Below are 72,089 nucleotides of genomic sequence, written 5' to 3' on the forward strand. Positions count from 1 at the left end.
CTACGGTAAGGCAGGCCGAGCCGATCAGCCGACCAAGTCGAGCCCTTCTCCAAGGGGACGGAGAAAAACCGGCCATTAGCCGTCTCTTTGTACGGTTCCAAGGAAAGGAAGTGTTAAAAGCGGTCAACTTAGACGGCGCAGTCCCGTTAATTCAGCTCCCGCATGCTACCTAACCCCGTTCCAAATTATTCGGCCGCTTGCCTTTTCAATATATTTTTAAAAAACACTGAATGGGGTAGGGTGGGCCGCACTTGTACCTACTCCCACGTGGCGACGTGACCACATTGTCCGCAACTGCTACGTCAGCATAGCGTCAGCGTGGAAACGTGGCTTGATACACCACCAACAAACACCTTCCAAATATAATTCTCTACTGTAAAAAACGGGTTAGGGCCGGTGTCTCCCACTGAATTACTCAATTAAAAAAAATAAATATAAATAAAAATAAAATCAGGAGTGCATGATAAAATGGTGAAGGGTGAGATTTGTGCAGGGTACTCGACATGAACACCGGATACGGATCTAGGTATGGATCCAAGAATTGGATTCAGGTCGAGTCTATGTCGAAATATTGAGCTTGAACATTATATGGGTATGAGTCCAAACAGGTTCAGGTCTAGGTTTGGGTCTGGGTCCAAACACGTTCAGGTCTAGGTTTGGGTCTGGGTCCAAACAGGTTCAGGTCTAGGTTTGGGTCTGGGTTCGGCTAAACTCGGACTTGACTTGTTGCAACCCCTATTAATTACCTCATACTATACTAGTACCTCAAGCTTCTAAATAAAAGGAACACATCTAGAAACATATGAAAATATTGAAAATAGATAATTATTTATAATAACATGTTACATGATCATTACTTTTAGGATTTGAAATTCTATTTTTTTCTTTATACTTACGGATCAAAAGGTTGAGATGATCAATTATAAGGTTTTCCGACTTCAAAACACTCTTCTCCGTTGGAAATTTTTTCGTGCACCTTACTTGTTACAACAGACTTTATCTGGTAGCGAACCTTGTCGTACACCATCGTTATTAGGTACATGTTGGCCTATGCTGTGTGGTAACGGTACACTGCCGATGCATAGTAAACTAAATGGCCTTTTGTTTAATCTCCACATTCAAGTTGTGGACCTACGGAGTGGATACATCCAAAGAGTATGATTCACCATGCACTGGTGGTATGTGGTGCTTTTTCATTATAATCATAGACTAAATCTTTAGCGGGGTGCCGCAGACCGTTGGATTGATTTGACGAGGTGATCTACACTGTCCAAATTGGATGGTGAATATTTTATTAATTGTACCTAATAGAATAGCATGCTTGTGCAGGGAGTATTATACTATAGAACAACTCCGTAAGTAAAAAAGAGCAATTTTGTAGGCTTTTTTTATCTGATATTTTTGGATCCATCTAATTATCGCATTACTTTCAAAAAAAAAATTGGCTTTTAAGTTCTTGAACACTTGATCTTGGCTTTCGAAAATTGGATTGTTCTTTTGTCCATTCTTGCGACAGTAATTTTTTTCAGGCATAAAAAGAGTTTTGTCTTTTCTTTTTCTTTTTCTTTTTTCCATTGATGTTTGTTAACAGGTTGGTTATGTCTTCAAAATTTGGGGTCCAAAAAATATTTTTATCACTAATTTATTTTTACCCGAGGGAGAAAATAGATAATATGTTCCAATAAGAAGACCAAATTTTCTTACTTGGTTTTGAGAGAGGTTTAAAGAAAAACGGATCCGTGACACGAATCGGTCACACCCATGCACATGTTGGATCGGGGAATCGGTGGATCGAATCGAAGAATCGACGGAATCGGTAATTTTTGTTCCAAAAAATATTTTAAAAATGTCTATAAATCTCTAAAAATAGCATTCTTTACTTTCTTAAAGAAATTTAAGAGTGGTGCATTATGTATTTTCATCACTTTGTAAAAATAGGTGAATATTAAGATGTTGCTTTCTTGTATGGATGTCTGTATAATTATTAAATATAATATAATACTATAATATACACCAAAGTAATTTAAAAATATTAGAAAATACTTTCATATTATAAGATTAAAAAAATATTTTCTCATATAAGGTGAAACTATAATCAAATCAAAGTATCAAACATGTTATTAATTCGTTTTACTCATCCAAAATTATTACAATCTAACTAACTATGATATTATATATCGCAATTGAAATTGTTGCTTTATATTATATAATTATTTTATTATAAAAATAAAAAAAATCTACAATGTCTTACACTATCATCGAATTCAAAAAATATTATTTACAACAATAAGAAAAAATAATACATTATAAAATTTATAATACAAATAAAATAATAAATAAAATACAATATTTGGTTATCAATGTGTAATTATTAATTATAATATTATAATAAAAATGATTAAAAATATTAGAAAACACGTCTACATCATATGATTAAAAATAAAAATAAAACCCACTATAAATTTTAATATTATGATATTAAAATATTTCAAAAAATATTTATCTTAAAAAATGGAAAATAAAGATATCTAAATTCACAAAAAAAAGAGCCTATTGGCAAGACGCACAGTAACTACAAAAAAATAAATGGTAACAAAATTTTGAGTAAGCTTTAAACCTCTTTCAAACATTCAATATAAATATAAATAATAGATTTACAAGTGTATTTTTTTAGGCAATGATGATTAAATTTCAAAATTTTAAATTCTAACTTGTATTTAAGGTTTTTCAAAATTTAGCATTAAAAATAAGGAAATGATAGAATGTTGTCACATTTTATGTAACAATAATAATTTATTAAATAATATAGTAATTTAATATAATAAATTATATAATATTTTAATGTATTTATAACAATAAAAATTTCAATATAGTAATAACAATTTTAATATAATTACAATAAATAATTATAGTAAGTTAACAATTTTTACATAATTATATTCATTCAACCTAATAATGTTAATGTCATTTTAATATATTTGTATTCACATAATTATAGTGACATGAGTTTAGCATAATTAGATTGAGTTATTAACATAAATAACAATAATTTCATGTAATTATATTAATTATTGTAAATTTATTATGTGTAATTTATATTTTAGATTTATATGTAATTCAAACTTAATTATATGTACTTTATTTTTATAAATTATAAAAAATAAAAATCAATATAATTAATTAAAAAATAAAAATAAATTTTTTATTTTGTAGACCATTTATTTTATAAATGATAGTACATGGCCGCCCCACGTGGGTTTAAAAACTTTTGTTCTTTCTAAAGAAATAATAATATTTTTTTAAAAAAAATTTCTTAGGCATTTTTTTTTTAAAAAAAATGATATGGTGACGTGTCCTTTTTACTATGTCCTCACACCGATAGGCGAATTTCTTGAACAAAACGGCCGAATCCTATTTTATTAGTGGATTCAGAATAATGTCACAATCCGGATCACCCTTCTATATCATTTTTTAAAAGGTTTTGACAAAAGAAATTTTAAAAGGTTTCGACAAAAGAAAGACGTTTCGTGCACTCTATGTGGGCTTGACCTTCATTCATTCGATGTGGGACCTGCCAGGTTTTGAGCCGTCGATGGGATGTTGACAATTTTCATTTATTTTTAAATAAATTCAGACAATTTTTTTTGTTTTTAAATAAATTTAAAGGCAATTGTTTTTAAAAAAATAACATTACCTAAATTAATATACCATGCGGTGCCTCTTCTAGGAATTATAAGGCCGTCATTATTTAATCAACCCAACTGCCCCATCATTTTTACTTTTTTCAAAGCCTTGAAGTTTCAATAGGCCTAGGTTTTATGAAAACAAAATAAAGGTTCACCTTAATTTCCCGCGACAAAACTTTTATGATAGCTTTAAAATTAATTCTTAACATAAAAAATAAAATTTAAAACTCAAAAAATGGTAAAGATCTTGCAGATTTATGAATACTTATTTTTAGGGTTAATTAGTTACAATATATATTATTTTTAGAGGTTGAAATCCATTTATTTTTTTTACAACCATAGTGCTCAAGCCAAATAATGGATGTAAAGGTTTTTAAATGCTTGCATTGCAATTTTCGATGAGTTATGAGGTGAGGCTTTACTTAGTTTGATAGGGCTGTAGCTGCTATCAAACCATTTTTTTTTGTATATTCTATTGAAATGATTATGTAATTTTTTTTGTTTTCCTATTTGCAAAATTCAACTCTTGTATATCCATATTAAGTTACAAGAGCCATATCAATTTAAAATAAATAATTGAATTCTTAAAAGAGTAAGAACGACTTGGGATTGCATGCTATGAGATCATATACTTTTGTATTAAAAGTAAAAAATGAACCTTAATCGTTATATATGACATTGGGCGGGTGGGACTCAGTCATTTTTCCCACCAATTATAGAAAATCATCTCATGAAGGCCATTTTTCAATCTTAACTGTCTAATTTCACATCTGACGAATAAAACAGACTGTGATATTTTTGTAAGAAAATAAAGGGTATGGTTTCTATAAGTCCTAAGATTTAAAAAGAAAAGTAAAGCCTCACTTGATAACTCCATCTGAAAAGCACTTTGGGCATCGGAAATCCCTTTAAAGGCTCGAAAATTTATTTCTACCACCAATTATGAAATTGATAGCTAAAAACAGAGTACAGATCTCTTGGATCTATGGATACTTGAAAATATATATTTTAAAAAATATACACTTCATAAGGGCTTGAAATCCTCTTTTTTTTTATATATATATTATAATGGTCAAGATTGAGATGATCGATTTGAAGGTTTTACGACTTCAAATGTACAATTTTTTGGTGAGATTTAAGACAACTTTAGTTTATTCTATAAGGCTTAGGCATTATTTTAAACTTTTCCAAAAATCAATAGTTTTTGTATAGAAAAAATTACAAAAACTCCTCAAAATGAGACTTTCTAGATAACCTACCCCCAAAAAAGTTGTTTTAGCAACTTTTACCTCAAATTTACCTTTCCTTGCAAATACCCTCTTAAACCAAAAAAGTTATATTTTTTTGAAACAAATATCCATAATGCCAGACCTCATGCCCAAAGTATTGGACCGCCCTTATTTTATGTCGGACCGCATGCTTTTCAGAAGCCCAAGTGCCATACCGTCCCCATTTTGTGTCAAAACATATGCCCAAAATGTCGGACAACCCCAATTTAATGCCAGACCGCATGATTTCCAGAAACAAAGTGCCAAACCGCATGCTTTCCAAAAGTACAGTGCCGAACCACCCCTATTTTGTATCGCATGCTTTCTAGAGGGTCTTCATTTTACCTTTTTTATGACTTGGGGGAGGTATTAGCGAGGAAAGTTAAATTTGGGACACAAAGTTAGAAACTTTTTTTGTATAGGAAGTCTGTTGTCCCTGGGGTTGTTTGTAATTTTCCTTATTATATATGATATAGATCCCAAGGGGGACAAAATGGTAAAATTTTCACGCCATCCAGACAACCAACCCTTGAAGACCCGGTCTAATGAACTTTAAAAATTTAAATACTGTGCATTTGATACGTTCTTGGCTTCTTCTTTTTTTAATTTATTTTGTATCGTTCCCACTTGTTTTATTTACCCCGTTGTTGTCTTGCCTTTTCCTAATATAATTGATTTTTTTAATCAATTTTTAGTCAAATTTGGGTAGGTCAAACGTGGGAATCAAACCATCAGGTGCACGCACGTTGGTTTGAATAAAGGTTTGAGCCTCCAAAATTCTACCAACATATTTAAAAATACCGAGGAAAGGTTTTCTTTCATGTATTTGGGAAGTTAATCAAAATATCTATGAAATATGAACTAACATTTCAAAAGCATATAGTAAGATCACTTCTTTTTTTTTATATAAAGAGGTCTCAATCATTATTGATCATCAGATGTAGAATCAAGTAGTTGAGCAAGTACTATTGATTGGACATAAAATTCAAAATAAAATTTTTCAAATGTTGTCACATACATCCAACGGTTAGAAGTTATTTGTGACATTATTGTACCAAAAAGTGAATGTTCTTATAATATGCAATCATTTAGCGTTTTACCCATATATAAACTATTCAACTCATAATTATGAATATTTTGATGGGTATTTTGAAATTAAATAAAAATAATTAATATTTTAAGTGTCATTTGGATAAATTTCCTCATACTTCTTCTCCTTTCAAAATTATCTCCAAGAAATGGGAGGCCTATTATTTGCAACCCTTCAAAGTGAGATTGCCCCAACTACTTTGGTAGGCAATGTGTTCCCCACCTACTCTTTTACCTCCTCTATTTGATGACACTTCTCAGCAAACTTTTTGAGTGATATTCCACTCTCCTCCAATGCTATGACCAAACCCTACACGTGTGTGGGGGGTAGGTGAGGTGGCCACTAGGCTTACTCTTTTGACCCTTTTTTGGTTTCTATCCATGCCTGATAAGATCAAGGCATTTTATAATCACATTCTCAAACAATTTAGGGTTCACAACAAAAAAGCAATTTGGGGTTTTATAATAATGCAAATTTCAGCACAAGTTGGTGGACCTTTTATGCAGTAGCTAGGCCCACTTGTTTGTGCAAGTGGTTGGACCTTGTAAAAGTTGGGACTGAGGGGAGGGCCATCCCCCTCCCATTAAAAAAAAACATCAAATGTGAATTTAAAATAAATAAAAAATAAATCCAAAAGATCATGGAACTAGGTCGTTCAGCTAAGCCGACCAATTCCCAGACAGAACCGGCTGAACCAACCGATTTTTCTGGCTCCTAGTATGTCTCGGGAACTAAGACGTAATGGTTCTTAGCTCGAGCCCTACTAAACTTGTACTTGACCATTAGGTAGGTCTATGGCTATTTTTGAGAAATGGGAATCACTGTCCAGCTCGATCACCTAGCGATTTGGGTCAGCTCACCAATTTGGGGTGAGCCAGCCTAAAATGATGTGAAATAAAAAAATAAAAAAATCATATAGTGAGGTTATGTAAGTTCTTAAAAAACTTCTTCAGTTATGTATTTTGATAAAGTTTTAAAAACTTGCGGATTTTGAGAGTTCGTTATATATTAAGAGTAGCAAAGCGCAATCCACATTCCTTAATGGAGTACATAACGACAATGAGTTTCACTGGAATATCAAATATAAAACATTATAAAGTAAGGAGACAAATTATTCAATCTAAAACCAATATAAAACATTATAAACTAAGGAGACAAATAATTCAATCTAAAACCAATATGAATAACCAGGTGGTCCAACCTCATGTGAGCACTATGATATCAATAATATTTATAATCGTTGTCGTCAGCATCTGAATCAATTGAGGTTCTAGTCTATTAGTTGCAGCTTGAGTACACCCTCCACGCCAAGTACAGCGGTCTCGGCGAGGAAGGATTTTGTTACCCCCTCCTAACCCCAAGCCTCGTGGTTCGCCCAACCTCGTTGCTCGGGTTTGGTCTCAAGCACCGTTAAGTCCCAACCATTAACTGTGTTGTCGATATAAAAAATCATCACCATCTCCACCTCCTCCTCCTCCAGAATCTCTGTTTTGATGTGTTTTAGATCACTTAGAATCCGAATAGAACTCAAACAAAAATGGACTAGGTCAATATGCCGCTCTACATGCCAAGACCAAGCTTGGTATGATTTCAAGGGATAAAGACTTGCAATGGACAGAGGAATGGTTAAAGAACCTAATAGGTGAAAGTGGGCGAGGTTTGTTCCCCTCAAGGGGTTGAATGTGGTTCATAGCAGCTTACACATGACTGTGTGGTTCAAGACCGAGACAACTCAGATGCATGCTTAACGATCTATGATCAAGCTGAAACTTGGATCATCAAATCGAAGGCTCTCTTATGAGTCTGTGGCTCAAATTTGGTCCAATTTGGTAGCCAATAAGGGGCTGTACCGAACTACACTTTTCTAATGCATAAGAAATTAGTGGTAGAAATGGGCTGGACGGCTCAGCCTAGCTAGTAGGAGTAGCAACAGGTCATCTATGTCCGGCCAGACCCGGACCCCAGACCCGAATAGTGTTTGGATCCAAGATTTGGACCCGGACCCAACTGACGGGTTCAATTTTTAGACCCATACCCAATCCCGGATTGGGTCTACTCCCAGGTCCCGAGTCGGGTTTGGGTCCACTGCCACACCTACTGGCTATGAGCAGCTTAGGCCGGGGCTACCAAATTTGGGCCGAGGGCTAGGTCTAGATGTGAAATTTATGCTGGCTAGGCTGGGCTTGGGTCAAGGTCATGGCCCGGTTAGGTGTGGTCCTGCCTTTTCTTTGTTTTCTTATGAATTTAGAAAAGGGTGCGGTTTGTATAAGGCTGAGCGCCTAAACAATCAAAGTAAGGTGCACCTTCAAATAGAGTCGAAAGATGTCATTTCAGTACCAAAAATCTTTACGATGGCTGAAGAATTATTTTCATCTCTAGTTATAAAAATTAAAGCTTCAAAAATAGTATAAATCAAGCAGATATATGAACACTTGAAAATCTTGAAAATTGGTGATCTAGATAATGCATTATAAGATGCACTATTCCAAGGCTTGAAGTCTCTTCTTTTTTTTATGCACTATTCCAAGGCTTGAAGTCTTTTTTTCTTTTTATGGTCATGTATCCCAAGGTCGAGATGATCAAATTTTAAAGTTTTTCGGCATCAAAATACTTTTCCTAATAAATTTTTAAGGTGCACCTTAATTTGCTTGTTTAGGGCGTCAATCTTATATAAACTTTTTCTTTAAAAAAGTTAATATCTATTTGCTCAACATGCATCGGAATGGCTGGACTAGATTAATAGGGCTGAGCCAGGCCACCTCGCCCACGACTAGGGCCTGACCAAGCCAAGGCCCATTTGGTAGGGCGAAGGGCAACCCTTCGGAGTTCCAGGCTAATAAGGCAAGCCTTAGCCCTTATAATGGACCGTTCTTTGTATAGAGCTCCAACATATCAAATAGTGGTCAACCTAGAAAAGGTGTGATAATATGAAAAAGTTTATATAAAGGTGATGCTCTAAACAATCAAATTAATCCGCACCTCAAAATTTGTATAGAAGAGGTTATTTTAATGCTGAAAAACTCTCAAATTCGATCATCACAACCTAGAGATGTATGAACATGAGAAAAATAGATTTCAAGTCTTGAAAGTAGTGCATGTTATAATGTATTATTTAGACCATCAATTTTCAAGATTTTAAAGTGTTTATAGATCTACTTGATCTACACTATGTTTTAATCTTTAAAGTTTATAATTAGAGATGAAAATAAATTTCATGACATTATAAAGATTGATGATACTGAAAAAAAATATTTCAATACAATTTGAAGGTGCGCCTTTAAAAAAAATAGTTTTTCTAGGTTTCTTAAAAAAAAAAAACGTGGCAAATGCAGTGTGCTTTTCCAGTATTCTGTAAAAAATATGTAAATACTGAAAAATTGTCTCATATTGAGTATTTGTTGTCTAATAAATTCATTTTATAGTCAAAATAGACTTTCAAATGTAACATGACAATAAAATGAATATCTCTACTTCAATTTATTTTTTTATTTGTGTATTAACTTAGGAGTTTTGATTTTTGAAAAATACTATATGAAATAAATCTAGTAGAAGAGATTGTCAGTAGAGTGAGAGGGGGGAGAGAGAAGTTTAGTGAAATTGATTGTTTGCATAGAGAGATGGAGAGAGAGAGATTGTCGCGATCCCGCGCTCTGATAGAGATGCCTTGGGAGATGGTGAAAGAAAGACCTATGTGATTTTTTACCGGGGAATACATTTTTTTTTTTTTCACCTCTTTCTTTTGGCAAAAGATCACTTACAGGTGGTCTTTATTATAAGAAGATAAATTTCAAAATAAAATCAACATAACAATAAAACCAAAATAAAAGATAAGATTGCAAGAAACAAAAAAAGAAGAGTGCCAGAGATGATCTCAACCCGGCTTATTACACTCCACACTGAGTCACCACCATCCGATGGCGCAGGATCAGCGGTCTAGCTTTAATCTCGAACCAGGAAAGTAAATTTCAGCCAAGCCACACGAATGGAACATGAACCCCTTCGATCACAAACTCAAACTCTAAGTGAATTCTCTTAGCAACCTAGTTTGAGAGAGATAGATTCTCTTTTTGCTAAACCCTAAAACCCTGAGCCGTAAATCCATATTTGAGAGATATGAGAGAAGAACTATATAACTTAAACCCTTACGTTCTTTCACAATGTGGGAGAGAGATATCAAACATGAGAGAGTGGCGTGTGCCCCCTTTTTGGGATATGAGAAAGAAAGATGGGAATTAGATACAAGAGATAAGGTGTAAGAGATTTTTGGGTAGAAACAATCTTTTTTTATAGGCTTTAAATAAGATTAGGGTTTCTTAGGGTTTTCTTTAGCTTAGAGATTGAACATAGACCGTCAATCAATGGTGACTTGTGGGGTGAAAGATCTGAGCCATCCATTCCATAGATGGACCATCAACATTATGGAAGGTGCATGAACCATTGTCCCCTTTCCTAAACCATTTCCCCATTAATATATTTAAATAAAATAAATATCATGCATTCTATAAAATTGCACGATCCATGTCTATGCCATAAGGATATGTCAAGTAATATCAAGCAGATAACTACTACCAACTATAAATAAGATAAGATCCATATCAATTCAAATTGACCATATTTTTTTAAAACAAACTTGCTACAAAATAGATAAAGCCATGGTCAATATATCCCTTCCAAGATTTGACTACATGCTACAAATCAAACTAACCTTATCTTAAAAGCAAACAAGAGAATCCAAAGAGGGTGGGGCGTGCTACCCTTTTGTGGCACATGTGGGCCCCCACCTACATGCCATGTGGTGGGCCCATGTACACTATGGGCCCTCATGGAATATTATAAAAAAAAAATATTATTTTTAAAATTGAATAAACAATTTAAAATATATATATGAATTTTTATAACTTTGTAACAACAATAACTGTATTTTTATAAGTCCAAAAATCACAAATAAAATATTGAGAGATTCATAAAAATTCAAATAATAAAACTAAAATCATTTCAATAATAAAATGAACACAATTAAATTAATATGATGGGAAAAAGATCTATATGATTTTAAGAATCCAATCTGTAATAATGGGGTACTCCACCTTCAATTGTGGACTACAAACCACACTAGCTTTATCGAACCGACTTAGTGTTTTCCATGACCCACAGTCCAAGCAGGGGCTCATTAGTAGGTCACTAAAGTTAGGTTGATGAATCAAGGGGTCACAATCCCAGTCTGTGGATTACAAGTCCTCCCCTAGAGACGAGTCAAGGTCACCACGACCTGATGCGACAATAGCTCTATAGCACATAGGGGTGTCTCTCGCACATGCATACGCTTCACCCAAAGGTGGATATATGGCTTTTCCAAATGATCTATCAATATGCATGCCGTGTGATGAAACATGGATGAGGTTTTGGCTCCCGTCTCAGTAGGCTACCATCACACATAAGGGTCACACAGTCTCTCGGCTCACTCATCCGGGCATATTCTCCGACCTCATCAAGGGTTAACCCATTAGAACCCTTCTCGATTTGTTTTTTATGCCCAGTTAATATGGGTTTTTCCCAACCGACTTGCCTAGATCGTCAAGCACAGTCCGGTATATGTAAATATCGTTTGTTTAGTATGGTTCACGAGGGATCACACTCCCACGGATTTTATGTTTCACTATATCATTCATTTTACAAGCACTCATAAGGCCTTTAAAGGCCACATAAACCCAACAGAGGATGGTGATATTGCTTGCTGTTGAGGTGATATGGCGGTGTAAGCAACCATATTAATTTAAGCTAATAAGCTTAACAACAATGATGATGTAAAACCCTAAATCTAGGATGGGATGGGAGGAGGTGGGCCATTCGTGGAAAGCGAATGATATTATGGTAAGTCGGTCGACTATTATAACCATCTTGTACAAAAGTAAATGATCTCATTGTATACTTTTCCATATATAAATGTTGTATGGCTTTATGCTTTTATTTTCCTTCGTAGGATTAGCGTTTGTTGAATTCAAAGGTTGAGGATTTTTTAATTTGTCACATGACACTTCGATTGTCAAGGAAAAACAAAGCAACTTGCTTATGATGTATGCTTGGTTGGTGGGGCCTATGTGAAGGTGATATTTTGAGATAAAAACTAGCATCTGGGTTGTTGCTCCTCCTTTTAACAAGAATATCAAAGTAAACTTGCAAAAAAAGTTTTCTTAGAAAAACGCTTACCCACCTTGTTCAAACTGGATCAGACTAGAACTGGCCAATTATGGATAACGGATTCGGCCGGTTTCTGCTAAATCCAACCGACCATGTTAGAGATACGACCGGTTCTCGATATATGGAGGGAACCGGATTGGCTTCAAGGATTTTTTTTATTCGAATCGGTCAATTCCGATATGGAGTAGTGATTTTTAACACGTTGGTTTTGATGTTGGGAATACATCTAATTGAATATCTTGACATCGAGATGTATAGATATAGAGAAAAAAAGAGATTTCAAGCCATGAAAATGAGACATCTCGTAACACGTTATCTAGACCGTCTATTTTCAAGATATTCATGATTTTATATATCTGCTTGATTTGAACCACTTTTGGAGTTTAAAATTTTATAATTAAAAATTAAAATAAATTCTCCACCATCTTAAGAATTTTCTACACCAAAATTGTATCTCATGATAAAGTTTGGAGGTGCACCTTTTATGTTTAAGGTTGCGACCTTATGCAAACCACACATCTTAAGAACCTATAGTTCAAATTACACAGGATGTGCAGTCCGATAAGGGTCCAACCACATTTACTTTGGTCCTGTACTAGTTTGAGATGCCAGATTGTGTCCAAGCTAGTACCAGACATAATGTGTAGCCTATTGAATCATTTCCTGTCCAAGCTAGTACTAGACATAGTGTGTATACTATTGAATCATTTCCACCGTCAAATACAATGGTGGGCATTGGAGATACGTCACAGTGTGATAATCAATGATGAGATGGTGGTATTGTGTCGACCATCAATAATGCGATGGTGTCACTGTGTCGACAATCAACGCTAGGATGGTGGCACCGTGTCGTGGCTTGGGACACAATCTCATTTTTTGCGTGTCGCATAATGCAGCACGGTGTGTAATTGGTTGCATAGCATAAGCAGTTATCGAACTCAAATGAAGTCCAGAAGCCTAGACAACATTTGGTACTTTATGTATGGGATCGGTGTCGGGGCGGTGAATCGAGTATAACGGACTCATAATTAAGTGGGAGAGAGATTTTTAAGGGATAGTTAAATATTCAGGACCTCGAATAATGTACAAGCGCCTAAGTGGGACACAGATCTGGAATTGGGCCTTTCGTAAGATGAATTTTTATGCTCCCAGAAAATCTTATCAATATTGTTAACCATATGAATCCAGTAAGTTTGCCGTTCAAGGATCTTTGAGTAAGAATTGCACTTGACATGTAGCATTGCAAATATCAACCGCAAACCAAATAAACCCAAACTCGAATCCTCCAAAACTTTTTAGTTATGGGTGTGGTTTGTATAGAACCTAGGCTCTAAACAATCAAATTAAAGCCTATTTTTAACTAGTGTCGAGAAATGTGGTTCCAACACTGAAAATCTTTGTGATAGTCTTAAAATATACTTTCCATCTTTATTTATAAAGTTTAAAGCTTAAAAAATGGTGTAGATCGACAGATCTATGAAAATCTTGAAAATTGACAGTCAAAAAATGCATTCCAAAATACATTATTTCCAAAACTTGAAATCAATTTTTTTTCGCTTGTCCATGCATCTCGATGTTGAGATGATTGATTTAAGTATTTTTGGACATCAAAACAATCTCGTCGAGTGACAGTTTTTAGGGCGGTTCGAATGTGATTGTTTAGAGTCTCGGCTCTATACAAACTTTTCCCTTTAGTTATTTGTCCAATATAGCAGGGGGCCTATGATTTGTTGTTATAGTCTTCTTCAGCGTAATCTCTCTGGCTACCAAACTCGGATCGAGTTCTTCATATAATGGAGCAATGAGTCTGTGTTGTTGCGATAGTCTTCAGAAGCTCACTCTCTTTCTCTCTCAAAAAATCGGATCAAGATCTTCATACAATGGAGCGGTGGGCAATGAATTGGTACCATGGCATTTTTCACTAATCTCTCTATATCTCTATGTCATGCAACCACAGGCAGGTGCCGTCCTCGTCCATATGCCTTGCGAGCCCCTCCGGTGCACCGTATGCCTCGAATCTCATAATGATACACATTCATCGAAACGAACAGATACATCCTGTTCTTCGCCTCGATCCAACTGCACCCTGCACTCTTCCCCAACCCCCTCTTGCGTTACGCTTCTAAGGTCCACTGCTCCCTCATCCCAGCCTCTGCATAAATATTTGAACATAATGGTTGGTTCGATTTGGCTCCATTTCTATCAAAGCCTTTCCAGCCGATCATCGGAGCCTTAAATTGCAAAAATTTACATGAACGAAGCAAAAGACGCCCAATGAATGAGACTGAACAGGCATGCTCGTGAGCTTCTTCAAGTTGTCCTACCCTTGATAAAATGTCAATAGGTATGCGTAATACTCCATTTTTGGGCCGGTTCCGTATTTTTTGCTCATGATGTGGAAAAGCTCTAGCCGTTTCTCGACTAGGCCACAATGGCTTCAAGCTCAGATCAACTCCAAAAAAATGACCTCATCCAGTCTCACTTTGAATCTCTTCAAAGAGCTCCAGGGCTTCCTTGCATTTGCCAAGTGATCCTTCACCTGAAATCCTGGCGTTCCAAGCAATCAAAACTCCTTGCGGTGTTTCGTCAAATGTTTCCTCTCTTTTTGATAGACAGAGATTTCGTCATCATGGATTTCTAACTCTCTAAGTAATTTCACTGAGTAGCTTTCTCTCTGTTTCACAAGTTTCTATCTCCTCTCTTTCTGATGCTTTTTCCAGTACTCTCTCTCTGTCCTTGGTTCAAGTCATCAAACACTCTCCAAGAGATTTTACGAAAACACCATTCTTCCTGCACTTAAGCTCCCACATTCGATATACATCTCAATCAAGGCCCCATTTCTGACCAAAACCCATGTCCAATTTTATATCCACTAGTGGATGGCTTTCCCATGTTTTAGAGCAGCTACACGTGCAGTTGCAGGAATAACAGTTGCCGTAGAAATAGACTCAGGCTCTAAACCCTGTTGAACCATAATCGTAAACAGCGCAATCGATTATTCCAGCAAGCAATTCTGGTAAAATCCTCGAATTGTTATTGCATTCTAAGCAGCTGGGCAGCTGGGGTACTTTACTTCATGTTTGAAAACCAAAGGTAATACACATTTGGTGTACATCTATAATGCCAGTTAGAAAAAAAATATACTGTTTTTTATCATATAAGCATAGACCTAGGTACCCAATTCTAGAGCCTCCAGACTTGCGAAACCTGAAAGAATTGTCGCCAAATTAGCAGAATCAGGCTTTAAGTGCTGATAATTCCATCTCCCTCATCAAATTTAAAGCACTAAATTATAGCACCCCAAGCTGTTAAATCCTTTGAGTAAATTTATGTTTGAAATTATCATGGTTTCCTCAAACTTTCAACTATTGGAATGCTTGGTCAGCTGAGCAGTATTCAGTCCACTCTCTTGTGCTCTAAGAAACACATTAAATTACTCCTGTGCTCTAAGAAGCTCATTAAATTACAGGCTCATAATGCATTAGATAGACTACAATAATATGGCTTTGCCCCACTAAATTTCATCAGTTTATATAACTTCAATGCCTTTTTGCCAAGTTTATTATAAATACACAAAGAAATCATGGAGCCCATGAAGCCAATTCTTTTAGAGAAGTTCCATTGGAAACCAGCCATGATTTCTCCATCTGAGAAAATTTTCCATACATGTTTATGAGAGAGAGAGAGAAAGGGAGAGAGTGATAGATATAAGGATCGGAGCAAAGACCATGCTTTATAACGCAACAATGGAGTGCTGCACCAGAGATCAAGTCCTCACAATTTGAGCGGGGCCTCAAGATACTCGAAAAAACCTCTGAACTCAGTTTGATTCTCTCATCATCATCATCTTTAACATCTCTAAGCTCTTATCTGACCTGCTATTTTGTGCTAAACCTCCAATTGTAATTTTCCTTGAAACCCAGTTCTTCTTGGGCACTTCATGAAAAAGATTTGTTGCAGTTTTCGATTCAAATCACAAAATAAAGTAAGCCCATTAAATTAGTCCCCAAAAATGGGTCACCCGGACATTGGGTTTCCAATGATAAAACCATGGAAAACCCACCAAGAAGTATAGAGCGAGAAAACCCATCTGGTCTCATGCCCAACAATTGCATTTTCCCAAAAAGATTGCCACCTTCTTCAGTTAAGCCCTGCTGAAAATACCATCAATCATGACATTATATATGGCCATGTCTCTATAAGAGATGCTATTGAAAACCATGAGAGCTTCATCTACATACCCACTTTTAGAATACATATCAATCAAAGAGCATATGTGGCAGCATACAGAACTCATGTCAAATGAACGTAAAGTTCAAACAGTGATGAGGGTTCAAAAATGGCCATGTGATGCCTTCATACATACAAATCAATAAGAGATCATTTCAGAAACATGTGAAGTTAAGATAGTTTATTAAGAAACTTTTTCAGAATATACAGAGGTAAGGAACTTTTTCAGAACATACGGATATCCCAAATCCTAACATAGAATATTTTAAATGAAAATTTTCTTTAAAACTTCATATGAACAAAGTTCTTTTACAATCTATTTTAAGGGCTGTGAACAGGCAGGCAGTTCCCCCTAGATGAAATGGTGGAAAGTCCCAATCCCACCATCAGATAGATTGGCAGGGAGCCCCCTTAGTCCCTGACCATCCGATAAGCAAAGCCGTTGATTAAAAGATCCACTCAGTAGGAAAGGGGGACCATTCAAAAGTTGGCAGAAGACAGCCAACCAGTTCCTAGGTTAGACTTCCCATACCAAAATCACCTTTATTTTAATCACTGGCAGCCTTTTAAGGATAGCATTAATGCCCACCAGGACTGAGGTCCAAGCACTCAAGTTTCCCTTACCACACTAACACTACAGAATCTGCCAAATTGCCAGCTTCCCAATAGACAATGAGTACGATTCAATGGCGCTCTTTAAACCTTATAAACGTCTAATTTAATCAAATTGGCCTCATTCACAACATCATCTCAGTGTTTAATGTCTTTACATAACTTTCGTAAAAAGGGTTCTATCTTCTATTAAAACATAACAATCTCATTACATAGTACATACCTAAAGCTCATATTTTATCTCCAACGGTTATAGAAGAGCAGAATATGAAGTTCTCATTTTTCCTCTGCCATCTTTTTCTTGATCTCATGAGCCGTGTTGAATATGCCAAGCGTTGGTTTGTCACAGACAAAGCACTTCTTGTTTTTTTTATGATGCTGATCCAGAAGAAACAAGCCACAGAGTTAGAAAATGAACAAAAGGGATTTAAAGGCATCAAACAATCTGTTTGCATCTACAAAATTTTAAAACACAATAATTCAACCACCACACAAAATAAGGATTTCCTATCTGGAAGATAAGCCAGTTTCAGAAAATAAACTGCAGACAATAAACTGAAAAATGGTACACTAGAGATAAAAAAAAAAAGAGAGGCAAGTAGTGAGAAAAACAGCCTTTCCATATTCAGACAAACAAAACCATGCATGAAAACTTGACATTATCAGATGCCCACCTTTTTCTGCTCATAAGCTATTATCTATGTTTCTACTGTGGTATCTTATCCAATTTCTTCGGTCTTCTTTTTAATAAGATTTTTCAAGCCAAAAAGGAATTGGTAACCCAAAACCTTAGGCAGAAAAATCCAGATATAGAAGTACAAGATTAAAAAATATGACATCTTGAACAAAGGAAAAATCAGTTTAATTGAATTGCAGGATCTCCAATGGGTATGGTTTGTAGTGATATGTATGTTGATAAATGATTACAAAATTTATGGCAAAATGAAGAGTTAACATAATTATACCTCTATTGCGCAACAAGCACAGAAGTAGTGCTTGCACTTGGTTACAACTGGCTCCTTGAACCTTTCTCTACATATAAAACAAGCAAAAGGCAAAGAATCATCTTCATCGTCACTCTCATGCCCATCTCTTCCACCTGTTTCGTCGTCTCCTCCACCCATTGCCAACCTCCTCTTCCTCTCTTTCTCTGCCTCCTCCCACTCTCTCTCCATTTGCCAGCCGCTCTTATAATCTCCCCTGTCATGCATAAATTTGCAAGCATCTCCAAACCCACAATAACCTGTCTCCTTATAATCCTTGCATATATCAGGCTGGTAGTCGAAACGAGCGGATGCCCTGTAGTTCACTGGAGCCCTAAGTGGACCATGAGCTCCCCCTGCTTTCTCAGAGGCGACTGTGTGTTCTCGCCGAAAACCAGCCTTGTAATCTGTGTACCCATGAATTCCTTGGTAAAGTTTCTCATCTCGTTTATTACCTCTGAGTCTTTCCTCTTCTTGTTTAAGGATCCTCTCTCTAATGGCTCGGGCGTCGTTTGAGAAATCAGTTTCTGTTTCAAGTGTTGCAGTTGCTCGGCTATCGTGTTCGACCTGTATCTCCTTTGAGGATTCAAAGTGAAAGACAGTTGCTTTCGAGGATGGAGCTTGTTCTAGGGTTTCTGAAGGAACTCTGGAAGGGCCGACAGTCGAGAAGAACAGCTTGTTGTCTGGTTTCTTAGGTACTTTGTGGTTCAAAGACACAGATGGAGATTCATCTTCCCCCTCTGAATCATTCTCTTCTAAATTTCGCTTTCTTATATTCTTGTTCTTTGTTGGTTTTCTAAAAAAACTACATACTGCAAAAAAAATCCAAAAAAAATAAAAACCATAAGTATCACAATTACTTGAGAAAAATACATTTATAGAAAGGTAGGGGAAACAGTATGTCATTCGATTGAAAGGCCACCTGGTTCAGTGGGCATAGGGTCACTAGAATCCGCCATAAACAAGGTCTTATAGGGTTAGGGCTAGGGTTTTTGGCTGAATTGCGAGCAACCGAATATCAAAATTTTACAGCTGAATTTCACCAAAATCTGCCAAAAAAACCTATGAACAAAATAAAAAATAGACAGAACAGTCAAAGCCCAAAATTTAATATGGATACAAGTCACAAAATCAGTAAAGATAAGCATATTCCCAGTTCACAAAATCAGTAAACATAAGCACTTTACATAAAATCCTTTTATATATTTAACAAAACAGAGAAGAAAGAAGAGCTCCGAATATAAAACCAAGTAGCAATAAACATAAAAATAAAAAATTCAATGGCATGTGAATAAAAATACAGTGAAAGCAGGAAATCATGAAAAACATTGAGCCGAACGGCATAACACAATTCACGTGGCAGACTCCAAATAATTGGAATAAAACTCGGACGATGATAATGATCATGATGTGCAGACAGGATTCCACTGTGAAAAAGTAGGCATATGAGAGAGAGAGAGAGAGAGAGAGAGAGAGAGAGAGAGAGAGAGAGAGAGGAGCGTACCTTTCGAAGATGAGAGGGCTAGCTCCAAAACCAACATGAAAACACTGGATTCGTTTTTACTTTTTAATTTTTATGGTGTTTAATTGGTTCTGAAAAGGTTTATATGAGTGCGAGGCACTAAAAAATCAAATTAGAAAAATTTCTCCATAAGAGGTTGTTTTGATATCCAAATATCTTCAAATTGATCTTCTCGACATCAAGATGTATGGACATGAGAAAAAAAAAGGATTTCAAGTTTTGAAAATAATACATCTTGTAATACATTGTTGGACTGCCAATTTTCAAGTTGTTTAAGTTTTCATAGATCTGCTCGATCTAAACTGCTTTTTAAGCTTAAAATTTTATAAGCAGTGATAAAAATATATTGTAAGGCTATTACAAAGATCTACAGAATTGAAACCATATTCCTTGACACTATTTGAAGGTGCGCATTACTTTGATTGTTTAGAGCCTCGGCTCTATACGAACTGCACCCTTAATTGTTTAATAAACCGGATTGAGTGTCACTCTAAACCATAGTTAGCGAATCGCCGATTAATCGACGATTTTCTAAAAAAATCGTGTTTTTATGGAAACCGTTTTAAACGGTGACTTTTTTAAAAGGTCGGGAAAAAATCGCGTAGTTTTCATAAAAACGTTTAAAATGCGTTTTTTTCATAATACGATTTAAATCAGGCCAAAAAATGTATCTTTTTTTACCTATAATTTTTTTTGAAAGATAAATTATTATTTTTTCCTGTTTTGCGTATTGCAGCCATTGCTACTTTCATGCTTTTGAAAAAAAAAAATTATTTCAAAAAAAACTAAACCTAAAATAGAAATTTTTATCACCACCGTGTTCTTCAAAGCCACAGTTGCAGATTGAAGGTAAGAATTTTTTTTCCCTTTTCTTTTTAACTTAAACAAATAGATGCAGATTTCAGTTGTTATTATGGAAAATCATTGTGTAAATGAAATACTGTTTACAGCAAATCATTGTGTAAAGTAAATCATATACATGCAGATTTCTGTGATTATTTGTGATAATTGTTTTTATGAAAATACTGTTTATGGCACAAATTAAAGCTCAACACATACTCTTTTATTGATGAATGAGAAGCAGAGAGTGTGACTACAGGACCAAGTAATCAATATTTTGTTTTTTATTAACAAAGATAAACAATATAGTGTAAACTATAAACTTACAGGAGCAAGCAATTGCACTACTGTTTATAACAAATCATTTCGTAAAGTAAATCATTGTGTAAAGAAAATCATATACATGCAGATTTCTGTGATTATTTGTGATAATTGTTTTTATGAAAATACTGTTTATGGCACAAATTAGAGCTCAAAACATAGTCTTTTACTGATGAATGACAAGCAGAGAGTGTAACTACAGGACCAAGTAATCAATATTTTGTTTTTAATTATGTGATAACAAAGATAAACAATATAGTGTAAACTGTAAACTTACAGGAGCAAGAAATTGTACATAGAGGATTAGGTTTCCAGCTCTGCTCGTTGTTTCCCCTAGAAAATGAAAAAAACCTCTACCTTATCTCTCGGTAAAACTCAATTAAGGCCTCTTCACAAATCAGTATAGTTAGGGCTTTCTCTCAAATCAGAGAGAAAAATCCTCTTCAAACTATCCCAAATCAGTATCCCATCTTCCTTTTCTCTCTCTAAAAATCAACTAGGGCCTCTTCCATTAGGGTTTATGAAGCCGATAACCTCTTCCTTCTTCCTTCTTCCTTCTTCCTTCTTCCTTCTTCTCTCTATAAACCTTAATGGCTATGAGCCCAGCCCTCTTCGTTCTTCCTTCTTATCTCTCTAAACCGCCTTCTTCCTTCTTCTCTCTCTGTGAATGGCTATGAGCCCAGCCTTCGCCTTCTTCCTTCTATCTCTGTAAACTCTAATGGCTATGAGCCCAGCCCTCTTCCTTCTCTCTCTAAACCGTAAACACAGATGTGAACCCAATTACTGCGAGCCTCTTTTCAATTGAAGAAATTTATAAAACTTTAACCTAGTTATGTTCACGTTATGGAGTGACCATAGTCACAAATCATTGTAACGAGAAAACAAAAATGGTGTATTTTTTTTTTTTTTTTACCTCTTAATGTTTAAGTATTTCATGAATAAATTTATATAATATATTTGTCACTATACTATAGTTAAAGTATTTAATAAATAAATTTATATAATATATTTGTTTTTGGTATGTAATAAGTAAATGTGATGGTTTTTAAAGTATTTAATGATGGATTTATATGGTACAGTTTTTTGGTATATAGTAGTTAATTTTTGATTTAATATTGGATGATTGGATTAGAGCATCTAAATTAATTGACTTAATTATATTAGTTTAGTAAATTTTTTATGAATTAATTAATTATTTATGGCTTTGACATAATTTTTATTTTTTAGAATTTCAAAATTTCTAATATTATAAATTTATTCAATTTTTTTAGTCCGATTTTTTTAGCCTAATCCTATATATTAGCGATATCTTTATATAAAGTATTTTTATCGATCCGTATTTTTTATCAGATTTTTTCACCTGAGTTTTTAAAAATTAAAATGATATGTTTTCGATTTTATGGTGAGCTGATTTATTGATAGTTTCTGACTTGCTAATTATACTCTGGACTAGTAACCCACTCGGTTCCAAGCCAACTTGGTTAAGAAGCCACTCCGGTAGGTTTGTCTAGTTTGGGCATAGCAAGCTAATAACATATTTTTAATATTTTTTAAAAAATAAAATTAAAAGAAAATTAAAAGAAAATTAATTATGAATAAAAATGGACATATATGTTATATATTTTGATAAAATTATGTTACATTTCAATGAAATTATTGAAGGTATGTGAATAGAGAGAGTTTGATATGGTCTCAGTGGAAAATTGTCATTTCACAATATAAAATGTAATGAATTGTAATATTATTAAAACTTCATAATTAGACACAAAAATAGATTTTAAATAATCTGAAAAGCTTTTTACACCAAAAATACATATTAGGTTAAAATGTGGAGGTATGCATTAATTAAATTGCTTAAGGTTGAAACCTACCTTATAGAAACCACACCCTTATAAAACTTATTGGAATCATTTAAGGACATAGTTTTGCACCAAAAACATGTACGTCTCCTCATCACATACCGACCTTAGAGATAGACATAAAAAATGGAATTTCCACGATACTTCAAAATGGACAGTGAAAATATAAAATTTTTATTTTTAAAATTTAAAATTCTAATGGACAAGTTCTAAAATTTTAAATCTAAAATCAGGATGGGTTACTATAAGTTAGCCGACTCATATGTACTTGTGAGTTCTCTCTTTGGAGTGCACCTTAAAGATGGATTTGGGGGATTCATCATCTAGATCATGAATCTTAACATAAATATTTAAAAATTAAAAAATATTTTTTTGTGTATTTATTTTACACCGTCCATCTTAATGATGGACTCTTTTGGGTCAGCGGCTCGTGCACCTGCTTTGATTGACATACAACATTTCCTCTATTGGGTAAGCGGCTCTTACACCATTGACATTAAACTTTTCCTCTATTATCAAAAGAAGAACTAAAAAAAAAGGCTTTCGTAGTTGCATTGTTTTGCTCAACGGTAAGATCTACTGACTCCATTATTACCAGAATGATTATCATTTTTTGAAATGCCTTGAGGCTTTGGTGGTAGTATTGTCGAGCCCATGGTGACTCTATCTTACTAAAATGATTATCATTTTTTGAAAATGCCATGAGGTTTTGATGGTAGTATCGTCTAGCCTCATCGTGAAGTATTGAATTCTATTATCACCAAAAAGGTCGAGCCCAAATTTCCATTGACTTACAACATTTACTAACCAAAGTGATAGTATTGTTGAGCCAACGGTGAGGTATTGGACTATTCTCACCAAAAAGGCCAAAGGCCGGGCCCAAATATCCACATTTACTTGTCAAAAAACCTAGAATTTTAAAAGGGGCCGCACATCTACAAGGAGTCCGCTGACTCACCGAACCATTCCATAATTTGTGGGAAGTGCCTTTGGGCGGGAGGCAATGTGTTTGTGATCTCGCGTGACTATGATTTATTTTCCCAAACTGTGTTATTAATGCCAAAATTTGGAGGGATTAATTGCGAATCTTTGATTATTTGAGTAGAAAAATTGGAAAAAAATCTCTCTCTCTCTCCGAGCAAAAGTGGGAACCTTCTTATTTATGTAGAAAAATTGGATCACTCTCTGAACAGAATGTTTTCTCTCTCAAATATGTAGCACTGCCTCTCTCTCTCTCCTGTGTACGTCTCTCTATCTCAGGCGTAACTGTTAATTCTTCGATTTGCCTCTCTAGATCAGAGCCTACAAGCCATAAAAAATGTTCAAATTCATTAAAACTGTAGTGGCTGGATCTGGAGCTGGTATCAAGGATCTTCCTTACAACATTGGGGAGCCTTATTCTTCAGCATGGGGCTCATGGATCCACTATCGAGGAACATCTAAGGTATGCAATCAAATTCATCTTTTGTTCCATTTTTTTTGCTCCATTGCTCTCTAATTTGTTCTATAAATAAATCGTGTATGAATAATTTTGTGAGAAGAGTTACTTAATTTCAAAATTTCATTAGCTGCTACTATTTGAGTATTATTTTTTGGTTCTGGGATCAGTGATTATACCCTTTTGAGTGATTTGTTTTTATAGGGTTTCAAAGACATTTGGGCTTTGAATAATTGGATCAAGAATTACTAGAATTGTGGACAATGTGATTGTTTTAACCAAGTCGATCAAACTCAGGCTCAAGTAGTAAAATTTTCATTTTAAAATTGCGAGTTTAAATGCTTGGGTTTGAGCTTTAGGTTCCCAAGGTTGAAACTTAAAAAAAGAAGAAGACAAATCCAAAAGTCGTTTTCGAATTTTAACTGTTCACTCGATATCATTTAATTTTGAAATATGTCCGTGATTGATTTTTATGTTTTTTTTTTTTTTTGAAGATGCTTGATAGTTTACAATCTTAGAGCTTACATTTGGAAATTTCAGTTTAGCAACTGACATGTCAAATTATATCCAAGTTGATAAAAGTATGAAAAAAATTTGAAGCACATAAGCCCTTTATAATCATGAATTATGTATGTTTAGCTTTTGATTGAAGGGCTTATAAGCTCAGTAATCATGAAATTTCATCACAAAATTTTGAGACGTTTCTAGTTGGAGGTTGGAGAAGTTTCAGCTCAGTAAATTGTAGTTGACAACATTAGTCTGTTAGGGAATTTCAGGATTGGGAAGAAATGGAGAAGAGAGGAACCTGAGTAATTAGTGTATTTTAAATCCATTTCCGGGACATGGAGGATATTTTTTCCCTTTTGGCTGGTTGACCAATTTTGTTAAGTTCAACTTGGATTTTTGCATGTAGATAATCTGGGGAAATATTTAGAAATTAGGGAATTTGGTGAATTATGAATCATGTGAGAAGATCACTTCATTGAATTTCAGGATGCGGAGCCACTAAAAGTGGTAACTAGTACAGAAGACAAATGGAAAACATAGGGAAGTGGTCCATTTGAGGCTAATGGAAGTATGCGGCTTGTATGGGAGTGGGTTTCTTTTGTTGAAGTTGAATTATGATTGGTCCATTAAAACATGCTCCTTACATACTTGGGAATCAGGGTCATGGCAACGGTAAGGTAACCTAATTGTTGGAGTTTGTTGGTTTCAGAAGGGTCATCACCATCATTATCATTGTCAGAGCTTTTACCTAACTAATTGGACTCGGTTGTACAAATCCTGGTTCGCCATTCTACTGTATTAAGGGCTATACCCTCAGTGAGTCCATAAGTCCCCATATCTTTTCTCGTTATTTTCAGCCATCCTTTTAGGCCTACTCCTTGTCTTTTTTGAGCTTTTTACTTAAACTAACTTGCACCTCTTAACAGGAACTATACTGGGTCTGTGCAACACGTGGCCAATCTACCTAAGTCTACTTTCTCGCATCTTATACCCTATTGGTGCCACATCTAAATTCTCCCGAATGTATTCATTCCGAATTCTATCCCTACTTGTCTTGCCACTTATCCATCTCAGCATCTTTATCTCAGCTATACTCATTCTATGGTTATGTTGTTATTGGCCGCCCAACATTCCGCCCCATAAAGCAAAGTTGGTCTCATAGCTGTCCTATAGAACGTGTCCCTCAACTTCATTGGTATATGGCAATCACATAAAACTCTAGTTGCCCATCTCCACTTCGCTTACCTAGCTCCAATTCTACGAAAGATATATTTTTCAATCTCTCCATTTTCCTAGATTATCGACCTAATATATCGAAAGTGCATTTTTTTGGTATTTCTCGACCTTCAATATTAACTATTTCCTTGTCTCTGCTCTTATAATTACTAAACTTGCATTCGATATACTCTGTACTAGTTCGGCTAATTTTAAAACCTTTAGATTCTAGAGCGTCCCTCCAATGTTCTGCCTTTGTGTTGACACCATTTCGGGTCTCATTGATCAAAACTATATCATTCGTGAACAATATGCACCATGGTACCTTATCTTGTATGTGCCTAAGTCATCTATAACTTAAATAAAGAGGTAAGGGCTTAATGCTGACTCTTGATGTAGACCTGTTATCACTGAAAACTCATTCGTCTCTCCACTAGTTGCTCGTGCACTAGTTAACGCGTCCTCGTACATATCTCTCACCAAGTCGATGTAGTATCTGGAGACTCATTTCTTTTCTAACACCCACCAAATCTAATCTTGAGGTACTCTATCGTAGTCTTTCTCTAAATAAATAAGGATCATGGAGGTCATTTTCCTTCACCCTAAACTTCTCAATCAGTTGACTAAGTAGGAAAATACCCTCAGTTGTTGACCTTCATGGCATAAAACCGAATTGGTTTTCTGATGTACTCATTTCATGCCTTAGTTGTTGCTGAATCACTCTCTCCCACAATTTCATAATGTTCCATAAGTTTGATCCCTCGATAGTTTGTACAATTCTGTATGTCTCATTTGTTCTTGTAAATAGGTACCACAATAACTTTTCTCCATTCATCTAGCATTTTTTATGTTATAGAACGGTAAAGGCAGGTAATTTTTAGGGATTGTGATTTTGGAAGGAGTGTTGTTCAAAGTTAAAGAGGTGGTTTCTAGTACTCTTTGGGACTTGGACATGAGCATTCCTGGTTTTTGGGCTATGGTTGACAAGTCAAGGATATGACACCCATGTTTGACACTTCAGAAACTAGGAAAATTTTGCATAACCAATTTTTGTTAAATTTCATGTTGAAACTACTTAATATCACTTGACAGCCCCTGTTCCCCTTCTTCTAAATGGTGCGTGGATGTGTCTAGTTTAAAAGACCAATTTTGGGTTGGGTGTTTGTGATGCTCGTAAAGATCAAATTTGGATGGGTACTTTTAACCTTGTTCGACTCTAATACGCATATATATGTCTTTGTAACATTAAACCCAGGTTGGGAAAGGAGGAGACTAGAAATTTGTTTAAGGATAATCGAAAGGGGGTGAGGTTTCTAGAGATGAGAAGAGAAAATAGGATACTGACATAATCGTGTAGGTGTGGCGTTAGTGTGGGCAAGGCTTGATCTAGGATTGATAATGCGGAAGGGATGAGGATTGCAACTTGCAAATCTTAGAAGGATCAAAACAGAGAGAAGCACCATGGAGGGCAAGGTTTGAACATCTGCTGAAGATAATTTTGGGGACTATGTCTTTGGTGAAAGATTGTTGTCTCTAGAGATTTTCAACTTTTGCGCCCATCTAGATAAATATGATAAGGGAGGAGCTGTTGAAGAGGATGATTAGAACTTCTTTTCAAGAAAAGCGAGGTTAGTAGAATTTTGGCATTTGGATTTTGGATACTGTCATGGGCGTCGCTGTCTGATATGGCAGCATAAATGATATGGGGGAGCCATTCACACTCTTCTTCAGATGATGATTATTATTATGTTTATTTGACGTTGGAGTTGGGGGGGAGGAAGGAGGGAAGAAAGATGACATTTAAAAGGCATACCATGTTTGAGTTGCTTGGAGCAACTAGGGGAAGACCGGACAAGAATTTGTTTTTGGGGTGCTGGAGGGGGAGGGGGTTTGGGGGGGGGTGTTGAAGCAAGAGGGAGGGAGGGAGGGAGACTTCCCCCTCGTCCCGTCCTTGGCTGTGGAATCTGTTTCACCCTTTTCCTCTTTGAGAACGAGGGAGGATATGGGATATGGTAACTTCTTTCTTCCTATTGAATATGTCATCTATCTAGGCAAGAAATCTTATTCATAGTATTGGCTATTCTTCAGGGGTATTGCCCATGTCCACTGTCCACCTGACCTCTTTAAATGCTTCACCTTCTACCTTCAGGAGTTCAAGAAGGAGTGGATGAAAACTTTTATGGTTTTGATTACACTGGATGGCACATGGCCAATTGCTAACTACTAAGATAATTAACTCTATGCTGAATGGGTATCGTTACAGACGTCAGTGTTAGACACGGTACTGAGGTATCAGATTCTTTGAGCTGTAAATAGTATGATTTAGCTCTATATATGTGTGTGTGTTTGTGTTCGTGTTCGTGTGTCTGTGCCTGCGTGCTTTTGTGTGTGTGTGTGCGCACAACAAGATGACAAGCATGATTGATTGAGAAGTCAAAATGCTACTTTGCAACATGTGTGTACTTCTGCATAAGAATTGCGAAATTCCAATGCACATGTAGTCATACTAGAACCAACAGGGATTCAAGAAATCAACGAAGTTAAAGTGAGGAGCTCACAAGTATGGCTGTGGTATAGGTAGGAGATCTTAGGATTTATGAACTCGATGTTTGAGATGCTTACCCATTCTCCATGTTTAGGATTTAAAAAAAGATAATATTAGAACACAAAGTTTTAAAATAGGATATTACACATGATTCTTTTGGGAGAAAAATCCTAATCCATGAGAAGAATCCAGAAGTGTCGGATCCCATATCTCCACATTTCTCAATGATCCTATTTTCATGATTCTTCAGAATGGAGAATCTAGCCATGTCCATGCTGTACCGGTGTCCAGCCATGTCACAATGGTATGGAGCCTGGAGTGAAGAATCCATGCAACATAGATGGGACTTTTGGCTCTCTTCTTGAGAGCTCCATTTCTTGCTCTAGCATGATATAATTGTTTGTTTCCTTCCACAGTTGTTAGCATTAATAAAAAGAACAATAATGGGATTATCCCTATTTTTACTTACAATAACTCTTTTGTGGATTGTATTCTGGAATCTGAATGATAGTCCACTACAAGCATTAAACTTTTACCATATTGCGAATCTGAATGATAGTCCACTACAAGCATTAAATTTTTACCCCAATATGGTAAATTGGATGTTTAAAGTTTTTATCACAGTCGGGTATCGTGGGTGCGTCTGTGCGTGCTATGCACACGTGTGTACTTGCAAATATTGTTGGAAAGATGTTTAAGTTTAGAGCTTTATGCTTCATAGATATCACTTGTTGCTCAAAGATGGAGATCAGATTGGGTGTGCATAAATTGTTGATTCCTCTCTTTGAGATGGTTGTGTTATTTCCCTTATATTTTTCTTGGTATCTTTCAACAGGAGGATGGGACCTCAGTGTCCATATTTGCTCTTTCGGGAACTAATGCTCAAGATGGCCACTTGGCAGCAGGTCGTAATGGTGTCAAACGGCTACGCACGGTGAGATATTTGAGCACTAGAAAATAAATAAATGCTGATGTTATATTCTGCATACATGTGGTTTCATTGTATACTCGGCTATTTGATTTACCGAACTTGCATTGTAGCTTCTTTTAATGTTTTTTGTTTGACACATATCTGAAGTTTGTTGTATATATGTATCCTGTCATTCTTTGAAGTGTACTTGAACTTTATAATTATATTAGGTAGATATTGGTCCTCCATGTTGTGGAGGCTCTCATGATGGTGGTGTCTAGGAATGCATTTATGAACTCTGCAGTCCTGTTTGTATGGGGATATTTGCTGGCACTTGAGGAGTTAGAGGCCCAAGTGTTTTGGTGTTTGTCACGATTAAACACTGAAGTGTTGCTGATTACTCATTAGAGATGTGATTTTTGGATGAAAATCCTTGTGGTTCAGAGGTTTGTACCGGTTGGGTCTCTTCTCATGCTGAAAAAATTAACAGTGTCTGGTTTAATCTGGATAAGAGTGGGTGTTGATGTTTATTTCGTTTGTCCTAGTATGCTCATACTCCCTGATCACTGATTTGTGATGAATTTGAGTAATTGTTGGACAAATTTTAGCCACTTTAGGTAGGGCTTTTGGCTTATTCAATATTTGAGCATCATCATCATCATCACGGCCATCATCTCATAAAACCTTTAGCTGATATTTTGGCTTAATTCTGAGATTCAGTTTTAGTGAACCGAAATTAAGGCTGGTAATATGAACCTTGCTCTATGCTTCTTGCAGGTTAGGCATCCAAATATCTTGTCATTTCTTTATAGTACAGAAGTTGAAGCTGGAGATGCATCTCATATTAAACCTACCATTTATATTGTAACTGAGCCTGTTATGCCACTTGCTGAAAAGATAAAGGAGCTAGGTTTGGAAGGTACACAGAGGTATATACATGTAGATCCCCTCTGAATATTTAATGATATTGGAGTGGTCTGCCCAGATTTTATTTTTTTTGGTCGTCTTTACTCTCTCCTTTTTGGACCTGGTCTGAATTAGGTGATTGTTTGTTGCTATACTTTTTCATGGTCATAATTAATGGAAAGCAAAATCCTTGCTTGGGCCAGTCTAGCTACCCTGTCCCATTTTTTGCATAATTCTAGCCTTGCTTTTCTTTAGGAGAATTAAAATGATCAAACCACCTCAAAAATCATTGAGGTGATTAAATCAACCAATTTATCAACAAAGTGGTCACTTTAAAAAGACCATTTGATTCACTTAACTCCTTAACTATTTTGTTAGATGATGCTTAAATGCCCCTATTCTAGGTCTGGAATCTTGAACAAGCAAGGGCATTTGTTAATTGGGCGCCACTTGGGTGCCTTGAGTTAAATGCCACGAATTCCCTTGCTTGTTCCTGGTTCCAAAACCTGAACATCTGTTTTCCATTAAAATCCCTTCTTCCTGGTTTGGAACGTGGACCAAGCAGGGGTGTATGTCATTTGGCCATTTAGCCCCCCCCTTTTTTTGTTAAAATTACTTGTTCTGGGTTTGGAATCTATAACAAGAGGGGCCATTATGGTTATTTGACATTAGGCTTTTCTAAAAGTGGTTGAGGAAGTATTCAAATGAAGTTATCTATAAGTGGCTACTTTGTTGATAAATTGGTTGATTTGACAACCTTATTGATTTTTTGAGTTGGTATGACCATTTTAATAATATTTTCCTTTTTCTTTATCATCATTTGCATGATGATTTAAATGAGATAGACGACATTTATTTTACAATTTTGTTTGTCTTTTACTTTTGTGAAATCACTCATTTCCAATTTTTAGCAAGTAGTCATTCATTACTTTTTTTAAATGCATATTAAGTTAACGCAGGGTGTATGTTGCTTGTTGACAGGGATGAATATTATGCATGGGGACTGCACCAAATAGCTAAAGCTGTCAGCTTCCTAAACAATGACTGCAAACTAGTATGAAGACGGACATATTCCTACACTGCTCCCTTTCTAGTTGATGGCTATTTTTATTAGACATGTTGCACGTCAAATGTCTTGCATACATTCAAATTGGAGTTCATCAAAGATACCCGCATGTTATCATACCTTCCAATGCAAATTTGAAATGAAAATAATAATTTTCGAAATTTAAGTAAGTTAATATGACTACAGTTTCTCAAACAAACCTTCACGTCTTTTATGACGGTCGGTTTTCTAGAATAAAGTTACAAAGAAGCTCAAAAGCATAAAACAAAGGTCAAGGGATATGACAGCAACATCTCAGAATTCCAACACTGAAATTGTGTCAACATGAGCTATTCTTGAAGAACCCCTTTATTGGCAAGGGTATCACTCAAAAATGTCATATTCTTAGTGTCTCAAATGTCAAAGACCCCATCCTCCATGGAATAGAGGACTCTTTAGGGACCAACTAACGGCATTGAGATAATCCTCTTCTACACCTAATCTAGTCATTAGTTGGAATGGGCAGACTCCTATAAGCAATGCACAAGCCTTCACTAATGTAGAACCACATGTCCCACTGAAATAACTTTTAAGCAGCCTTCTTCATCTCTAAGAATCCCACCCACACTTGCCGGTCTTGGATTACCCCATGAATATCAATGAAAATTTTAACTTCATGGTGCTCTCTATAGGATGACTGTAGTTGAGATGAGGATGTTGAAAACTTGAGATGGATGAGTGTTGCCACAAGAGAGGATAGAATTCAGAATAAATCCATACGAGGGAACTTAGGTGTGGCTTCAATAAGCGATAAAATGAGGGAAAATAGACTTAGGTGGGCTGACCATGTGCAGCGTTACCTAATACAACACCGGTTAAGAAGTGCGATCTGGTTCAAGTAGAAGGCTCTAAAGGGCAAAGGGAAGGCCTAAAAGGACATGGATAGAAGTAGTGAGAAGATATGATGACTTTTGGTCTTATTGAGGGTATGGCCCTTGATAGAGAAGAATGGAGGAATATGATTCATGTAACCTATCGCCAATAATTAAGATAAGGCTTGGATGATGATGATGATGATGATAAGTGCTCTCCACCCGAGCAATCCAAACTGTCTTGGGTTGAAGGGCGGGCATTTAGTAAAAGGCAAAATCTTACAATCCGCGACCAAGTTAATGACCTTAAAACCTCGAAATTCTGGTTGAAGCAAAACCTAATAGATCTCCATATCCCAAATCTTCTCCCTGAGCACTAAATCACATATCATTTAATCCCAAAAAAAAAAAGACTATTATGCTCTTTCCAAATTCACCAAATAATGGTCATGATACTCAATTGGGAGAACCAAGATTCATGTAGCCGACCCCAATTAATTGGAAAAAGGCTAAAATGATGATGATGCTCAACTGCTAGAGAGTCCCTAAGTGGGATCGCCATGGAGACAAACCTCAACATAATGTCCTCCATAGAAACTGGGGTCACCCATTGCAGGCCAAAGAGGTTAAGATAATACCTAGAGTGAATTAGAAGGTGATCCTCAGCTTGGCATAAAATACACATATTGGCAATTTGCACATGTCACCTGTGAAGGCGGTCAATCGTCAATATACTCCCATGGCATGCTAACCACCCAAAAGCTAAACCTGAGGTGGAGCCTTCAAACAACTAGATGAGATGAGTGGCCATCGTCACCTAGCAGTGAAGCATCCTCAGCTGTCCCAACTCCACACCTGCCTCTCTACTCCTTGCATTGGCAGATAAACATCTTTCAACTCAGACAGGAATCTTACTAAGTCTCCCATCTCATCATCTTGAAAATCCCTATGAAAAGTTGGGAACCATGTCACCCTATCCCCTTACCTCTGAGAAAAAACCAGTTACTCAGGTCAATTGACATTGGTAGTAATCAATCAACTTGTTGATTAGGAACAGTAGTAAGTTAAATCATCTTGCCAACTTAGTCTTAGTGAGGTACATTTGCTGACTTGCACTTGTAGTTCGATCGAGATATTCTTCAATCAAATGGGACATAACAAAGTAAAATCTTCCTGTGAAACCCAGGAACTTTGAGCTTCACAATTGGTCTAGTTGACTGCTACAAAAATTCAACAATGAAATCCCATTTTGGTACACCCTAAAACATTCGATGTGCTTTAGGTCACCTGCATGGGGTTACAATGAAACTCTCTATTTGGTGCAATCTTAGAAACTATGACGTGATAAGTCTCCTAACTGGATTGAAAGTTCATAAAAAATATTAGATGAGATTAATTGAAAAAAATAGAAACATTTCTAAACTTTGGACAGTGTGTCCAAAATTTTGAGTAACTGTCATGTCCTGCATGTCTCACATGCAAATGTTCAAGACAAGCCTGGTGATACTTCCTTTAGTGTTGATAGGTGCGTCTGAGATTTTGGCATGCAGACCAACCTAAGATATCCCTAATTAAACAACCCTATTCTTGCTATTCCCAGGTTTCCAAAAGGTTTTTCATCAGAAGTATTACCAAATTCATCTGTTAATTATGATTTTATCTTTCATTCGTCATTGGATATTGTCAGATGGTTAAATCATCTGTATTGGCAGAAATAACCTATCAGATGAGACATTGGAAAACCATTTGAACTAATCAAATTTTCTTGTATAGTGGTGATATAACATCGAAGCCGATAGGACTTGGCACCTTGCGAAGCCAAGAAGTAGTGTACAAGCTCGGTAAATTAAAAAAATGACAATATAAAAGTTATATTTCTTAATAAATCAGTATATAAACATGTTCCTATATAATTATGATGATTTTGATGATGATATATGAACTTTTTTTAATTATTTGCTCTATTTTTATATTCCCCTTTGTTGGAATTCTCTGAATTATTTCCAGTTATCAATAGTTTTTTTCCCATATTCCATCATATTTGTTCCCATCATTTTTAGAGTTTTAGTGCTCTTTATGGTTTACTTTGGTTTTACTATTTTTTTAGCAGTTTTTTTGGTTTTTTCTAAATGTATAGCCTTTTTAGGAATGTACACCACTTGCAGACTCGTCCCAGTAACTTGGCTCCAGCCAGGGCAGAGTCCTGTTTTGGAACATCTTTTGAAACCATTCTGATGTCATTCTACTCCAATCTGTTTGGCCTTGTAATGTAGGAAGAGTTCTTGATCTGTTATATGCATATAATGATGCTGCGTGGTATTCTCTAATACTCATTCACTGTTTCTGCAGGTGCATGGTAATGTGTGCTTAGCAAGTGTTGTAGTGACACAAACTTTAGACTGGAAGCTACATGCATTCGATGTCCTATCAGAGTTTGATGGCAATAATGAGGCACCTACAGGTGCTATGCTGGTAAGTCAAGCTTGTAGTTCTTGCTCTTTTAGTGCATTACATGTTTCAGTAGCATGTGTAGTAGACATATAACTCAGACCTCTTTTTTTTTGGGTTAGTATAACTCGGACCTCTTACGGCTGTGATACTGTAACCTCTGAGAGTATATTCTATGAAAAAATCCTACTTTTCTTTTCTTTACTTTTCTGTTTTATTAAATAGGAGCACAATCTTCTAATGCATGGATAGATAGAGCCAACTCACCTTCAAAGATCCATCATGGACATATGCTCCTTGGTACTTATTAGAATAAGCCAAGGTAGTTGGTAGAGATGGCTAATTAATAAATGATAACTAGGTCCAATGCATTGCCTATCTCTCCTAATCTTTTCATGTCCTGAAGCTTGTCAATTTCTTGAGGTGGTGCATCTTGTCATGCATGGCTTATCATAATTAATTTTTCGGTTATGAATAATCATCGCAGAATTATCTTTATGTTTATTATTAGAATTATCTTTATTTAGATTACATATTTTCTGCAATGTTCATTTGTATCAGTCCAATCCCATTGGTACACAATAATGTTTTGAATGTCACATTGCATCACAGTTCTGAAATAATATGCTGAGTCCATTTGGCAATTTTAAGATATTAATCAGTTAGTCCCATTCCAAATGATTATTTTGGTGCTATACATGGTTCAATATCAGTTAGGGAACAGCAGGAACTTGTTTGCTTTCTCGGAACAAAATGGAAGCAGTTTTAAGTTCGAACTGTGAAGGAAGTCGCTACCCTTCTTCAAGTCCTCCTCCATAAACCTCCTTTACAACATCTTGTGTTTGATATCTTCGTTGTTTCTAATACTTGCTTGTCTCCTTTCTAATTTTAGAGAACCAACATGCTAGGCATGCAAAATTGAAGCAAGATTTATGAGAAGACAGCTATGTTTCGGCAGTCAGCTCCATATGTGGGCAGACCAACCGAACTGTATGTCCCTCCAATTGTTTGCTTAAATTCCTTGCACCCCTTGTATATAAGTAATATAGCATAGGCTTAGCTACCATCTTGGAGGCTTGCTATGTTGCGGGAACATTTCAAAATAGGTGAAATACCTGTGTTTGGCACTGAGAAGATGTGGTTCGATGGGTCACAACTTATATGGTGGATCTGGCCCTTTGAGTGCCGAAGAGTCAGATAATCCTTTTTTTTTTCTCTAGGAAAGAAGCAATTGAATTTAAAAATGTTATACATATGTAAAAATTTTATAAATACAGTTTCATGGATGTGTGTGTGTGCATGCGTGTGGCGTGACCTCACGATGTACGGGCATAAAGAAAAAAAAAAAGAATTTCAAGTCCTATATATAAAGCAGTTTTTAACAAGTTATCTAGTTTGTCTATTTTCAAGATTTTCAAGTGCTTGTAGATTTGCTTGATTTGCTCCTTTTTTGAACTTTTAAATTTCATAATTAGTGTTGAACATGGATTTTCAAGCCATTATTTAACATCCAAACTGCAACTTCCGGCAAAATTTATAGGTTTCCTCTTACTTGTATAGCATAAGGTAGGCATCTCATTACAAACCTCACCCACCCACCCATCCACCTTTTCATATACATACTCTTTCAGAAACTCTTGGAAAAGTTAAGAACAAAGTCACGGGAACACAATAAAACTCAGGAAATGATATGAATGTTTTAAAACGTCAGTAAAAGAGGATTCTTTATGATTATGAATGATGTTATTGGCATGATATTCTTTTTTTGTTGCTATTCTTGGGAGCTAGCTGCCTCTTATTGGATGAAAGCAATTGTTTCCTCAGCAATTTGAGTGGCTCATCGGAGTACAATACAAACCAATGGAGTTGCTGAAGTCTGATTGGACTGCCATTAGGAAATCTCCACCATGGGCCATTGATTCTTGGGGTGTAGGTAAGTTTTCTGCTGGCTACTTTGGTTTTTTGTCACGGTTGTTTTCATATAAGTGCTTCTGTTACATGGTACAACCCCTATTATCCTATAATAGTAAAAAAATTGAGCTATTATTCTACTTTGTCGATGCTTCTCAAATCAAAGATATATGTCAAAATGGTGGTTCCAACATCATATGAAAGAAGCATATAGTATTTGCTACAACGTACTTATTTTTCTTTAGGCTGTTTGACTACAATGCATGTTTTGGGTGAGGTTTCCCTATGCATTACTCTTATGGTCATAGCTTATTCCTTAAAAAGTTTTTGGTAATAATAGCTTCAAGAACTTATTAAGGAATTACCTGGTTATGTGGCTACCGTTTTGAATTTTTAATCTTTATATCATAAATTACAATTAAGTTGTCTGAATAAAGTAGCAGCAAATCTCATTACAGTGGTGAAATATAAATTCTCAGTGATCTCCATATGAGTATGGGCTTTGGAGATTTTATTTTTGGATTCCATTATCCCTTTTTTCTTAATGATATAGCATACCATTATTTATCCTTTGAAAATTGATGTTTTGGATGCTAGTGCCTCTGTGCTAGTATTTTTTACCAATTCCTTTGTCGTTTAAGAGAATGTCTTGAGTGCATCTAATTTCTTGTCTAAATATCACTTGCTAATGAAGGAATTACAATGAGTGTTTTTTAATGTAAATCTGATACTATTCCAGATCATGTCTTTCCTGATATACCACCACCAATCTTTTTATCCAAACAGTTTCCTTAATGGCTTTCCTCCTGGAAACTATCACATTAATAATTCATTTTATTTGACATATTTTAAAGAGTGATTTGGTTGTGTTGTTATAATGAACTCTGGAGGTTAGTGGCATTACCAAGTAAATATAGCTTTATAAATGGATTATTTATTTCATGCAAGAATTTTCTGGGTATGGGTTGTTGATGACAACTTTAAAGAATGGTTTCATATCAAATAATCTATTTGATATTGCTTCTGGTTGTGTGATTAAACTTCTGTTGAAGTTTGGCATTAACTTGATTGCTTCTCAGGTTGTCTAATTTATGAGCTCTTTTCTGGTACCAAGTTGACAAAAACCGAAGAGCTACGTAACACTAGCCCCATACCTAAGGTGAATACCCACTTCATTCTATCATGGATCACTTCTCAACATTTACTGTTATAGAGGACATTAATTTTCAGTGGTGAAGTTCTATGCACGTGCTTACCTTCTAGAAGTTTTCCTGTACTTATGTCATCAAATATATTATCTCCTGAATATCTGATGGGAATCATATTAAATTACTCTTCTTGTTTCCAGTCTCTGCTTTCAGATTATCAGAGACTCTTGAGTTCCACACCTTCCCGCAGATTGAATACTTCAAAGCTCGATAATAGTGGTAAGCTCAGTTCAGTTCCTATGAATTCATCATTGTTTACTGTTCAGGCACAATAATCATTTGAAGTGGTTTAGGGATTCATGAGGAGCTTGTCCTAGAATTTGAACATTATCTTAATATCATTCGTTTTGAAACATTGGTTTCTTGACCGCTCACTCTTGTAATATATCTAATGATAAGTAGAATCATATAGAATGTTGTACAGAGATAGCCATGTAGGATACTTTACGGGCTTTCGCATATCATGATACGTAGTTACATACTGACCTGTTTGGAACTCTTTGATCTCAATTTGGGTTAAAATTGACATTATGATATTTAATCTTGTTTACTCAAAAATGGAGGATGAGCTGATGGAGGTGATTTGTCCGTTAAAATTTGCAGAAACCATCTTTTGAGTGGATTTCTCTGAAAATGAAAATTCCTAGGCATTGGCTCTCATTACTTCTGGAGTTTGAGAATGAAAAGTATACCTTTGAGGTGTTATCAGTAGTGGCCAAACTAGTGTCCCTAATGCTTTACTTTCATACCGGAGCCTCCTTGCTCCATGCTACCTGCATAACTCTCTTTTGGTAAACCATCAAGGGCTATCCTCTCATATTTTGTTGAACATATAAGGGCTATCCTCTCATTGGTGTCCAGGTCTATCATACTTCACTTGTTAACCAACTGAAGAGGTTTATATGAGAGTCATTGGTCCTATAGTACTTGAACATAATCTTTCATGTTACTCTGTCTTGGCATTTGCATGTGTTCTGAATGTTGAGGGAATATTGACATATTCTAACTTAATTTTATATTTCTAACTTAATTTTTTTATTGTTATATTATTGTAATGTCTTGAAATTGTGGATTGAGGGTTTTGTCCCACTACCAAGAGTCACATGGTGTAAACCCATACTTAGATATATCCTCTGGAATTCCTTACAATGCCTAGAAGCTCATCATATGTGGCCTGGGATTCGGCCTGGTCTTGAGCGAAGTTGGATATTCTTCAACAGTGTTTAAAAATTCAGCCGACTGGCCGCATAGGCAGCCAAAGGCCTTTCCCGCCCACATAAGGGCCTAGGCAGGGTGCCTAGGCGTTTTGTGTCTAGGTGCCATCTCAGTGACTGCCTCCAGGCGGGGTGCCTGGTAGTCCAGTGCCCTTCGGTGAGAGGGCAGAAATATGCCCTCTGCTGAGGGCAAAAAATGTCATCCTCCCCATCCCCCCCCCCTCCCCCTTCAAAGAGGGGAGAAATGGTTTAGGGGGGCATTGTAACCCCCTAAAACTTACTTTGCTTGCATCATGATCATCAAATGGTGGCTTGGGTGGTGGTGGTGGTGGACAACGAGGCATTGTTGGTAGTGATGATGAAACTCAATTACCAATCAGAGTTCATCATGGTCACATGTGATGTAATGTTGGGAGTATGGAGTTGGACCTATTTTTTTCTTTTTCTTTGTTTCACTTGGCTATGATGAACTGATATTATGGAATGTTGATTTGGGAGATGGGTATTTGGCCTATTGGGCATCTTTTTATTTTATTTGACTTTGAGACTCTAAGTAATTCAATGGCTAGTTCATATTTGATATATGTATGAAATATGCTGTATTGCGGACTAGGATAATGTGTTTGACTAGTATTTCTAAAAACACTATAGTTTCTAAGATCATTTTTGAGGAAGTCGCACCCCTCTAAACAGCTTCCCCCGGTCTTAGACCCCTAAGTTTCCTACATGAGTTGCCTAGTAAACAAGGTGCCTGCCTAGGTGGCCGAATCTGTATTTTTTCAATATCGTTTTTCAGAACATTTGCTGCTTGTATGGAGCTTGGATGAGACTTTCTAGTACTCATATACATCATTAAGTCTTCAATATTCTTCAGAAAATATAGGAGATTTAAAGTTCTTTGCTCCCGGAGAAGTACATTATGTGGAATTGATTTGTCTACAATTACCATTTTTTTCTTAGAGTAACGTTTTGGTTGTTTTACCAATGGATATAGTAGAGCCTTACTTGCAGCTTACTGATTCCTTGGGTTTTTGGCAGAGTATTTCCAGAATAAGTTGGTGGAAACTATCCAGTTCATGGAGGTTCTGAATTTAAAAGATAGTGTTGAAAAGGACTCCTTTTTCCGAAAGCTACCAAACTTGGCAGAACAACTTCCCCGTGAGATTGTTCTGAAGAAGGTGCAATGCTTGCAAAACTTGATTCAGAGGCCTGAATTTATCTCTATTGTTGTCATTTTTGCTTGCCAAGTGTTATTTAGTGATCCTTTGTTCTAATATTCTCATTTTTGGACATTGTAGTTACTCCCATTACTAGCATCTGCACTTGAATTTGGATCTGCTGCTGCTCCTGCTTTGACGGCTTTGTTGAAAATGGGTTCTTGGCTTTCCACTGAAGAATTTAATGTCAAGTTTTTTTTCTCACTTTCTAATTTCTTCATGGATTATCCCGATACAGATCTATCATAGTATGTTTCTTTTTATGGACAACCTTTGCTGATGCAATTTTGCTTTGACGCATATAGGTTTTGCCAACTATTGTGAAACTGTTTGCTTCCAATGACCGCGCTATCAGAGTTGGTCTTCTGCAGCACATAGATCAGTTTGGACCATCATTATCAGCTCAAATTATTGATGAGCAAGTATGTTACTATGATATGAAATGTTGTCTATCTGATATCTTAAATATTTATCAAACTTTACTTGTTGAGAAACAATTTTCTTATACTTTGAACTATTAAGTTCATCAATTCATTAGGGCGTTTATGCATGGGTGCTGCTTTTTCATCAGGTCTTTCCGCATGTGGCAACTGGTTTCTCGGACACATCTGCTCTTCTTCGGGAATTGACACTTAAGTCAATACTTGTTCTAGCTCCAAAGGTGAGTTTGAAAAGCATCATATCCAAAGCCATATTCCAATACAAATTTTTGATCCTTGTACAATATGGGGGTAAATCTATATTCTTAGTTGCTGCTCTTTTGTGAAATTTCAGTTCTTATATTGCTTGAATTTATTTTCATGCTTTGAGCTGTGAACTGTTGATAATATGTATGTTTTCCAGGAACCTTCATAAATTAAGTAACATGGAAACTTTGATTGGTATATGTAAAATGTCAAATTGTAGCTTTTGGTGCTCTAAAGGAATCACCAAACTCTTGGAAAAAATTTGTAAGATTTAATTTTCAACCATATCATTTTCTGAACATTTGTTATGTTTTTTGTTTTTTTTGAAAATTAACATCTGTTATGTTTGAATGACCAATAAAAACAAAATTGTTATGTTTAGTTGCTAAATTGTTATTTCACCATGAAGTGCCTCATGTAATGTCTCATACTTGCCTGACACTATGTTTTCATGTTTGCCTTAAATCTTCCTTTATTTTATTTTTATTCATGCTTTTTCATTTTCAGAGAAAAACTTGAAATGTTTCCTGAACTGGCCAAATATTGAGTCTCTTCTATTCTCCCACCAAACCATAATAGGCTCAGATATGAACCTTGCCACATTGTTTGAGAATTATGAGAACGCTATGAAATGTTCTAGGCCTTTAACCTATATATGCATAATTAATTTCTATGATGCTAGCTATGCTTGTTGGGGACGGAAAGTTATTCTAGGAAACTAGTCTTTTAAGCAGTATGATTAATTGTAGTGTTTAGAATCGGTTACACGGGCTTGGGCTCTCATGAGTTGCTCCAATAGTCTCACCCGGCATTCTGGGTCCGGATGAATAACCCTACTTCTTGGAGTGAGTCTGACCCAAGTTACTGAGTTTTATTGTATTTTTATGGAGACTCAGCTGAGTCGGATCTCCAACCCGGCCAAGTCGGCCTCGGACTCAGGCTTTAGTCCCTGCCGAGCCCAAACCGGTCCAGGCTTTTAATCACTGATTAATAGAAATTATATAAACCTTAAAAATTACTCGTTAATGGAGGACCTAATTTCAGATAAATTGCTCTATGCTTCTCCTTATCATCTAATTTGACAGGGTAATGGTATTATTTGGGTTGCTGCTGAAAATTTGCGATTTAGAAGCTCTTCTTGCAGCCTATTTACGTTATTTTGTGAGAGTGCTAATGAGTGCCTAATTTAACAATTTTCCTTGTCCATGGCATTTAATTTCTTGCTTATGGAAATATGTTAACAAAACAATCTGGCTTGTGAAGATTCTTGTCTCACTTTGATGATAGTTTATAGCTTGAATGTTTGCCATGTCAGGAGTTATATTATGTGAATACATAGATTCATATGCCTTATATTGATGTATATTCAAATTGCTTTGCAGTTATCCCAACGCAGCATATCCGGTTCCTTGCTGAAATACCTGTCAAAGTTACAGGTAAATTATTTTAAGATGTAAGAGTAGATATTTTCTTATTTTGTTTTATGAATTTAATTCTCAATGAATTTGCGGTTTGTTCTGTTCAAGTAAGCCTGTTATGCCCAATAACTGACATTTGACGAGAAGCAATCCTGTTTGATAAATTTATTTCTCAAACTTCAGGCACTCTCTCTCCAAATTGTAAGATTTAGAGCAAACATAACCTGAATTTCGTTCCTGTTTGCAGGTGGATGAAGAACCAGCAATTAGAACGAATACTACTATTCTCCTGGGGAATATAGCTGGCTATCTAAATGAAGGGGTTAGTTTCTTTGAGACTCATGGGTTAGATATTTCACTTGATCAAGCTATCTTACATAGATCAACAGCCTAGTTAGTTGATAGTTTTTTTGGGGTAAGTTAGTTATTTGATAGTTGCTGCATGTGCTCTGATTTACATCTCTGGATAGTTTCCTTCTAGGTCGAGGTATATGTTATGTTTCAATTCTGTTACTGCATTCTGCACCACAAGTACATACTGAATAGAAGTTCATGATGCAACCAATGGAATTGAAGTACGTTTTCTTTAGATTATCTGCCAATATCTGATAGTATTTGTTTTGTGATGCAGACAAGAAAACGTGTTTTAATAAATGCATTTACTGTGCGGGCATTGCGTGATAGTTTTCCTCCAGCTCGAGCTGCAGGTAGATAATGACCTCCCTGTATATACACTAGTAGGCACACATTCATACAGCTGCATAGGCAGCATGAACCTTGAATGAATTGGAAACCGTTCCCTCCATGTTCTTGTTCAAATTCCCTCAGAGGTCTCAATTTGTGCATCTAATATCTGTAACAATATCCGATTTGTTTAGATATAGAGATAGATAGCATTTTACTTCTTTTTGGGGCACCTATATTAGATGTTGTGAGTTTGCCTTAATACGTCTATTTTTATGCATTTATTTTGATAATTCACTTTTCTGGATGTTTGTTATGCCAATGTTTATTGTCTTGAATAAGATTTATTTTTGTTTTGTGCCATGATTTTCTGTTGGGATATCTAATACAGTATAAGTTCAATTTTGACAGGTGTTATGGCTTTGAATGCCACCAGTGCATATTATGATGTAACGGAGATTGCAACTCGCATTCTACCAAATGTTGTTGTCCTTACAATTGACCCTGACAGGTGACTTCGGATTTTAAATTCTCTCATCTCGTAAAGGAACTTGCATATGGCATTGCTTAAATGATTTAAAACAGAATTTAATCAGCCTTTACTAGGAGTTCTATGGAGAGTACTGCATCTTATGTACAGATGAAGATCATACATGAACAATATGGTTATTTCTAATCTCAATTGTTGTTGACTTTATCTACTGTTGTATATTTGATTATACATTTATCTAACCCTGTGCAATCTATTTAGGGTGATCTGAACTTGCGCTTAATTAATTATTAGGGATTTTGGTCATTAATAACAGGGCATTAAAGACCCTATTGCTGCTTAAATTCTGAAGTCTTTTGTCCTCTCTTAGAGCCAAATTTACTGATCTGAGAAGATTGTTTTTTCCCCAAATACATGATCAATCAAGGATTGTAGAACCTGCTGAAAGATAAGACTAAATGATGCAATAACCTTTAGTTATTTACACTGAAATGTAGTGATTCGGCATCAGAGATACATAGTTCTTAGTCTTGTCCTGTAAAATTGTAAAACCCATCCAACTGTTAGTCTAGATAGATGATTAATGTGGCGTGACTTCAGGCTGGCCATGATCCACGTAGTTGGTTAGGAGCAATGTAAGTCGATGTAATTAACTGCAAAATGATATATTATATAAATGAATTCTTTCACGTGCTGGGCATGTGTGTGAGTGGCATCTATATTTAGATCGCAGATCTTTGGAGATCCAATTGACAAGCCTCTTCTATCTCCACGAGCAACAAATGAGGTGATCTTGATGTTTGCTATGGTGGCATGGATGGGTAAAATTCAAAAGAAGAGAAAATTGTTTCCTGAAGGCATTTAGTAGTTTGTCCATGAGGTAATTTGGCCAAGGATCACAGAAGAGTCCTGGAGTCTCCTTCCTGGAATTAGCAGTTCCCACCCAAGGGATTCCTTGGGAATTTGTCAACCCAGAATGGTTTTGTTAATTTTCCAAATCTAGCCGCCCTAAGGTATTTTGATCGTAAAGCCTACGCCTTATATAAGCTTTTTCCTTTGATACATTGATATGGAAATTTTGTCGTAGCCCTACAAGTGTCACAACACTATGCGAGAAAGGGATTGCTTAGAGAAGAAAATTTGCTAGAAGGGGATTGAACATGTAATTTTGGCCAAATCAGAGTAAGGTTCCATAATTTATTTATTTATTTTTATACAATATATAGCACCTATTGCCTTTTCAACCCCTTAATCAAGCTTCCTAGGGGTAATAGTTAGTGTTGAACATCCATATTCAAAAACCGGTTAGCTTTGGACATGTGTAAGGGGAGTCCAACACGAAGGAGGAATTCCAGTTCAACTTAGGAAGGGAAAGTTAGTGAGTTGGGGTCTAATTGGCAAGTTTAGAGGACTCTTTACTGGTAGGGGCTTTTAGAGGAGCCTAATCAAGTCAATCTAGCCCTAAATGGGTTTCTTTAGTGTCTGGTGACGTGTTTATGGAGTCAATCTAGCCCCTAAATGGGTTTTTTTTGAGTCTGGTGAAATGTTTCTGGAGTACAACATCCAGATTATCCTATATCAGGTAGAAAAGGTTGGAAAAACTTGGGGTTTCTGTGGCATGGTTTCTAGTAATTTTTGGTGTTTGGCCTACAGCTTTCAGGATTGATCCATGCTATATTAGGCATTTTGAGACTAGAATTCCAAACTTGAGGGCTACTGCTCTACTAATTTTTAAGCTTGAATTGTTGCTTTGTGTGGATTGCTCTTTCCTTCTAAGGTTTGTCCACAACCTTGTTATTAGTGATTTTTTGGATAGTTCTATTTATGATTTTGTTAGTGAATATGGGAGGATTTGCATGAGATAATCAAAACTATATTTAATATATAATATAGAGCAATGTTATTGGATTTGGTTCGAAGGGCTCTTCGATTTGGTTGGGAAAGAGAAGTTCTTTGGCTGATTCAGGAAGGTCTTCTGCTGTATTTGAAAAATAAAAAAAATTTAAAAAATGCATTAGTAGGTATTTTTTGAAAAATATTAACATATAAACTATGTTTTCTAAATTTTGACTCATGTAGGTACTTATATGAAACTTTTAATATTGTGTTGGTACTTTACCAAACTTTATCACGGGCATTCTTGAAGTTAGTTTCCTTATATTGAAATTTACCAAGGAATGATTTGCTTTGCTTCGATTTGCCTATAAAACCTGAAGGCTTCCACTACAGAGGCCGAAGCAAAGCAAATGTGATTACAGTGATATGAAACATATATCTTTTGTTAGTTTGTAATAAGATTGGCGTTGGGAGCGGGAGTGGGGGATGGTCATTTGCCAGAAGCTTCCTAGTTAGCAAGCGGTGTGGGGTGGTGCAAAACCGGCATTCTGAAAAGGAGAAATCCGGGACCGATTCAGCTACAACAATCCGTTGATCAAAGTCGGTTGATTAACAAGAAGGAAAATTCCTTGATCTCCATCAAGAAAGGGAAAGGAACAAGGGTCTTTCCAGCCCTAATCACTCCACTAGTCCAAGTGGGGCTGCAGATCTAGACAAAGTAGGGGCCTCCTCTACTACACTAATGTAGGAGGAAATTTTCAGTTTCATTAATCAAAACATCAACATCTACTTCTATAACAGCAATGTACAATATATATAACCCCACTTGCTGGCCCTAGACCATAGTTACTGGGAGCTAGAGTGAGAACGGCTCTGTGGTCGGGAACGGGAGCGTCGGATTGATGGCTGCCTAAAGCTCCAACTCTCGGGGAACAAGTTCCGGTGAGGGTAAAAGTAGTGGAATGAGATCCCCATATGAAGGCGGAGCACGTTCCCAACACAATGGGATTTAGATCCTTAATAAATGGGGACGTGGTCCATATACAATGGAATCGTGTTCCCATATGCAATATAATCACACTCCCATCTGGAATAGGAACGAGATCCCATTTGAAGTTGAATCATGTTCCTATTTTGAAAGGATCGAACTCTATTCAAGGACGAATCGTGCTCCTTGCGTGATTGGTCTGCGCTCCCATCATAGAATTCCACTTGTATCAAGAACCAACCCCATTACACATGGATTCATGTTCCCACTAAGCACTGCAGCCCGTTCCCACATAAACGGGATCTCGTTTTTTATAAGGATGGCATTTCGTGTACATAGGGATCATGCTCCCAAATTTCCGGGTTCAAGGACCTTATTTATTCGAGAACGGGATCTACAATCTTCACGAACGTGCACCGTGTTATGTGGGGATCGAGATCCTTTTGTTCATCGGAGCGAGATCCCGAAATAAAAAAATCGTGTTCCGAGCAAGATCCCTGTTATGGAACACTGGAGCTGGATTTCAGAGCCGGAGCGCCACCCTGCTGGGGTGCTCTCGGTAACTATGCCCTAGACAATGATCAAAATACCCCTTACTAAATGTGACAATGACTAAACTACCCCAATGCCTATTCCCCATTACATTAAAACCACCTTGCATGCAACATGCAATCAAATTCCCATGCATAGGAATTCTATCGTATTGACTTTGACTTATGAGAACTCAAAACAACATTACCCTAATTTGACCCGTTGACTACATGGAGACTCTAAAACACTCTAGTCTACCCTTGACTCTAAACTAAAACCCAAAATAACCCCTTGATGACAAATTACGAAATGACACTCAACAAATAAAACAATCTCAACACATCCAACTTGCAATACTGCACTTCTAGACACGCCCCTACTTCAAATTAAAAAGTATGAACTTCAGTCCACCTAGCCCCTTGATGCGATTTGTATCAGAGAGTACCCATGCAATCATATTTTAAAAAATTGAATATTTTCTGAAAAGGTAAACTTAAAAAAATATAATTAAAAGATTTTAATGCTTGGGCTCTTTTTAAAATTTGACCTAAAATGAAAAGTTCCTCTTTTTCTAAAACCAGAATTTACCTTCAAATGCATTTTATAAGTCCCGCAATTGAGCCTGCAAAGGAGATAGGGACCTCTTCTTGAACATCACTAGTAGAGATACTTCCCAAGGACAGGACATACTCCCTAGACTTGGAAATGCATTCCAGCTCCCAAACCGTGGAACCGTATTCTAGAAGCACCTTAGATGGAAGATCCGGCAATGTCTATGGTATAGAAGGTGCTGCAATCAGATATAGTAAAGAACACACAAGCAAGAATGTGTATGAGCTTAATGATATTTGAAGTAAAGGATTGGGGTTATCGTGCCGACTCATAGAAGTAGGAAGGACGACCCATGGTTAGATGTGGTAAACATATGAGCTTGTTTTATAGATCTATTTTTCCTGTTGGGTACCATGCTTTACTTGCTCTACTCTTCTGACGGGCATTAAATGCCTGATAATATCTCATCGTATTGTTTATATAAGAGAATTTGTTGAGTGGAGGCATTGAAAACTTCCCTTCAAATGATTTAGTACATGGCAATTAAGCATCTTTAGATAATTCTACATGAGTAGTATTGACATTTTTGTCTTGATCAAATATGAATGGCATAACTTCATGAACCATTTACATATTTTTCTCTCGAGTAATTCATGGAAGTCATATCTCAGTTGTGTATTCTACACTATTCTCCAGTGATGTCAGGTCAAATGCATTTCAGGCACTTGATCAATTTTTGCAGATAGTGAAGCAACATCATGAAAAGGTAAAAAAGAGGATATTTCTTGCATATTGTTTATTGTACTCTTATGCGTAGCATTTTGCCACTAAATCTTTAATTAGGTTTATTCATATGATCTATCTTTTCTTAATATTTGCACATAACTTCATCCTTTATTGTTAACTTGTTTCTCCATTGTGCACATATTTTTCCCTCTAAATAGTTGATCACTTTAATTTCTATTTATATGTTCAATGAATTACTTGACTTCTTCTCTTTGTTGTTAGATAAATATGGGAGATACAAGCAGTACTGCAAGCAATGGCTTGACGACATTACCTGTAAATGCAAGTTTGCTTGGGTGAGTTTTTTAAAAGCAATACATTATTGAGCTAGAAATGTCTTCCACTGCACGAAATCTTGATATCATTAACAATTACATTTAAACCAATTATGCCAATATATTTGACATTTCCTCACAAAGTATATTTGAAATTCGGAATTCTTTAATTAGATTCCTGCATTGTCAAATTTTTTTGTAAAAAACACAATAAAACGTCTTCTATAATTTAATAATTTATATGCCTGGAGAAAGTCTATGGGAGATACACTTCACAGAAAATATAATGAAAGAAGCAAAGAAAGGGATCATCTGGTAGCAATTTTATAGTCACGTGCAGTAGATCCACATATAGTGCTTCAACGTCCTTGATTCGAAACAATGACTTCACTTGGATGAGGTATTCTTCTTTAGTCAATGAATGCTTGGTATTTATCTAACTGTAGATGTTGGCCCAAATTTTATTCTATTAGTATTGAATAGCATATACTAACCTAAAAGAATGAATGAGAGAAAAATGTACTAGAACCTAATGGGTATCACGTTATGTTTCTAGAGCCATAAAAAGTTGTTTTTTTATGGAGTTATGTTCCAATTTCATTTAGTTTCACCCTGTAAAGAAAATGGAAATAAACGGCACATAATAAACGCCTGAAAGTGAAAATCTAATATTTTATTGCCAAGTTTCCTCTTAAATATGACTATGAAAGCATATTTGTGTTGCCAAAATTGCAGATGGGCAATAAGCTCTTTGACACTGAAGGGAAAAGCTTCAGAACAGGTTCCAATAGGTTCGAGCAGTACTCAAACACCACTTGTCTCAACAACCTCCAATACCAGTGCGGGTATGTGTTCTTTTAGATATTTATGTATCTATACACTTTGTTTTGTCCTCAACACTAGAGAGATGACTGTGGTTTTGGTGATGTTTAGATGTATACCTATTTTGATAGTGTAATTGAGTCCTCTCTCTCTCTCTCTCTCTCTCTCTCTCTCTCTCTCTCTCCCCATGTTTGCATGGTTTGGCGTACTTACAAACTAGACAAGGTATTATAAAGGTAAACCTAGTTAAATAAGCTCTATTTTACCAAATGGGCACATTGATAGTTACTAACTAATGGCACATGTGTTGCACGGTGCTCCTGCCGGGAGATTAGATAAATAATTATTTTCAAAATATTTATTAAATTTAAGATTTTATTTTTGTTTAATTTGTAATTCATTCAAATAAGTATGCAACCTTAAAATGTAGAATTAACATGCACTTCAAAAATCCATCATAAAAGTTGTTTTGATGTTCCTCTAATTGATCATCTTGACATCGAGATATATGAATATGAAGAAAAGAGAAAATGATTTCGGGTCCTACAAATAGTGTATCTCGCAACACATTATCTGGGCCGTCTATTTTCAAGATTTTCAAATGTTTATTGATCTATTTGATTTGAACCATTTTTTGAATTTAGGATTTTATATTTAAAGATGAAAATAGATTCTCAAGCCATCCTTAGAATTTTTTATGCCAAAATTATATCGGTGATAAAATTTGGCGGCACCTTAATTTGATTATTTAAGGTTGCAGCCTTATACAAACCAAAGCCTTGTTTGTTTAGTTGTCTAGTTATCTAACATTTTTTTGAAATATTCATATTTTTGGATTAGCTAAATACTATTATAGAAATCCCTTTTTATAATATAAAAGCCCCTTATGTTAGGTTTTCCTTTTCTGTTCGCTCCTATTCCTTCACCATAATGGTTTAGTTTTTAAGGTTATGATTTGGATAAAACATAAAGAGATTTTTAAGGAGAGAATGATTGGTCCAGTTCTGTGGGAGATTCCAGATTTGAAAAAACGTCTTAAAGGGCTCATCTCACCACCAGGCAAAAGAAAGGTGTCGTTGCATGAGTTCATCATTCAGTCGGGGTGAGCCCCAATTCGGATACATAGATCTAAAATTGAAATTCATCAAATGGGCCGGCACTCTCTATACTGCACTTTCTTATGTGTGTAGGCAGCAACTTTGAAAGCCAATTGTTGAACCCAGCAAGCGTTAGCTTGAAGCCTGGGAGGAGCCTGATGGATTTATTTTTTTTATTTTGGGAACTTTTTCGTTTCATTTATATTACAGATGAAAGAAATTTAAGGAAAGAGATTTAGGGATGAGAGTTTTGAGAGACAAAAGAGGGAGAGATTTTAGGAAGTTCAGACATTGGAGAGTGGTAAGAGATTGTATAGTATTTATAGGAAGATACTACAAAACGCCTATAGGCGAAAATGAACAGTGATTTCGCCTACCCTTATTACCGTCCAAAGTTCATCGTACGGTCAAGATTATTCGATAGTGTTGTATTTTTCATTTTTTTTCTACAAATCGGAATAACCTGAAATTTGGAGCGTGTGTTCATAAAAAATAGGCGAATCTACAAAAAATATCAGAAAAATATTTTACATGAAAATATTTGACCAAAATACCCCTGAAAAGTTTCGAGGGTATTTTGGTCATTTTTTGGGAATTATTTTTTAATATTTCTATTAAGTGTGTCTCACTAAGATGTACACACGCTCTAAATTTCAAGTTATTCTGATTTGTAGAAAAAAAATGAAAAATAAAACACTACTGGACAATCGTGACCGTGCATTGAACTTTTGATGGTGATGAGGGTAGGCGAAATCACTGTTCATTTTCGCCTATTTCCGTTGGAAAGACTTTTCCATATATATATATATATATATATATATACTTTAAAGTAAATGTATAATACCAAACTTTGCTACTTTGAACAAAAAAAACTGCCCCAAACTGCCCCAAATTGGTACCTAACACATAAATGACACTAATTTGTTAATAAAGAAGAAGTGTTAATCTGTGGCTACCTTTCTAACACCTCTATAGTCCCAGACCCGTATTGCAGACACTGGCTCCTATGCTCATGATCCAGAAGCAGCTGTGTTTTATGTTTATGCATGTAGACTTAGAGTTGTTTTCAATTAGTTTTCCCAGTATTTTGGTATTAGTCATAGCATCTGTTAGCTTCTCTAAGCTGGATGGTATCTAAAAGAAAGAGATGCTGTTACAGATTTATGGAACATATCCTTTTGAGTTATCTAATTTGCCATTTTAGAAAATCTTGGTAATTGTACTAATATCAAAGTACTATATCAAAGTACTGATTTTAGCTTGGGCTTCCTGGTAAGGATGTGAATATTATACTGTTTAGGTACCAATTTGGGGCAGTTTTTTTTGTTCATACATGTAGCATTATGCATCTATGTAGATCCCATGTTCCTTTATCCAATTAATATCTTAGGTTCAGATGAACTTATCCACCAAAATACTGGAGAAAAAAGACAAGAGTGCCTTTAAGAGGTTTTACCGATTGCCTTGATATTTGGCATCTTAAATGCTTGCATATTATACAACCTCAGATGCAAATCCTATTATTTTAATTCCAACTTTTAGATAGCCTTGATTTTCAGCATCTCAAATGCTTGCGTATTATACAACCTCAGATGTAAGCATGGTATCCAAATCCTATTATTTTTATTGCAACTTTTAGATTACCTTGATTTTCGGCATCTCAAATGCTTGTATATGATACAACCTCAGATGTAAGCATGGTATCCAAATCCTATTGTTTTAATTCCAACTTTTAAGACTTATGGCTCATTAACCAACTTTGCGGCTCAATCATGCTTGCAACTGACCTAAAAATGTTTTTTTGTTAGCTTCAGATTCAGATTGCTTGCCAACACAAGTGGATCCTACCACAGAGGCTGCCGATCATCCTGTCCCATCATCTCCAACTTCAACTGATGGATGGGGAGAGCTTGAGAATGGGATTCATGAACATGACAGTGACAAAGATGGGTGGGATGATATCGATCCAGTGGAGGAGCATAAGCCACCTCCGGCCCTTGCAAACATACAAGCTGCACAAAAAAGACCAGTGGTTACACAACCTGTGCAGCCTAAGCCACAAGGTATGCCTTGCTATATCCAAATGCCTTCTTACGTGCCTGTATTTGGTATTGTTTTCTCTTTGTATTTTCCTTTTTTTAAGAAAAATACTAACTAATATGATCATGTTGTCACGATGGTTCTAAGGGTCATCACTATTCCGTTAATAGGCAGGATGGTGATGTAGGGAGAGTGGGTCCTACCAAAGGTGTTATGAGTTCAGTTTTGTCCCTCATTTTCCTTCCATCACCATCCAAGCTATTGAATCCAATTCAGTTTTATGCCTCACTTTCCTTCCATCACCATCCAAGCAATTGATTCAACAGCGGTGGCCCCTATGACCATGCTGTTCCCATGATCATATGTACAGTTTCCCCATGTTTATTTTTGATAATTGAACCCGTGTACCATTTGATTGAGGAACTACACACAAGTGCGCCCACCCACACACACTGCGGGATTTTCAAACTCGTAGTGAATCATATTATACTCTTGAGACCTTGTGGACTCACCCACACTTCGTTGCGTGTAACTTTAGTGCATACAGCTTTGTGCACTAAAGGGAAATGGTGTCCAAAAGATGTCAAGCAGGGTATCCGATTTCACCATGGGAATATAGAAAATTCACAAATCCGTAACCAATGGGTTAACATTAGAGAAGAGTGCTGATTGTATTTCTCCCTTGGCATAACATAAAATTGGTGAGCTGGTTTTTCACAAAAACTTTTAGACCCTTATTCATTTTGGTCAAAAGTTGTCACTGTATTGCATTTAAGGGTGTCACTGTATTGCACAGGGAGCAAGGCCTTCTCAAGATGGGTTGTATAGGGAAATTTTAGTTTTGTTGGGCTTCCTGTATGGTCACTACTGTGTGGGGAGAGAGAGAGAGAAAGAGAGAGGTTCATTCATCTAGTATGGTCAGAACACTGAGAGAGAGAGCTTGACATTGAAACACATTTTGCAGTTACAACTCTCGGGAGCAAGAGCACTGCAATCAAACCGACAAGAGATGAAGATGATCTATGGGGTTCGATGGCTGCCCCCCAACCGAAAACTGTTGCAAAGCCATTGACCACAAAGAAAATAACGTCAAATGACAATGACGACCCATGGGCAGCCATTGCAGCTCCTCCCCCCTCAACGAAAGCAAAGCCTTTATCGGCCACGAGAGGCCGTGGTGCTAGAGGTGCTCCTATGAAATTGGGTGCGCAAAGGATAAACCGCACGTCAGCATCTGATATGTAGCATTAAAATTGGAAGAAACTGGAAAGAACGAGAGTAAAAATGAATGGGTCCAGGTGTGGTTTGTATTTTGTACCATGAGGGTATGTATTATTCTTTGGTGTGCGTTCTTTTAATAAATAGATGTAGAGTATCTCTCTCTCTCTCTCAAATTCTTTTTGATGCTAGTAAAAACCAGTGTGACTTTTAATTACAAATCAGCTAAATATTTAATTATCCCATTTAAAGGAGAAAACCATAGGCAGGAGCCATTTGAAAATTTTGTTAAAATCCTACTGTAATCAGAGAACCACATTTGATATACAATTATCTAATATTGCCTTTCATTTGTTATTCTTATATGTTCCATTTGATGCGTCAAAATTTGTAAACATGGGTGTTTTCTTAAAATATACCTAGATTCATTTAACTGCACTGTTATTGCACTAAGCTGAGTTAGTGTGTTGAAAAACCTCGAAGGTTGACAAAAAGGGTAAAGATCTTGTTTCTTCCATCTTGAAATTGTCAAATTAATGGTCAGAAAGTCGCAAGTTTATTTCTCAATTCCTCTTACAGTTCCCATTCCTCCATTTCAAATCCAGCTGCACCCGCTCTACTTCGAATGTCCTCTCAAATCTCACCAGAATATGTATTTACTTTTAATGGTCATTAAAAGAATTACCATTATCGTCATACGAGTCTTATTCTAATTATTTGGGTTTGGCTATATGAATTTTTTTTTTTATTTTATTAAGATTCTTGATAGAGTTGTGGCAAAAGTTTTATGTTGGCTGTCAATTTAACACAATCTTCCTATTTCTTGTTCGGGCTTAGGAGCAAAATTCGTAGTGTCATACCCCTCAAATCTTACTAGAATTTACTTTAATTGACCCCTCATATTTTACGAGAAAATGCATTTATCAGTTTATTAAGCTGCATGTAGAATCTCATGATACTCGGTTCTAGTGGTAGAAAACTTGCATGACGATCATTTTCTACAGAAAGGTTATGGATATTAAAAAAAAAAGTAAAATAAAATAAAAAGAGGGAAAATTGATTTATAGAAATGATCTATTTTCCCGAACTTTTTATATTAGGGCATTTTTTTCCTTTTTTCAAGTCTATTTCATCCATTTCAAGACATCACAAATCTAACTAGTTTTTACGAGTTTCAAGCTCAAGCCCATCAAAGTTGGGAAATATGGATGGGGATGGATTTGCAAGTCAGTTGTTCAGGAATTTGAGGCGCCATACCAATTTGGTATAGGCCTCAGCACTACAAAAACCAAATCACTTTCTTGAAAAAATGGATGTGTAGGTCTCTAATATGCCCTAGATAGTTGGTAGTTGGTATAAGGTTCAGATGATGATGATGATGATAATAGATATGTAGGTTCTTACATCCTTTTCTCAGGTGAGCACAAGGTCTTAGTTTTCAATCAACCCTAAGATTTGGCTTTTACATCAGGGTCTTTGTTTTGGGTAATTCAATGGGTAAGACGGGCTCCTACCCTTTTTTCAAATAGGGTTCTAATGTGTAGCCTTTCCAAGATGTATGGCCTTTCGAATTTGGTAAGGCACGACCTTAGTGCCTTTGTAAAACCTTATCCATTTCAGATGGAAAAAGTTTACGTCCTTCTATAATAAAGTGACACCTCAAGGTCCTCTTTTGAAAGATCCTTTATTTAATTATTCTGACCTTAAGATGTATAGATATGATAAGAGATCTCAAGTCTCACAAATAACACCTCGAGATGTATGGAAGTGAATAGAGATCTAAAGTCCCACAAATAGAGATCTCAAGTCCTACAAATAACGTGTTTTGTACCACATTATGTGGAGCATTCATTTTCAAAATTTTCAAGTGTTTGTGCATATGCTCAATTTCCACCATCTTTTAAACTTTAAATTTCAAAATTAGGATTAAAAATGACTTCGGATTTTCAATACCAAAACTATATTTTTTTAACAGAGTTTGAAAGTGCACCTTACTTGTTACATTAATTTGACAAGGCCAGTTAAGATGCATTACATTAATTTGGCCAGTTAAGATGCATTACATTAGAAATTAATTTGACAAGGCCAGTGGCATGAAACTTGATCAAAGACCATGTAGTTCAAATGTCAAGAGTATCGGCCTCAAGCAGGAATATAAAAATGGTGCATTTCATAGTCTAGAATTGCTACATGGTTTTGGGAGTTCCTAATTTTTTGCGACAAAACTTTTGGTTGCCAAATGACTAATAAATCTCTAATCTATCTTAAATCCTAATTTAAATTTCACATTATTTACAGTATCACAATTTTAAACCAATGATTAACCAAGAATCACTAAGATGAACATTAAAAAAGAAAAAAAAAGTATTGAGTTTTCCATCTCGCTTCGATCCCATTCTTCACATATTGCGAGGTCTGCATGCAAATCTTGGGACTTATTTTTTAAGTGCATGGAGAGTGCAATTTAAGGAATTGTTTTTATTGAGAAGTATATCAATTCAAGAGGTTGCAACGTTATAGTTCAAGGATTTTTTTTTATTGAGATATGTATCAATTTTTTTTATTGGGAAATATATCAATTCAAGAGGTTGCAACGCTATAGTTAAAAGGATTTTTTTTATTGAGAAGTACATCAATTTTTTAAGACTGAAACTTGAGATGTTGAACTGTGAAAACCTAGCTTCCCGACAAAATTTGAGTAAACAGATAGCATTATCCTGCCCGGCTCACCATGAGCTAGACAGATCGATGTGGTCAACCTGGTCAGCCCAGCCCTAGGGCCATTGCAAGTCTAGGGCAGCCCTCCTTTTTTTTTTTTTTTTATATCTTTGCTTTAGGCCCTTGGTCCTGATGGGCCATGCCGGCCTTTTTTTTTTTTTTTTTTTTTTTTTTTGAATTTTTTAAAAGGGCAAAACTGCCCAAAGGTAGGTCTAGTGATGGGCCATGCCGGCCTTTTTTTTTTTTTTTTTTTTTTTTTTTTTTAAAAGAGCAAAACTGCCCAAAGGTAAGGCTAGTGCGGCCCTGTTTTTCTTTTATTTTTTTCTTTTGTTTGAGGACAAGCTGGCCCTGTTTGGGCCGGCCCTATTGGTAGATCGGACATGTACCGGCCCGACCCTCCTTGTTTTCCTTTCATTTTTCATTTTTATTTATTTTAGGGCTGACCAGGCCGAGCAGAGCCGGGCTGGGCCAGGTTGGTTCAAATATTGCCGCAATCAAGAATGTAAGTCTAATCCAGGCCCACTTATCATAGAGAGAATCAAAGCGGGCAGACATGATGACTATTCATCTCCGTACACATTACCATGCTTTTTTCATGTCAACAAATCCAAAGCATCGGCTTATTGTGCACGGCTTACAAAACTCTTCAAATTCACGAAAAAAAAAAAAAGCCCGTAAAATTGTAATCAAATATAAAAAAAAAAACCAAAATATATGACATTAAACATTAGACATTTTTGCTACATCTTTTGATTTAATTTAAAAACAGCCATCTAAATACAAGTTAGAATAGTTAAAAAAAAGGTTAATTCTTAAAATATTAAAAGGTCAGGTGTATTTTGATAAATTGTCAAAACATCCAAGAAATTCAGAGAGAAGATACCAAGTGAGGAGAATAGAAAGAAACCCATGAAACCAATTTTAGAGAGACAGAGAGAGGGAAGGAAAAGCATTAGAAAAAGCAGAAATCGCCATGACTGTCAAAACTTAAAAGTTGAGATAGAGATCACATCGACGCATAACGTGAAGAAACTTGTTGCAGAGAGTCAAAATTAGTAAAAAGCAGGAAATAAAAACAGAGGAATAGTCAATGAAAAGGGAAACTAAAAGAAAAACAACCAATTTATACCGCAGATTCAAGACAGAGAAAGAAGTAGCGCCTTAAAAATCACAGAGATTCAATAGAGAGAGAGAGAGAGAAGAAACGCCTTCAAAATGAGTGAGAGAGGAATCTAAGAGAGAGACGACAGATAAAACAGATATGAGAAACACTTTAGTAGCCAGAGAGAGGACGCAGAAAAGAGGGGGAAAGGGGGGTATTATATACAAGTGGCTAGGGTTTCGTAAGGATAAGAAGACCCCTCGTATTCTTAAAAATTACAAAAATGTCCTTCCAATTAGAAAGAGAGACCAAAAAAGCCCCAAGGAAATCATGGTCCAAGGGGTTCATCACGGTCCATTGGAAATGGTGGTGGTGAGGCGTGTACCCAACACTGGGTTTTTACGTATTCGTGGTTTGGGAATTTTATAAAAAATAGCGTTTCCAGTTGAACTGTTCAACATTTTATTTGGTTGCAATTAGTTCATTTCAATTGGAAAGCACTACACAACGCTTATAAAATAAACGGTAATTTCGTTTATGCTCATCACCGTCCAAAGTTTATCGTACGATCATAATTGTTCAGAAGTATTTCAATTTTTATTTTTTTTATAAATCGGAATGATTTGAAATTTGAAGCACGTGTTCATAAAAAATAGAATAATCTAATAAAAATATAAAAAAAATAATTCGTAAAATATAAATTGATCAAAATACCTCTAAAAATTTACGATGGTATTTTGGTCAATTTATATTTTGTGAAATAGTTTTTTCATATTTTTATTCGGTACACCTCACTGAGACGACGTACACACGCTCTAAATTTCAGATCATTCCAATTTATACAAAAAAAAATGAAAAATGAAACACTACTAGACAATCGTGACCGTGCGATGAACTTTAGACGATAATGAGCATAGGTGAAATCATTGTTTATTTTCGTCTATAGGCGTTGGAAAGACTTTTCCATTTCAATTTATGATAATATGCCCTTTGATGGGAATGCAAAGAGGCCATTTACTTTAGGTATAGATAGGTCACAAGTACTTTTGTCCATCGACTTTCAAATCCAGTGGTTACGAGAGTATTGTTGACTAGATTCAAAGTTCAAAAACTTTATTACGAACTTCATGATATATCTCAAACTGGCCAATTTGACACCTAATGGCTGTTAATAATTGTGACCTTCTTGCACTAAAAATAAATGTTATCCAAATATACAATCTCTTTGAAAGAAAAAATATACAAAGAGACCATTTACTTCACGTATAATTAAATCACAACTACTCTTGTCCATCGGCTTTCAATCCAAGTGGTTATAAGAGTTTCATTAACTAGATTCAAAGTTCAAAAAGACAAAAATTATCTCAAAATTTCATGGCAAGTCCCAAACCATCCAATTTTGACATCTAATGGCTACTTGTAATGATGATCTCCTTGTACTAAAAAGTAAATGGTCTCATAGTATACAATTCTATTTGATTTACTCCTTGTACTAAAAAGTAAATGGTCTCATAGTATACAATTCTATTTTGATATTAAATCAAATGACACATGTAGATTTCTAAATAGTTCATCCCTCGTGGGTATTTAGAAAGTTTCCCTTATTGTTTTGATGGACCCTACACTTATTTTCATTGGCCGATGATTTAGATGGATTATAACTTTTCATGGTCCATTGGATTATCCAATATACTGCTTTCTTGCTCCAAGGCGGCAACCTTAGTCTTCGAAGTAAAACTGGGGTTGTGGTGCTCTACATCGTCTATGTTAATTAGACAATATAGATTTAAATTTTTTAAAATATTGTCTAAATTTGGCACATTTTTTTTGTGGCAGTCAAATCTACATCACGCAATTCAAATAGATCGTGAAGATTCCTACAACCTTATTTCTATAAGTTGCTGCCTTGTATTAATGTTTTCCTTTCAATATTTGTAGGTTTAATTTCATATTGTGAAATGATTCCCCACTCCTGCAGGAGCATAGCGTCCATTTGCTCCTTCGTATAACTCCCAACCCAATGTACTTTCAGGACCTTGGAATTTCGGTATGTAAACTCAAAAAAAATTCATGCAAGTTCGTGAAAAAGTGAACATCAACGTTTGGCTGGTTGGATCTGTGGTGAAAAAACTTAGCAATCCATTATTTTGAAAATATTTAGATTCCTAAAGCACGTTTGGTTGGTGTGAAAATATTTTATATGTAAAAATATTTTAACATAAGAAACTTCCTCATATGATTACGTGTGGGAGTTTTTCACACCAATTAGTTGCTAAGTGGTGAGAAAGAATGCACTCAGACCAATAGGTTGAAAAAAACTCCAACACCTAATCATATGGAGGAGTTCTTTTATGTGAAAATATTCTCCCACTAACCAAACATCTTTCAAGTGAATCCCAAAATTGTACATTAAAAAGATATTCCTAAATACCTTTTTTGCCAGAAGGAGAAAGTGGACAGTATTGCTCTCGAGAGAGCCTCACACTTTTTAATTCCATATTTATGCTTTTCTCTTAATAAAAAAATTTATCAAAATAACCATGAGATATAAACTATTTAACATTTTACCATGTTTTTTTATTTTATTTTAAAACACCAATCAAAAGACATATTATTACGATATAGAATAATTGCAAAAGAGTAAAATGATGTTGGGTGCAGTTAACGTTACAACCTTATTTTGTACAAATAAGGTTGCGATACTCTAGACCCTTTAGTTTAGTTAAATGGTTTATATTTGACATATCTTTGGAAATGATGTCAATACATATCAGGTCTTTTAAAATAGTGTTAAATTTATACTATCAAAAGAAAATGGACAGTACAGATTAATGCAACCCTATTTCTGTAAATAAGGATGCAGTCTTATATAAACTTCTCCCAACATTAAATAGTTTAGCTTTCATGGTTAGTTTGATAATTTTCACTTCTTAACAAGGTTTTCAAACTCAGGCGATTCGACTCAGCCTCAGCTGAGTACCCTGAGTCCTTGGTACATAAGTGTTTTAGGCATAGGGTAAACATGAATCGCTGAAAACATGGAAGAAACGATTCAAAAAATGTGAAAATCACTTAAGTTTTCATATTTAGCGGACTAAACTCATTTTTTGTAATATGAAAACTATTGTAAACTGAAAATCTTAAATTTGTGAGTGATTTTGATCGATTTTTGGAATCTTTTCATGTTTTTATCAGCAATATTATGTTTATGATAAGATTTGGGTTGATCAAAACTCAATCTAATAAGGTTATCTACAAAAGTCCTCTGTTGATTCTCGTGTTTATCAAGTTTAATCACTTTAAATTTTTGGTTGTAGGGTCTATCTAGGATTTTTTTTCTGGCCAAGCCTCATTGTTTTTGATGATTTCTACACCAAATTGGAAGATTTTTGGCTTTTTTTGAAAATTTTAAAATCAGCTTCAAGAGGCCTATATAAATTAGTGGTTTTCTTTTGCAATTTTCAATTGATTTCATACATCAAAGAGCTAGCATGGTTAGTCTGTGAAAAAATCGCCAATTTTATTATTTCTCTCTAATTACTCCATAGTTTTTTTTTTAGTTTATTTTGAAGCTTTTGAAATCATCTTTAAAAGCCCTATACAAACTCTTGGTTTTTTTAATCCAATATTGATTGATTTTATGCATCATAGAGCTAATATCAATCAACAATAAAAAAATTGTAAAATCTAATATTTTTATCTAATTTATCAACAATAACGTTCAGATTATTTTTATTTTTTTAAAGATATTGAAATATCTTGAAAACACCTGTATTGCTTTGTGGGTTTTTTTTCAGTATTCGTAAAATCGAACCGGAACGGTTAATCGGACATGGGACCGGAAACGGTTTAACCGACCTAAACGTTAAACCGGCCGATTTAACTGTTCTAACTAGGCAAGTTCTGGGCAGTAAAAAAAGTAATGAAAAAAAAAAAAAGATACCAAAAAAAAAAAAAAAAGTGTACTAAAACATGGAAAGCAAATAAAGAATGATTAGAACAAACACACTCAAATAAAATTGAGAATTAATGAAAAAATAGATTTTAACAATTGATTTTTGAATTAAAGTGAGTATTAATGACCAAAACAATTTTTAATCTTTACCATAATGTCAAAAATATTAAAAAATAAATTACAAACTAAATTCCTTATTTTTTGAGAATTTGTATACATTTTTTTATTTTTTTTTTAAATACCGGTCAATCACCAAAACCGCCCAAAAGCAGAACGACTAGTAGCCGGTTCTGATCTAACCGAGCGGTTGGCAGTTAGATCGCCCGGTTTTTCCAACAATGGATTTTTTTACTTCAATATCAATTGATTTATTACATCGTAGAGGTAATATCATAGTCATATTTAATTTATTCCAATAATAAATGTTACTTTTGCTAGATTGCGCCATCATTATCATCTCTTTTGGGGTTTTTAGATATGTAAGATTCTTTTTTAAACAATTATAAAAAAAGAGCTCCAACGAAAGTAGTAAGTATGAAAAAATGTGGGGTCATTTTTTTAGAATTCACTAGATGTACGAATAATGTTTTTTTTTTTAAAAGAGTTAAGATAAAAAGAGTTCCAAAAACAAAATTTAGTCCCCCTCCCCCAATTGAACTCAATACCTATTATAGACTCAGGCAACATATATATTTTTTAAGAGAGTTATATTTTTTAAGAGAGTTATAGAAAAAGAGTTCCAAAATAAATCCAAGTCATTAAGAAATATAGAGTTAAAAAACATATTTTTAATAGAGTTATGAAAAATAACCATAGTAACGATGGCTAGCCTTTATTTGCTCTAAAAGAATCTGTAAAAAAAATAACCGTAATACCACTTATAGACTCAAGCAACATAAATGTTTTTTAAGAGAGTTATAGAAAAAAGAGCTCCAAAATAAGTCAAAGCCATTAAGAAATATCGAGTTAAAAAATATATTTTCAATAGAGTTGTGAAAAATAACTGTAGTAATGATGACATTCTAAAAGGCAAGGGACAACATGCTACCACAAAACCAACACACAATTAGGGGCCATTTGGATACTTGGAAATATATTGTCTGTGAAATATATTACTAGCGTAATACATTACCGACAAATAGATTGTTACTGTTTGGGTAATATTTAAATGCAATATAGGAAATACATGGTTACCGTTTGGCTATGTCTCGAAGAACTATGGGAAATGTATTACCAACATTTTACCACCTATAAACTATCATTTCTTTCTTTTTTTTATCACAAAATTCTATTGAAATGTGGAATTAAAGTCGTCATCACATCATTCTAAAAATATTTTCTAATAATAACATCATTAGCATTCTAAAAAGGATTTCTAATAATAGCCTGTACCATTCTAAAGTCATCATCACACATTTATTTTGCCTGTCTTTGGCACTTACATGGAATTGCATGTCTTCTAACATGATTAGACTTTAGTTTCAACATGATAAGTCATTGGAATAACATGTTTTTATTGTGATAAGCTTTATTTTTATTTATTTTGTATAGAAGTATTTCAAATATCTATCTATATAATTTCAAATAAGCAATAAATTTATGATACCAAATTAAAAATCTTTATGAAAAAAATTAAAAAATTGGAAGAAACTTGATAGTAAACTAGAAGGTTTGGTAATTGCAGTAAAAAATTTTGCGGTATTGGAGGAAACTAAATAGGTATCTTATTTCAATTGAGCTTTTACTAATATCTTATGAGGATTATGTTTGGTGGAATTGTTTATTATAATTGTTTTGAGTAATTTCTTATGTTGGGTGAAATTTTTGTATTATAATTGTGTTGTGTAATTTCTCATTTATTAGATATGTTACCTATAATGGATATACGAAGGAGAGAGGGAAAATGGAAAAAGTACAGATGAGAGAGTAAAGGGTTTAAAAAAAAAGAAACAAATCTAGATGAGAGAAAGGGGCTTAAAGATAAAATGGGTTAAAAAAAAGAAAAAGTACAGCTGAGAAGAATGAGCGTAAAGAGATTGGGAGCACCTTATGCAACCCAGTTACTGGGGTTCAAGAGAGAGGGGATGCAAGAAGGTAGCACCTATTTGTGGTTGGCATTATATTAAGGGTTCAAGAGAGAGGGGATACAGGAAGGGAGCACCTATTTGTGGTTGGCATTTTATTAAGCTGAATAGGGTAGAGAGGTGTATGTGAAAGATTTCTAGCGATTACCGGGTGTAATAGATTTTTCACTTTTCATAGTTAATAATGTGTTTCAAAATTTTTGGAGAAAAGGTTAAATCTTGGTTAATCTCTTTCCATTTCCTTACTATAAAGGGTACTTGTACCCAAACGGACTTTTCATCGCTTATAATGTGTTTCATAATTTTTGGGGAAAAGGTAATGTGTTTCATAATTTTTGACGAAATCTTGGTTAATCTCTTTCTATTTTTTATTATAAAGGGTACCCCGTACCTAAACGGTGGAAATGTCATATTTCTTTGTAATCGATGGTCATGTAATAGATTTTCAGGTACCGAAACGGTCCCTTAATGACTAAAATTAGCTGCTTTTCTATATATATACCCTTAGTTTGCACGAATACTTTGGTCGAGTCGATGTTTTGAACCTTGCTTCAGGGATTTTTAGCTCACGTATAAAAGTATTGGGCTCTATGAAATCGTGGGCGATGACTTGACATAAATTTAGAACCTCACAACAAAGAGATGGGAGTTAGAAATCGCTCTCTCAAATTCAAGAGATGAATCCAACGGAGATGACCTTTCCTCATGTGTTCCTGATTCACTCATTCAACAACAAGTTGGTCTTAGTATATTGCCCAATAGGGGAGGGAAACGGTTTGAGTTAATCCATGGATCTAACGAGTGGACTTGATTGGGTCTGGGTTTGGGTTTTGGTCTAGCTTGGATGATCTTATCGGCGCTGGTTCCTGGTCAATCCGATTTGACCTGATATATATAAGTATGAGATACGTATAAATATAGAAAAAATTTATATTAGGCTGCAATTTTACTTGTAAAGTAAAGCTACAAGATTCAACATTTTATTTTATTTGGACGACGTAGATTTGACACTTACTTAAAAATTGTTTTACCGTTTTATACTCTCTTAAAAGATGTGTTAAATCTACAATGTCTAATTAAAATGGGTTTTGTAGAACATCGCAACCTTACTTCCATAAGTAATGTCGAAACGTTATACAAACCTTACAAATTAGCCATTTATTGTGAAATATTTATGTTATTTTTTGCATTTCTTTTAGACCTAGACCCAACATGACCTAGTGGGTCAGGTTTAGGTCCAATTGACTTGGACTTGACCTAGTTCTGGGTCAAGTCCACATCTGACTTAAACCTAGTCCGGTTGGGCTCTTGTCGGGGTCAACCCAAACCCGACCCAACATATTTAGAACCTCATTTCCCAACAAAGCTCTCTTAGAAACATTTCCTCAATTACATGACATTGTTGGTTTTGAACGAGGACTCAAATCAGGTTATGTATGCTAGGGCCTCCCGCCCTTGTCATGAGTTGCCATTACATTTTCTCTACATTTTCTTGGTTTGAGAAAATACACATTCATTCTGTCTCGGTCTTTACACCAAGTTCAAACCCTTTCATCTTCAAAGATCAATTTTTCTTCTTTTTGATTCACAAATTTGAAGTATCTCCCTCTCTCTCACAACTCGATCCCTCCTCAGAAGAAGCCATACCTTCACCATTGAATCGGCCCGGCGCAAAATCGAGCTCATACGAGGCCATGACAAGAGCCACCGAGGCCAACACCAATGGAACCGATCCCAACACCCATAGTGTCAACACGAGCCCTATATGTAGAGCCCGACTGCCCACCGAGCCAAGGCAACACCCTCTCTCCACCACCCAATAAACGTGCTCGGGCTCGATTTTTCTAGCTTCCAGTGAAGATAGAGAATCACTTGATTGGAATGAAGAATTTTGTGAGATTTGTTCCAAGTGTTGTGTTGATTTTGAGGGGTGATACGGAGGTAAGCCTAGGAGGAAGTTTGCATGAATGTGGAATTGAAGGGAGAGGGAGGAGGACAAGAAGCTGAAAAGAAAGAAGATGCAAGGGGTTGCAAACTTGAGGGCAGCCATGGTTGGATTAATAATTGAACCAAGCAATGGACTGGGCAGGAAGTGAGAGGCCATGTAGGAGTTGTTGGCTAACGAGGCTAATGAGGAGTTGATCAATATGGTGATTGTGGAGGCTAGAATTTGTGTCATGAGGTTGTTCCTTTGGGTTTGCACTGCTAGTAAACCCTTTTTCTCATCATTTTCCTACAAATGAACCAAGAAAATAACACAATTATAATCTTGAATGCACATTTTTGTGCATGAAGTTATATGAAGAAGCAGAAGGATCATATCTATTGTGTCTCAATATCAGTGTTCGAAAACTCTGGGAGTCCAATCCAGACTCGGCAAGTCATCGAACGCAAAAAGAAAAAAAAGGAATGGCTTCTTCCAAAGATTTAGTGGTGACCTTTTAAGACTCGGCTGAGTATCAGACATGCTCAGCCAAGTCAAGGTGCCTGACTCGGGCACGATCCCCAAGCTAGTGCCAATCCAAGTCGATGCTTTTAAAACACTAACAGTTATAAGTAGAATTTTTGAGTTTAGCATGTCTCACTTTTATGGAAAATGAAAGAAAAATACTCATTTTTGTTATCATAATTATTCCTCTTACAAAGATTCCTTTAGTAATACCCTCTTTTGATTCCAAAGACCCAGGAAAGTAGCACACATTTTGCTCTCCCTGAACAATTGCACATGCTCTCTTGAAACAGAAATAGAGAGCTAGAAACTTAGATAAAAAGATAAAAATAAAGAAAAACCATCATCTTATTTCACTGAAAGATACAGAAGAAAACAAATATAAAGAGCAGTTGTAATCAAGATTTTTAAAATAGTAAAAATTTCAGTAGATGAAAACCAAAGAAATGAATTAAGATAAAAAAAAAAAGACCAAGAGATTACAAACTTGACGAAAATTAAACTCACATGCAGTGATTAAAAATCGAGTCACAAGTCATACTCGAGTCACAAATCATACCCGCCCAAGTTCTGGCACAAAAACCTCCCACCGAATCTCACTGGTTCCCAATGTTTTATCGCTATTACCTTTTAAGGCCCGGTCAAGTCTGTAATTTAAACTCAGTGATTTGAACTTCTTTTTTTGTTTTTTTTGAACTTTAACTCAGTGATTTAAACTTACATGCAGTGATTTTAAAGCTCAGTGAGTCACAACTCCTACTTGCCTGAGTTATGGTACATAAACATTTGGAACCAGCCTAGCCTCACTGATTCCCAATGATTTATCATTAGTTATATTAGGACTTGGCCTAGCCAACCTCCATTAATTGGTAAAAGGCTATGATGATGACATTAGGACTTGGCCAAGTCTTTGACAGGTTCGGCCAAGTAGAGTTGCTTGACACGCTTGGAACGCTGGCGACTCATGACTTGAGTCCTTGTTTTAGAACACTACTTACATGCATAATGGTTTGAACCCAATGTCTCCATCTCAGTCTGTCAACCCCAATCCTGGTTGATAAGGGCTGCTTCTTCACATTATACCACAAAATAGCATAGTAACATGCTATCAAGAGAAGGCTGAGAGGCACCAAAGCTAGATCCCATGAATACTTGGGTAAGTTCATTCTTGATCCAAGGAAACAAGAAGAAAAACCTGCAAAAGATGGAGCAGTTTATGTAGGTAGAGGATCCAAATCCTTTGTTTACTAGCACCTTCAAAACCCTAATTTGAGTACATAATATATACAGTACACTTTAGTGTTTTCAAGGCCAAGAGTTTCACTTGTAAAAGTTATAACTAAAATAATCAATCAATCTACGGTAGAGGTTGCTCACATAACCCTATTAATGATGAAATGACCAAAAACTACTCCAATATTGAGAATTTAACAAAAAATATATTTTGCACAAAATGGCAATAAAGATTACTACTTGGACATTTGATGGCATACATGAGACAGAGAGTTGCATCTTGGACTCATGGAGATTAGAGCCTTCTTTCAACTTTCTTGTCTCATGCCTGATGTGCTAACTCTCCACAGCAAGAGAGAGAGAGAGAGAAGATTGGATAGAAAGAGAGCATTAGAGACAGTGAACATTTGCGAGAGAGAGAAAAAGATAGAGAGAGTGAGGGAGTCCTGCCTTTATGCATGGATAGGGGTGGCAATGGACCCGAACCTAACCCGAGACCTGATGTCCGGACCTGACACGGATCCAAGTATGAGTTTAAGAATTGGCCTAGGCAGGTCGTATCCAAGTCTAAATATTGGACCCAAACACTACTCGGGTCCAGGTCCGAGTCCATGTGGACCCGATCTAGACCCGACCCAATTTAGGTTATTATATAAATAAATTATAAAAATTGCAATTTGGGATGGTTGTCGCATTCCATAGACACTCAGTCTCTAGTTCTCAACCATAAGCTTTGGTTTGGGATCCCAACTTATGAAATATATGCATGTGTAAATTAGGATACGCTTCTCTTTTTCAATCTTTCCCCTTATTCAAGTTTCTAGGAATGCCAAGGTCTCAATGGTGACGGAGATTAGGTAGAAAGGGGGATCATGTAATCAACTTTCTAAAGATAAATGGTTTATAGTAAAATATTTGAAAAGTTGTGAATTAAAATGAAACTGAAAGTGCTTTGCCTACTGCATTACATGAAGAGTGCCCTACCCACTAACTCTATGCATGTCCAGGTTCATTGAATCCACCCTTTTGCCCTCTCCAAGCGCCGCATGACATGCTCCTAACGGCCGGAGCAAACAAAGGGGGTGTAGGTGTGAGGTTTGTGTGTGCGCGCGCTTGGAGAGGTCCAAGCGCCGCATGACATAACAAATAAATGGTGTAGGTGTGTTTGAGAGAGAGAGTAGGGGGTGTCAATCGACCCTGACCCGACCTGGGTCCAGGTATGGGTCCAAAAATTGGATCCAGCAGATCGGGTTCGGGTCCATGTAGACTTGACCCAAATAGTGTTTTCAAATACTTAATATTTAAATAAATATAGCTGTATATTTTAAATTATAATATTTAAATAATGCATATAAATTTTTAGCATGACATTTAAATATATTTTAATATTTAGATTTTTTATTTTTGAGTTGGGTCTGGGTCTAGCGGGACCCGACCCGGCGCCACTCCTAAGTGAGAGAGGGAGGGAGGGAGGAGTTGACACTAAAAAAATGAGAAAATTAAAGCAAAACCTAAAGATGGCAATGGGTTGAGCCTCGATCAGGGCCAAGGCTGGCCCCCAGCTAGACTGGGACCTGCTAGGGAAAGCTTGTGCCTGGCACAACCTGAATGGGGCCATAGGGACTATGACCTGACTTTACTCTAGATGGCCTACCTAGACAAGCTTTGTTAATGGGTCAGGTCAGGCTAGACTAGTACATGTAGTCTTTTATTTTTAATTTAATAAATAAACAGAAAATAGAAGAAGGTTGGGCTAGCCATGACCCCTGCTAGGGGTATGGCCAACAAACTTTCCGGTAGGGCCAGGTCAGGGCAACATAGTAAGGCTTGTAGGCAATACTTGGTAGGCCCAAAATATTTTCAAGCTTGGCTGGGATAGCACTCAAACAGTTCAAACTTGAAATTTTTAGAGAAATTATCACAAATATATTTTAATGTTCTTCTATTTAAATACGTCTATTTAAGAAAAAAAAAACGTCACCACACCTTTGTTCTTCAATTTCAATTTTGGATATTTTTTTTAGGAAAATAACGTTGTAGTCATACTACCGTGACGCAGACTTTAAGTGCTATAAAAATTAACCCATGTTATACGGAGTACTATAAAAACTAACCCATGTTATACGGCACTTGAAATGTCGTAAATATTTTCTCCTTCTGTTTATATTTATCTCTTCATATCTAATTCTTTTTATGTTTATCTCTTTTAGAGAGATAAAAAAGAGATAAATATTAAAAAGAATTAGAGAGAGAAAGAAAAGATAAACATAAAAAGAATTAGAGAAAGAAGTGATAAACATAAAAAGAGATGAAAGTGAGAAATATAAAAAAGGTTTATGGGATTTGGAGGGTCGTATAACATGGGTTAGTTCTTACAGTACTTAAAATGTCGTATAACATGGGTGGGTTTAACATGGGTTAGTTTTTACAATACTTTAATTGTGCTTCCCAAAATTGAACAAAAAGTATGTGGGTGAGGTTTATGAAAGTTTTTATGGTACTTAAAGTACCGTAATTGTGCTTCTCAAAATTGAACAAAAAGAGTGTGGGTGAGGTTTATGAAATTTGATGGTTTTTTTTTCTAAATAAACAAAAATTAAGGTATATTTGTGATAATTTTCCAAATTTTTACTATATATCACATATATCAAATACTTACATTTTCATATTTATGGGCCTGGGCTGCTTGGCCTGATTTTGTTTCATCCCAAGCCAAGCCCGGGCCCATTATCATGAACTCGTTCCACGCCTGAGCCTACCCTAACTTTTTGGGGCCATGCTAGGGCCCAGGCTAGCCGAGCTTGAACCTGGCCTATTAACAGCCCTAGCAACAATAATGGCACTTGGCCTTCATAAGACTCATAAAAAGTTTATCTCCAAATCCTTTTAAGTATTGAAATAGACTAAAAAATATAAAATAATGCTTAGTTCCATTCCTAAATCATGCCATATAGTGAGTCTTCATTTCAGTGACATTTAGGTCACAATGCAATTTTCTTAACAGAAAATCAGATTGAGCACCTCTCAATAAAAAACTATTTCTCTCAATTCTCAAAGAATTTCATTCTAAAATCTTTAGTGTTGAAAACTAGACTCAAAATAAAATCACAACATCATAGTTTGAATCCCAAATAGCACTTTTCTTCAGAGAAAAAAATAAGTGACATTCATGTCACAAAATAAATCATACTGCAGAATTTCAAGATAAACAATCTAGTAAAATTATCTTTTCTCTATACTCTCATGGAGTTTCTATTTCAAACTAACTTTGTTTGAAATTAGACACATAATGATAACGCATATATTTCCACAAGCCTCATGATTTTGTTAAGTAGCCTTGATAAATATAGTTATTCATATCTCAATGAATAATATACCAAATTGCAGAAAATTTAGGATGAAATCTCTTCAATCCAAAATTTTTATTCCTCTCTTTCTGTAGATATTTCTCTTTTAAATAAATTTTATTATAAAATAAACTCAGAATGAAAGTCTAAAAATTTAGCGTGGACCATAAAACATTCTGTTAAGTATAGAAATAAAATCATAGCTTCTAAGTCATGGAAATAGTTTTCGTTCCAGAAAATAGTACTTGCGCACACTTCAATAAATTGATCATATCTTCCAAACCACAAGGAATTTCTTGATGAAACTTTTTTGCTTGAAAGTAGACTCAATTTTGTAAGTTACAGTAAAATTTTAGCAAGAAATAAAATCATATGATTTGTAGGAAAAATCACGGAACTCAATGGACAGTTCTTCGATTATGCAGTGTCAGAACTGACACCCTTCATTTATGATTCTATAACTCTCAATTCCCTTAGGATCTCTCACTGAAAATTTTCAAGTATATCATATTCTTAAAGACACAAAATATCATTGAAATATGTAATAGAAAAATACCTCATTATATTCTTCATATCACTACTCTAAAATAGCTTAAAATACTCATTATGCAGAGTGTCTTTTCGGTGTTGGAATATTTCAATAATTCTTAACCGTGGGTGTATTTCTTGACTAGCTTTCTTATATCTCATTCCCAAGCTTGATCTCAACTCAATAAAGAAAAAAGATAACTAATGGCATCAAGTATCAATAGCTCTGATACCAATGAAAGAAAGACCTATGTGATCTTTTATCGGTAAATATATTATTATTATTATTTATTTATTCACCCCTTTTTTTTGGTAAAAGATCACTAACATGTGGTCTTTATTATAATAAGATAAATTTTATAATAAAATCAACATAATAATATAACCAAGATCTTGACAACTTGATGTCATTGAAACAACTATGCACTATGCTTAAGAATAAAAGATAAGATTGCAAGAAACAAAAGGACAAGTGCCGGAGATTACCTCAATCAAGTTTATTACACCCCACACTGAGTCACCACCATCCAATGGCCCGGGATCAACAGTCTAACTTCAATCTCGAACCAAAAAAGTAAATATTGGCCAAGCCACACCAATGAAACATGAACCCCCTTTGATCACAAACTCAAACCCTAGGTGAATTCTCTTAGCAACTTAGTTTGAGAGAGATGGATTCTTTTTTTACTAAACCCTAAAACCCTTAGCCATAATCCACATTTGAGAGATAGGAGAGAAAAACTTCATAACCTAAACCCTTAGGTTCTTTCACAATGTAGGAGAGAGAGATCAAATATGAGAGAGATAAACTTTCTTAAGAGAGAGAGATAGAAATATAAGGTGTAGAGATTTTTTGGTAGAGACAATCCATTTTTATAGGTTTTGAATAAGATTAGGGTCTCTTAGAAACAATCCATTTTTATAGGTTTTTTGGTAGAGACAAATCCATTTTTATAGGTTTTTGAATAAAATTAGGTTTTCTTTAACTTGCTTCTGCTTGTGAGATTGAACATAGACCGTCGATCAAAGGTGACTTGTTGAATGAGAGATCTGAGCCATCCATTCCATAGATGAGTCATCAACATTATGGAAGGTACATGAACCATTATCCCCCTTTTCTAAATCATTTTCTCATCAATAAAAATTAAATATAAATCTAATCAAAATATTGTGCATACCATAAAATAACACAAGTCTACTCAATC

The 72,089-nt window shown here is 35.5% G+C and overlaps 3 protein-coding genes and 1 non-coding gene across 11 annotated transcripts; 1 reads left to right on the plus strand and 3 right to left on the minus strand.

Annotated features, from left to right (window-relative positions):
- Positions 1-15,747: 15,747 nt before the first annotated feature.
- On the minus strand, positions 15,748-21,444 carry LOC18432339 (Zinc finger (CCCH-type/C3HC4-type RING finger) family protein). Of its 3 annotated transcripts, none has more exons than XR_002280643.2 (5): positions 21,028-21,444; positions 18,990-19,129; positions 18,050-18,879; positions 17,308-17,462; positions 15,748-16,393 (listed from the first exon to the last, which is right to left on the minus strand). XR_002280643.2 is itself a non-coding variant. In XM_011624366.3 (4 exons), the coding sequence occupies exons 2-4, from the start codon at positions 19,024-19,026 to the stop codon at positions 17,361-17,363; spliced, it is 969 nt and encodes a 322-aa protein (XP_011622668.1). In that variant the 5' UTR covers positions 19,027-19,129; positions 21,028-21,444; the 3' UTR covers positions 17,162-17,360. The 3 variants fall into 3 exon arrangements, 1 of the variants encoding a protein (XP_011622668.1); XR_966605.3 differs by having other exon boundaries at positions 15,748-16,396; XM_011624366.3 differs by lacking the exon at positions 15,748-16,393 and having other exon boundaries at positions 17,162-17,462.
- A 2,380-nt stretch (positions 21,445-23,824) lies between these two features.
- On the plus strand, positions 23,825-53,644 carry CTEXP (kinase family with ARM repeat domain-containing protein). Of its 6 annotated transcripts, none has more exons than XM_088873959.1 (21): positions 23,825-24,053; positions 29,150-29,248; positions 30,002-30,153; positions 31,112-31,184; positions 34,397-34,519; positions 36,320-36,428; positions 37,486-37,565; positions 37,755-37,833; positions 39,867-40,006; positions 40,127-40,235; positions 40,349-40,467; positions 40,617-40,706; positions 42,114-42,167; positions 42,397-42,471; positions 42,781-42,856; positions 43,245-43,344; positions 47,927-47,996; positions 48,239-48,312; positions 49,027-49,136; positions 52,019-52,273; positions 53,215-53,644. In XM_088873959.1, the coding sequence occupies exons 1-21, from the start codon at positions 23,928-23,930 to the stop codon at positions 53,493-53,495; spliced, it is 2,394 nt and encodes a 797-aa protein (XP_088730085.1). In that variant the 5' UTR covers positions 23,825-23,927; the 3' UTR covers positions 53,496-53,644. The 6 variants fall into 6 exon arrangements, with proteins under 6 accessions (XP_088730085.1, XP_088730086.1, XP_006842512.1 ...); XM_088873960.1 differs by having other exon boundaries at positions 52,025-52,273; XM_006842449.4 differs by having other exon boundaries at positions 40,127-40,231; positions 40,351-40,467.
- A 3,040-nt stretch (positions 53,645-56,684) lies between these two features.
- On the minus strand, positions 56,685-56,785 carry LOC148781123 (small nucleolar RNA snoR100). The gene has a single exon (XR_016039877.1). It is a non-coding gene; the product is annotated as a small nucleolar RNA snoR100 (small nucleolar RNA).
- Positions 56,786-64,762: 7,977 nt separating this feature from the next.
- On the minus strand, positions 64,763-67,749 carry LOC110007097 (uncharacterized). The gene is made up of 3 exons (XM_020666170.2): positions 67,270-67,749; positions 66,775-66,971; positions 64,763-65,560 (listed from the first exon to the last, which is right to left on the minus strand). The coding sequence occupies exons 1-3, from the start codon at positions 67,286-67,288 to the stop codon at positions 64,913-64,915; spliced, it is 864 nt and encodes a 287-aa protein (XP_020521829.2). The 5' UTR covers positions 67,289-67,749; the 3' UTR covers positions 64,763-64,912.
- Positions 67,750-72,089: the final 4,340 nt, after the last annotated feature.

The sequence above is a fragment of the Amborella trichopoda genome, chromosome 8, assembly GCF_054954075.1.
Source record: "Amborella trichopoda isolate Santa Cruz 75 chromosome 8, AtrichopodaSantaCruz75HAP2 v2.0, whole genome shotgun sequence".
Lineage (NCBI taxonomy): Eukaryota > Viridiplantae > Streptophyta > Magnoliopsida > Amborellales > Amborellaceae > Amborella > Amborella trichopoda.

What these genes read in the sequence shown, in the direction of transcription:
- LOC18432339 (XM_011624366.3), bottom strand. Translation starts at nt 19,026, where the DNA reads ATGGCGGATTCTAGTGACCCTATGCCCACTGAACCAG. An exon ending in CCCTATGCCCACTGAACCAG is followed by an intron (nt 18,880 to 18,989) that starts GTGGCCTTTCAA and finishes TTTTTTTTGCAG; the next exon opens with TATGTAGTTTTTTTAGAAAA. An exon ending in GTGCTTGTTGCGCAATAGAG is followed by an intron (nt 17,463 to 18,049) that starts GTATAATTATGT and finishes CTTCTGGATCAG; the next exon opens with CATCATAAAAAAAACAAGAA.
- CTEXP (XM_088873959.1), top strand. Translation starts at nt 23,928, where the DNA reads ATGTTCAAATTCATTAAAACTGTAGTGGCTGGATCTGGAGCTGGTATC. An exon ending in TAAACAATGACTGCAAACTA is followed by an intron (nt 31,185 to 34,396) that starts GTATGAAGACGG and finishes CTGTTTCTGCAG; the next exon opens with GTGCATGGTAATGTGTGCTT. An exon ending in CACTGAAGAATTTAATGTCA is followed by an intron (nt 40,236 to 40,348) that starts AGTTTTTTTTCT and finishes TTTGACGCATAT; the next exon opens with AGGTTTTGCCAACTATTGTG.
- LOC110007097 (XM_020666170.2), bottom strand. An exon ending in GGGTTCAAACCATTATGCAT is followed by an intron (nt 65,561 to 66,774) that starts GTAAGTAGTGTT and finishes GTTCATTTGTAG; the next exon opens with GAAAATGATGAGAAAAAGGG.